The sequence below is a fragment of the Nesoenas mayeri genome (genome assembly GCF_963082525.1).
Source record: "Nesoenas mayeri genome assembly, chromosome: 16".
Lineage (NCBI taxonomy): Eukaryota > Metazoa > Chordata > Aves > Columbiformes > Columbidae > Nesoenas > Nesoenas mayeri.
In genome coordinates, this window is record NC_137562.1 from 6,126,005 (window position 1) to 6,197,879 (window position 71,875).

Here is a 71,875-nt window from a genome sequence, read left to right on the forward strand (position 1 = left end):
AAAGTTGCTCTTCTGCCACAGGTTACTCATCGGATCGGAATTCTCAGCAGCAGGGTGCAAGTGCATCCAGGCACTGTGCAGATCTGCAGAAATTGTTTATATAAATAGTTTATTTGGACATTTACAGTAAAATCTGGCCTGGAGAGTAGAAATAGAGATCCAGTTTCATGCTACTTTTACAATATTACTGTAAATCTAGTCATATTTAGTATTTTTCCCTCCAAGTGCAGGAATTATGCACCCAGCTGACCTTGCACTGGCGCAGGAGGAAAGGAAGCTTTCCAGACCTCCTGTTTGCAAAGCAATAAAACATAACAGGGCTCAGAGATCAGAGAGAAAATAAACAGATCCTCTTGCTCGCCCTCCCCCACTCCCCATTTTTTCCCTCCCCAGCTTATATTTAGCTCTGGCTCCTCCATGCCCATGGGAGGGCTGCCCTGGGAGTGGGGAGGCAGAGCACCCACGCCGGGCTCTTGGGGAACCTCAAGCTTTCCTCCTTAGAACAGAAATTTGACAGACCTGCTCAGCAGAACAGAGGGAAACAGCAGATCTCGCAAGGGGAAAAAATAGAGATGAGAAAAAGAAAGCAGGGGGGCCTGTCAGGGTTGTGCATCATTTGTTTTTTAACCTGATTCTCCTTGCAGAGCCTTGGTTTGAGATTTGAGAGGAATAAAAATAAGTAAATAATCCCCCACAACTCTCTGTGTGCGCTATGATGGACAAGTACATTAATAAGTTGTTTGGAGTGAACATGTGCTTATAGGTTGTCATCAGCCCCGGGAAAGCCGTCGGTGTGCACTCACACCAAGGTAGAACCCAACCCAGCTCCCTCCTCACACTCACACCAGCTCTGCTGACAAGCCCAGACCTACACAGCCTCTCCTCAAAACACCACAAAGCATCCCGAAGGGGTTGGTGTTGCATGACTGCATGCTTGCGTGACTATTTCAGAGCTCCTGAAACGTTTCGGATGCCTAATTCTTACTCATCTTAATGGGCCCAAGTACTAAAATGCCGTAAACATCTCTTGCAAAAAAGCAGCTGACTGCAGTTGGTACTGAAGATATTAACACTACAACATCAGAGCAGAGGCTGTCGCCACAGCCCATCCTCTGTTGGTGACACAGAAGGGACATGGCGGAGCAAACTAAGGACACCCACCTGTGACACTACAGCATCTACATGGGACATGCAGCCAGTGCCATGTCCTGCTGCTGTGACCCCGCAGAGCTGCTGTGGTCCCCAGAGCAGCCCAGCCATGCCCTCCCGGGGACAGGTATATCCATCTTAAAGGTCTTTTAAAGTATCCCAGTAACTTCTGCTGTATTGGGAAACAAGATATGACGTCTGAGCCAAGCTTTCAGTGCAGCAAAAGCCACCTTTTTCTCTCCATTTTGACAACAGCAAGGCCACAGCAGAAAAGTGAAGGTGGGAGCCTGGTACAAAGCCACCTGCCTCGCTGCAGCGCGTCGCTTGGTGAGCGATGCTGCAGAGGTGATCTATACTTAAGTGTCTGGTCTCTCTTTTTTTTAAATAGGCTTCTAAGCAATGCACATCAACACCAAAGCAATAGCTTTGTACTTCAGAGTTACTCTCTTAATCAAATGCAACTTCACAGAGCCACACTGATCTAATTGTTCAATGTCCAGGTTCCCTGACTTTGCAAGAGATAAATACTCCAAGGAGCTGCATTTTGACTGGCATCCAAAACGCACCACCGGCTGCTGTGATTGTGATTTATTGCTGCTGCTAACAATCAATCTTAAGGCAACTGTGTGCATTTGAACTGAGAGTCAGGACTGCACAGGGGGAACGAACACCCATCAAGAGCTGACAACTAATGAATCCTGACCAGGAGTCAACACTCTCCCGCTTTTCTGCATTGCAAAACCCATTCCAAGTACACTGCGTAGAGTGCTTCATGTCACCTCTCCTCTGCCTAGTCCAGAGCCATCAGTTTGGTCAGCCAGAGCTCTAAATTCCATTTATGCATTCTTTAATCTTACCTGACAACAGGCTCTCCATGCACAGGGCAGAGAGGGAGCAGCCCAGGGATGCTCTCCAGCAGCAGCCAGCCCTGCTCACATGGGGAGCAGCAGGTTGTGTTCCCCAAGCGGGGAGGCAGCCAGGGAAGAGGCCCCCAAGCTGCAGTGATTTATGCACTTCCAGCCACAGAGGCAGAAAAAGCACATCTACAGCTCCTGCAGCATGTGGCTCTAGGACACCCTGAAGCCCAGTTTTGGCTACCCTGAAAAAGTGCCACAAACCTCAGCCTCCCCTCAAAAAGTGTAAGCACCAAAGCGGCTGCTGTTTCAGAGGATTTGTCTTTCATTCGCATCGCCCAGGCAGCTTCAGAAACCTGGCGCATCGCTGAACCAAAACCCAGCCCCACCACATGCAGCTGCAAAGGGTGGTCAGGAAACACCTCCTTCAAAACCTCCTCAGCAGAAGAGCAGAGAAACCCTCCCAGCCAACCACCACTCTCCTCAGAGCTGCCTAAATTTGCCTCCTGGACCACGGCAGGATTGTGCCCACCTGGGTCAAAGCTGCCAGCTGCTCTGCCTGCTCATCGAGCAAAATGCACAAGCCTTCTGCACTGGGTTCAAAGGAGAGGGTTGAGCTGTCTGCAGGGTAAAGAGGCAGGAGGAACCCGTTTTGACCCCATCAGACTTTAAATGAAGTGAATCTCGAGTAGTGCTTTTCCAGCCTGATCATGTCTAGAACCCCAAGGCAAGAATTATTTCCTCTTTTCTCCCATCCAGGTTTTTGCTTCTGCTGTTAACACCGTTACATAGTCCTGTTTCATGTCAAAGCAGTGGGAATTTCTAGATTCTTTTTTTTAAGGAAAAAAAAAGGGTAGCAGCAAGTGTTTGGAGTAAATTCCCATTACAGTCAGGATAGTCAACAGCAAGGATTCCTGTGAGACCACGTTGCTTTCTTAGTAAATCTCAATATAACCCATCACTGCAACACTCGCTAGGAGGGAGAATTTGTATTTCCAGGCATCTTACTCAGGGGTTTCTGTCTCTGGTCAAGGCTTCCCCTCCTTCCACAGTGAGGCAGGTCTCAGCCTGCAGCATAGGGAAAAACCCTCAGTCCAAGGGAAAAGCAGCCTGACCAGGTTAAAAGACAAGAGCTGAGTCCAGCTTTCACACCTTCCCCGCCTCACAGCACCCCAAGCCATCTCATTCACATTCACTTGGAGGGACCATCCCTGAGCCCTGGGGCTGGAGCTGAATAAGCCCTGGGGAGGTTTTGCTTCGTGCCCTCCAGGCACAAACCAGATGAAACGCGGGCGCAGGCAGCACCGAGACTGGACGAGAAATGAATCATCTGCTGGGATGAGCAGGAACGGGGACCAACTGGTGGAGGGGGCACCGGCAGACACAGGGGAAGAGTTTGCGTTAGGACAAGCAGATGAAATATGGAGATAAAAAGTGGAAAAGAAAAAAAAAAGCTCTTGTGAAATTCAGATACTTTGAAGTTGGAATTTCTACCTTCCAGCGAGTGCAGCCAGGGAAGGCCAGAACCGCTGCAAAAAAGGGTTTTGATGCTGGAAGCACAGGGGAAAGCTGAAGCTGATTTCTGAAGTCCTATTCCATTTGCAGCACAGAAATCTGTTTAAAATCAAAGGCTTTGCCACTCGTGGTTTCCGAAAGTCACAAAATTGTTTCTTCCACTGGAGTTGCGAGAAAAAAAAATTAAAAATGATTAAAAATAGTCTTTTGCCAATCAGCCGCACTGCAGTGTCCCCAGATCACCCCATTAGCCATGGAAAGATAGCTTAGCAACAACATTTCTCTGCCCATTCCCACGCACTGTGGTGGTTGAACTTGGCCTTTTTTTTATTATTATTTTTTTTGTTTAATTTTTAAAAAATTCCATTTTGGAAAATGTGGTTTCAGCTGAGTTCTCATTTTTCTGTGGGAAGATGTAGGTTTCAGCCATGAATCTAAACATGAAAAATGTCATTTTGAAACAGTGACTCAAACTAAACGTTGCCCTTTCCCCCACCTCGCCGCACCTGGACTAAAGTGGATGTTTCCCATTTGGATGTGTGACCCCAGGCTTGGGCAGGGACATTGCCGCCTCTCACAAATGTGGTGGTTTGGTGTTCCTTTGCATGCAGGACAGAAAAGTGCGTTTGGAGCTGCTCGAGCCAACACCAGCGCCACCAGGATCCCACCATGGCCACCGAGCAGCTCGTGCAGCCCACGGCATCATGTTCATTCATCAAAGCTCTGTGCTGGTAACGCAAATCAACTCCTCCCCACCCTGGGTTTTCGCCTCGTTTCTTCCTGCCGGCCCTGATCCCACAAGCCTCCCGTGCGCACTGTTACACACTGAGTAAGCCATTTGAATTTTTATCTGTGTTATTCACAGCGCATAAAACGAGACATCTGTGTCTGTTCAGGATGGGCCTGGGTTTCCATGAGCCACGTCGGCTCCTGCCGAGCTCCCACCATATCGAGGGTGAGGAGGAGCAGGGCTGATGAAGACTGAAACCAAGACAAAACTCACGTCTTTACCTGCTCAAACACATGCAACAGGCAGTTGCTTGTTTTGGTCGATGTGCTCATGCTGAAATGCAGATTTTTGCTCCCTAAAAGCTATCCCATAGCACAGCCCCCCAGCCGCCGCCACCGGCCTCCTTGTGAGCCTGGTTGGGCTGCAAAGGTACCGTCGTCCCAAAAGGAAAGGAGGAATCCAGCCCTGGAGAGCCCGGCTTGGGACAAAGCATCACCCTTTGATTGCAAACAGGTTAAAAATTATAGCTCCAAACATTCATGTGAAAGTTGGTCAGGGTTCTGCTCATTTAACACATGATTTAGAGAAAAAAAAAGGCTTCCTGGCTAACAGCCGGTGGTTTGTAAATGGACTGGAAGGCACGGAATGCCGGCAGCACAGAGCGGCACTGTGTACAGCATGCTCTCCAGTACCGACACACCACCTCCAGTGCTCCGTGATGCCTTCAGAAGCCCACCTGCACCTCCAAATCATCACCCACCGATTCATCCCAGAGCCCAGACTGCTGAGCCCAGCGTCCCACAGCCTAAATGGCAGCAAGAGCAATTTAACCCACGGTGCCGCTCACAAACCTGCACGGCACCGCGCTCTTCTTCTGAGCAGCACCTCAGCTCTTTGGAACCTCTGGATCCCTCTGGGCATGGAGACAGCGCCAGGCTTGAAGCCCCACTGCTTTGTCAGTCCTGAGAGCAGGTGGGGACAGTCCTGTGCCACCCCCCAGCCATGTTACAGCTCTTGATACCAGGGTATTTTGAGTGATTTGGCTGTAAAGGTAGAAGGGCTCCAAACTGGGCTCATTTGGGTATTTGGCCCATGGGAGCCTGTGGTCAGTTACTGGTGAGCGTTCCCCGGAGCCAGGAGAGCCCTGCTGATGGTCAGGCAACGGCATGCTGTGAAAAGCAGCCGATTGCTTGCCACGAGGTAAAATAAAAGTGCTCTCCCACCCCCCCCAAGGCAGCTGCTTTCCAGTCTCGTATCACTACATTGTCTTTCCAGCAGCAATCCGTAAAAATAAACCGTAAGCAGGAGGCAAGTGGCACAGTCCTGGGATCAGAGCCAGAGGGTTGGATGTGGGATTCTCATTCCTGGGCTAAATTAAGCTGCTTTCAGGCATTACTAGTGACATTTTCCAAAGTGGCCGTCAGCTCGGGGCTGTGCGGAGCGTCCAGGCATCTGGCTCAAGTCCACAGGAGCAACTCACGCTCATGGCTCCCTCGAATTAAAACCAAATTTCCACCACTTGCCCATCCAAATCAGCCAGAGGGGACGCTTGGAAAACTCAGGGACCACTTTCAAAAACGCTCCCACCTTGAACGAAGATTTGTGATGAGCGAGAGAGCAGAGCTGATGAGACCAAGGGCTTAGGCAGGGCTGACAGCCTCTAGGCAAAGCACAAGGATTAACTACTACACACTCCTTAGTCCCGAGAGGGAACCCAAGGTCTGGCCAGGACAGGTGAACCTACAGGACATCCTTCAGAAACAGAAAAAGAAAAACCCCTTCAAACGGTAAAGTTTTCAATCATTTTAATGTGATCACTGCAATTTGACCACAGTCTCAGAAAGGAGAAAGTTACATAAATTATCTGTGCTTAGGATTTGAGTCAATCTACACAGTTCTTGTTGATTGACGGTTATTCAAGTTAAGACCTTCTGACCATCAGTGATGTTCTTGGCTGAAAGGCAGGATCGCAAGTGTTAGACATACTGGTGCAAACCAGGAATGCTTCTTCTGGGATTAAAGCTGCGACACCTGATCTACTCAAAAAGAAAACAGAATTGTGCACGCACACACAGACTGAGCATGCAAATACATGGGAACCAGCTACAGCTTCATGGGAAAAACACATCATGGCAATACAGAGGTCGGCCCGTTATTCAGAAGGCGACTTAACAAGGAAGGGGGGAAAAACCACACAAATGTCAAGAACTGAGAATATTCATTTTCCAATATTTGAAAATAGGAAGAGCTTTAGAAATTACATGGTGTTGGCAAACCCTGATTTTTGGGTAACAAAGCAAAAGGTGAAGGCAAATTTTCCAAAGTATTGTAAAATTTATTGTATAAGTATTGCAGCTTTTAGAATGACATATAATTGCCACTATCGGTTACTGTTACACAATAAGCGTTTACAACAGATTTTTGTAAATTGGCATCAGAGTACATATTCATACTAAAACAGCAAAATATAGATAAGTACTGCATTGCATGTGCTGTCAATAGTTTACATAAGTTTAAACTTGAACAGAACTTAGGATACAGGACTGCCTATAACAAACTCCAAAGGCAAAGCAATGCAACTGGAAGTTTAAGAAAATATTAATACAATGAAATGTGTCTATAAGGCAGGCAAATTAGGACTTCAATTTTGTCCTTCATGAGCTTCTATAGTACAGCAAAAATTTGATGCAGAGTTTCTGGAAAACTTCTGTTTGATTTTTGTAGCTATGTGTTGTACATAGAAAATCTCTGAGCGATAGAGAGACAGAAGAGATTAAAAATTCATTCTGTTCTCACCTAGCACTGTTAATGCTACACATCTGGATTCAGTCTTTTCCCGATCCTTAGGAAAAACGTTGGGCTTTTTTTTTCTTTATTTTTTAATATAGCAGTTAGTGCAATTTCGTAGTTCAATACACATAAAAAAGGGTGATTCTCCAGAAAGCAATTGGATTTCCTTATACCCCCACTTAAGATAGAATGAATTTCCTAACACCAATGGAAACAATGCACTGGATTAGTAAAGCTGAATCTTCAAACCAGTGAAACCAAGGGCTGTGAACACAAGTTTTACCAGTGTCAAACTCAAACAAAACCCATCCTTCCTCACCATCCTGATCGACACAACCACGTTCCCATTCCAGGCCAGTAAGATTTGGGGGCACTTTCAGGATGCTGGTTGCCGTACTGTAAGCTAAGAAACTCTCCAAGATTAACAACCTCTTTTAAAGCTAACGTGATTCTTAAAACTCCGAGCAAAAAGGCAGGCTAGGACAAGAGGTTGCTAAGCATTAGCAATGCTGTGTTTTTTCTGTATTTGTTTAAAAATAAATCATTCTTAAGGGGCCTGAACCTCTCTGCTGACAGCTGCAAGATGCTAGAAACTCCTACAGAGCAGGACCAGGGTCCAGCTTCTGGTCCAAGTCTCTCCTGAGCTGCACAAAGGTCAGAAGGAAACGAGTAGAGACATCAGCAAGGGTGTGCAAAGCAAATGCTCTGCCTTGGTGGCAGTACGGGATGTGGGAACTGGGAAGAAATGGACCCCGAGGCAAAGAGTAACATTAAATAGTAATGATAACAACAACAACAATAATAATAATAACAAAAAGAACAGACCATCATTTCTAAACACCCATTCAGAACTTGGAGTTGATCTGAGCCCCTGACCTGGTATCTGCACTTGCAATACACAGTTCTTGGGGCTGCAAAGCAGAGGGACAGAAGGACAGACAGAAGGACAGAAGAAAGGACAGAAGGTGACAACGTGGCTCTGTCGAGACGGACTCGAGCTGCACCCGCTGCCTGGGACTCGGGGCTCCCCCCATCTGCAGCCGCTCCCCAGGGACCCACAGGAGCAGTGGGGATGGGGGCAGCTCGGGCCTTGTTTGTGCAGGGCATGAACTGAAAAGGCATCATTTGCAATAGATATTTGGTGATGCTGAGCCATCCCATTTCACACTCATTGAATTCCACAAATGAGAGACAGAGGTAAATAAAACCGGACCCAGGAACTCAACAAATTGACCACGCGGCTGCAGATGCTTGGGGTGATGCTTGTGAAATCAAAGCTCACACTGGGAATGGATTGGGGAGAGAAAAACAGGACAAAACAAACAAAAATGAGGGGGGAAAAAAGGAGGATCAGTTGAAATTTTGAGGACTTCAAAGCATGAGAGCTGGGTTAATTGCACTGGGTTTTAGACCCTCTCCCACTCCCCCTCCATCCACAGCTCTCCAGACCCTGCCCACCTCCCTGGGGTTTGGTGGCAGGTGACAGGACAATCCCGTCACCCACCCAGCCCTGCTCCCCACCACACCGCCCTGTGCGCTGTCAGGCTCAGATGTGTGATGCATATTCCACCCAAAACCTGCTGAGGTAACCAGGGTTTTTTGTAGCAAACAAACTAGTTTAGATCACAGAACAACAACACCCCCCAAAAAAACAAACAAACAACAAACCAAAAAACAAATAAACAAAAAAAAAAACCCCAACAACACTATTCACGCATTTTGGCTCAAGAGGGCAGTAGATATTATATTTCGGGTTCTCTTTTGGTTGGTATCTCATTTACAATATCCACCGGAGTTTCCTATCTCCCCGCTTAAGAAAATGTGCATAAATGCGTTCAAGTTCCCTTACAGCCCACGGGAAAGAAGGGACTGGAAAACTCAACTGCAAGGTCCAAAGGAGCAAGAGACCAGACGCTGGTTACTTGTGACGCTAATAATGATTTTGCTTTCCCCTCTCTAAAAAGGGAGGGTTACTGTTTCTTTAATAAGGCACTAAATAGACATGTTACATAAAGGAAAGATACATTTTAAAAACTTGTATAAATTCATCATTTTTGTACCTTTCATGACAAACTAGATTTATTCCTTTGTGTGGTTGATTTTTTTGTGGCTTTTTTTTTTTAGGTCATCAAAATTTAGGTTACACGACTGTAAAGCTATGAAGATTTCAAGAGCTGTGGAAAAGCAGCCTGAAATATTGAAAAGGTACAGGACTATTTCTAGGCAAAAATTAAAAAAAAAAAGGCAAAAAGTAATGACCAAACTTCAAGTTCAGCTATTCATCATCTTCTTTAAAATATATATAAATATTGTTCAAATGGTCGGAACTTCAAAACCGTTCTCATGGTTATTTTTTGTTCTTCAAGTAATAGAAAAGTTGCTTAAATACAATAGTTATTGCCTTTATATCTTTCATTTATGTCACTCTACTAGATAGCATCCTGCAGAAAATTAAATCACGCCTCCTTGTCAAATCTTCGCTCTCTGTGGTTCTCCTACCAACCCTTCCTCACTGGGAGAGATGCTCACCCGGCCAGGGAGACGGGACCAAAAATGGGGTTTATTTCCCTTTTTCTTTCTCTCTCGCGCTCTCAGGTTTCCCACTCGCTCACTCCACCACATACAAATTCACCACGAGGGTAAAACACCTACCAGACACCTACGCAATATAAAAAAATGTAAACAATAGCATAGTAAGACAAAAACGCTTCCAAAACCAAGACAAATAAAAGACGCACAAGGCCGGGCGGGAGGGACCGTGCTGCTGTGGATGGGGACGTCTTCAGAAGAGGTAAAGGGGGTTTTGCTTCTAAAGCGTTAAGCGTATTTCTTTAGCCTTTAATTAATACATCACAGGAGCAGGTTCATATCCATCTACTGTATCCGACGCCTCTTTAGCCAGGATAATAAAGTAAAATATAGCGATGAGCAGAGGCAGCCTGGGGACGGCAGAGCTGCGGGACGGCTGCGCCCCATAGTTCCCAATAGAGGCTTGGGAGTCTAATACAAAATGAAAATTACTTTCACCACCACCACACTTTTCAGCTCTTACTTTCAATGCGAGATTTAAACCCCAGCTGAGAGGCAGCCCGTGGGAACGTTACCATTTACTCCCATTAACTTCCATATTAACGCTTTGGCTCCCAACAGAGTCCCTTCAGTTGAACATGGAAAGAAATAAACCAAAAAACACTTTTGTTCCTTCAGACACAGAAGTTTATTCTCACCCCCACCACCCCCCTCCAAGAAGCCAGAGCTTGTCCAAAATAAAAAAAATCAAGTAATTTTTGTCTGCTTCTGTCGTTACTATCAGAAGCAGGGAGGCTTTGCATTTTACCTTTTTACTCCAAAAAAACTCTTACCGGATGACACCCAGACACACACCAACTCCTCTTGCTTTGTAGGGAATGTATGAAGCCGTGACCGCCGGCGGGGACTCTGGGGACGAAGGGTTTGCATAAGACGCGGCCTCGCTCAGCGCTCAGCGCTCCGCCGGGGCTGGCGGCTCCGCTGCAGCGCCTGCCACCCCCTTCCAGCTACTTTGTTCTTCACTTCGACATGTATCCCTTGACAGGTTCATGGTAGACATGATAGAGGCTTTGACCAACACAAGCACTGACATATTTATATTAAAAAATAGTGCAAAATTTCAACATTTATATAAATAACTCTAAACCCCTGCTTTTGATTTTTTTTCATTTTTTTCTTTTTTTTTCTTTTTTTTTTTTACAATGTAATACACGCTTTTTGAGTTGGCACTCAAAAAAATTGCCATTTTTCTTCTAGTTCAGAAAACAACTTTTGTGTTTGTTTTTTTTTTGAATAGGCCTCTTCTAATACAAAAATACTCCTGCTCCTTACACATACACTTTCTCTTATTTTTAATATATATTTATATATTTATATTGCAGATCTTTAAACAAAATGTTTTTTGTGCAAATATTTTGTCTTTAAAGATAAGTGAAATAAACAAACAAAAAAAAAAGCATTCACACACAGCTCAACTAGAAACAAAAATAATGGACTACGGTTGATTTTTTTTCCTTTTTTAAACGTCTAGACACAGCTCAATAAAGAAATGTTTCTGCAAGCTTGGTAGGCTTGTGCATTCAGACCAGACATAACAAGTAAATATTTATACATGGAGAGATGGGGAAGGGCTTTTTCTTTTTCTTTGCTCATCTTCCTCAACTCACTCTCTCCTTTTTCTTTTAATGAGAAGTGCAGAGTGTTTCATTTACTTTGTTATTTTCTTCTATTTTTTTTCCTTTTTTAGATTTTTTTCCTTTTTTTTTTTCTTTTTTTTTAAAAGGGGTGCCCTTTTTGTTTCTCTTTCTCTTTGTTCCACGCGGTTGTGCTCTCAAGGCCATTGAGTTGTGAATGATGGAGTCTGCTGCCCTCCAAGATCGAGGGCATCCCATTGTTGTTCTGCTGGTGCTGGTAAAACGTGGACCCGGGGTAGTGCCCGATCACCTCGCTGTAGGTCGGCGGTGGTCCCTCCATCCTCCCGTTGCTCCCATAACAGGTCGCACTGATGCCAGAGTTACTGCTGGGGGGACACGGCCCCCCGTACACAGAGTTATCTATCAAGTCACTGTCGAAGATGGTTCTGTTGGGGGGGGCCCGCACCGACTCTCTGTTGAGCTCCATTTGCTGCTCGGGGTCCCGCAGCTGCAGGGTGCAGGGTCCCTGGTACGGGGGGGGCTCCTCGCCGTCCGACAGCGAGATGGTGGGCGGCAGGTCAATCTCGTGCTGCATGTAGGGGTAGGTTGGCTGGAACCTGTTGAAGCGGTCCCTCTGCAGAAAGGATGGCACGGCCAGGCGGTCGCTGGGTCTCGGGGTGTAGATTTGCTGCTGCAGGGAAGAGAAAAAGGAAAGAGGGCGAGAGGCGTGAGATGCTGCAGGACGGGACGGCGGGAAAGGCAGCGGCACCCGCGTCGCCCTCACCTCTGTGATGCCATTCCCCGACACGGTGCTTTCCGAAGGCCACAGGCTTCCCTCCTGCATTGGAAAGGAGAAGAGAGAGCGGTGAGTCCGACCACCCGCGGTGGTTACAGTCCCTCTGCACATGGCCCGTGCCAGGTTCCATCCCAGGTACGACGCTGCTGCAGCTGCAGCCATGCGCAGCACCGAGCCCTTTGGTGGCACAGGGTCCAGACCGTGCTTTTGCCAAGAAAGGCTGCACCAGGCAATCCTTGTGGTCCCTTCCAATCTGGTATTTTACAGTTCTTCAAAACAGGCAACCAGCTCTGGTAGGAGTATTAGCTATTATCATATATACTGGGTATCATATGGATATATGCTAAACTATTAGAGTATTACCACCAAAACCACTTCTCATTAAAATTTATGTTCATTTTCACCTCCATAGACCACTTGCAGAATGAATGATGAGAATGACACCAGCAAACAACACGTTCTCCCATTTGCAGACTTCCCCCCTCCTGCCCACACCCACCCAGCATGTTTCTCTCCCTGGTTCAAACATGCCCGAGGATTATTTTTCAATTTGTGATCCATGAGCCGTGGGTGATTCACAAGACATCAGAAAATGCTCCATGAAATAATGACAAGATATTTTTTTTTAAAGAAAAACCTCACACCCACATCCTGATGCACACAATCAAGGAAATCATGGGAAAATAAAGATAATAAGTGAATAACCAAATGTTAAGCCTAATTTTGATTTGGCTAAAAACACAGAAATCTGTAGCAACAGGATGGTTCTAGAGTATTTTTCCCCCAAAAGGATAAGTGGGCCTTGGTTTAAACAGACTGAGGAACTGTGATCTAGAGGCTTCTGTACACTGCAAGCATCACCCTGATCCTGCAATCCAAACCCAGGCGCCAACAACCCCAGGCATGATAAAGCCACAAGCCAATTTCTCCCAAACCATGAGATTAGTTTACAATTCATGATCAAAACACACAAACAAAGGCTCTTCCCATTTGCTGGTGATACTCTGAGCATACACAGTTCACCCCAGACACTTTTGCCTTAAGAACTAAAATATTTAAATATTGCTAATATTCACACATAGCAACATCCCTCCGGCAGGCAGGGCTGGAGGAACACAAGCCAGAAGGCTCATAATTATAACCTGCCAGAGCTGGCACCTCTCAGTTCCTTGCAGGTGAATCCCCAGTTCTGGCACAGGCAGGAGTATTTCCCACCAGTGGAAAGAAAATGCCAAATATGTTTCTTTTTCCCCTTTTCCCCTTTAAGGTGTCCCACCCAAAGGCCATACCCAGCCTATGCAGCAGGGTGAGCAAACTACAAGCTTCCCTGCTGTGAAAAATACTGTTTTCACAATAACCATGGCGGCGGTCAGGGCAGCCCGGTGAAAGCCTGGAAAGATCTGCAGCGTGCTGCAGCACCACAGACACCTTTGCTGATAAAGTCAGAAGGGATCCTGCATGTCTGATGCTCCCTGGAACTCACCCAGCTGTGAAGCACATCTGGCCTAACCCCAGGCTGCAGCATGCAAGGCAAAACATTGCTGCATACCTTTGCAGACACCCCAGCATGCAGCTGAGCAGCATCTCCGCTCCCCCCAGAAGCGCCTCGGACAGGGGACAGAGCAGGGGTGTCCCCATGGGCAGAGACAGGCCCAAGCCCCATGGCAGGAGCCTTAGCACCCGGCCATCCCACAACACACATCCCACTGCCCAAAACACAGCACCAGCACCGCGTTAAAATCTCCAAAGATGCCACCAGTTACACCCCCACCCCTTTGGCTCTCTCCCCTTGCCTTTTTCTTCTTTATTTTCTCCCAACTTCGGAATGTATTTTCTCTTGCTGCATTGCATGTGCTATCAGGTTCCTGTTTTTGAAGCTCTGCACATAAATTTCTAGGCAGTAGTTGCCAGTGCAATGAAAAGTGATTTATATGGAGATGAGACGGCCCAGATTCTTCCCATTTCTTGGTGTTTTCAGGGAGCATCTCCTTAGAGCAGAGGTCAAGTGCTGCAGCACCGGCATCCTCCTCAGCGGTAGCTGATGGTTGAGCTGTGTCCACACAGCCCTTCCCGAGCAAGACAACACCGTGTTTTATACAGACCTCCAGACTTCAATATGCAACAGTTTACATAGGCATGAACTGTTTAGTCTGGTCCATTTTACATGTATTTCTTGCCTGCAGGGATAGTCTACAGTCAAATTCCCCAGCAGCCAAAAGACCCAAGAGGAATTGCATCTGCCACAGATCAAATCCTCGCCTCTAACGCCCCTGCTCAGCCACAGCGCTGACACCAAAGGGCATGCAGAGGGTTTCCAGCACTGCCAGCCTTTCCCCTCACACCAAAGGATGCCCAAGCAGCGGGCAGGAGAGGAAAGGACTTAAAAAATTGTGTTTACTTTGCCATGTCCCCGTGGCAGACTTCCTGAGCAGCGAGTACCCCGCTGCCTTCTGCTAGATGTTTTATATTTAACTTGGCGGTGGGCAGCGCCATGGCAATATCCCATCTGCTTCCCCCGCTCCCGGGAGTGATGTCAGCCGGCTCCCCGAGGGCGGCTGCAGCGCGGCGCTTCCCGGCCTGCCGAGCATCCAGCACCGCCACGCTCGCCCGGGGCTTCCCGCTGCAGGGAGGGCACGTATACACCCTGTGCGAGCTGCTGCACCCCAAAACAGCCCCTACCCCTAAGTACCCACTTAACCAATGCCTGCACCCAGTATCCCACCCAGAGGCTCAGAAGAAAAGCTCACAGATTAACTCATCTGTTTGTACAGATGCCCCAGGCACTACAGAGGGTTGCAAGAATAGCAAATGGGTAGAAACACCATTAAAACTGGATCCACAGAGGGATAAGGAGCAGACAGGAGACACATTTTCTGTAGGAGCCGGATCTCTGCAGCTGTCATTAACCACTTCTCCTGGGACTCCAGCGCTCAGCCTGCACTGAGCTGACCGACACAGACCCTTCATCTCACAGACCACTGTGAGCCCACGTGGGTCACGGCTCACCTCCCCGAAAAACTCAGCAGGGGCATTAAAATTGCTGGAAAGCAAACAGTAGTGAGATAGTGCCAGAGACAGAAAACATACACATCTGTAGCCTTTGTGTTTTGGCCATGGGACAGGTACACAGCCCCACCGAGCTGAGCAAAACTGTGCTGCCCTGGGGAAGCATCACCCCTGTAAATCCTTGTCCTCGGGGCTCTCCTCACTCATCTCTCATTTTTGGAATATTTAGGACTTGAATTCATCTCAACAATAGCTGAGCCTAAAAAGCTACGGTTTTCTGAAACAAAAGCTTGAGATTCCAATGTCCATTGAGCAATGTGGCTGTAAAAGCCTTTGCAAGTATCCCAGGACTCTCTGCAGAACCTAAAATCATTTTTTAATTTATTTTTAGAGACTGATCTTCAACTTTCATAAAGCCCCTTTTTTTTTTAGTAATGTCAGAGAATTTTCTCTGTAAAGCTGCATGGTGCAGATTAAGTCTCCAAGCCTTCAAGAGGACTTATATTTTCCATTTTGAGGGACAAAGGTAATTGGGAAATTGCCTTTAAACTCATTTTTCTTGGTGGAGAGGGACATCACTGTTTCAAAGGTGCAGGGACAATGGCATTCTTAGTGCAAAAAACTCTTCAGTAGCATTTCTTAAACATTTTTAGTTCTGGAAAAATACAAGTTCTTTGTTATATGGAGACAGAGTTTAAGTACAGCAAGAACAGTGATGGAGAAACACACATGTAATGTAAGAACTCCTTGCTAGCAAGAAACACATTAAAAAAAACCACCAACAACAACAACCACCAACAAAACAAAATGAACAACCTTTAGGGAAATTGATTTCTCCTTCACTTGTAATTTTTGAGCTACAATGAAGGAGGACAACTCCAGCAGACCCAGAAGCATCCTGTCATGGGATGAGCTACTTTAATATTGCAGAAGGTGAAAAGCACGGACACGGCTCCAGTGCTTGTCTGTGGTCACGACAGCAAGATCTGGTTTGAGATCTAAAAAAGCCCAACACCAGTTCAGTGCAAGTTTAATGAATTAAGTAAAGTGGTATCCAGTCCAGCACAGCCTGTCTGCTCGTTTGAATGCTCGTTTAGACCGGAGCTGTGCAGGGAAGGGGAAGAATCATACAGGGGCAGGGGGAGAACCCAAACAGGTCCATTAGCATTGCTTTCCTTAGCTCTGAGAAAGGTTTTGAAGACTCTGCACCCTGACTCAGGTCTAGCACAGGTGTGCAGGTAAACCTTCGCTAAAAAGCCATTTAATCACTGATGTGACTGAAGGCTACTAAATAGCAGAGCTGGTTTGGTGTAGGGACTGCATCAACCCCAAATTTTTCTTCCATCTCCATGTGATTTTCTCTTTCCAAGTCAGCCTTCTTCCCTCTTCTTAAAGAAAATAAACAATGAGGCCGTTTAACAAACCAGAAACTAGTATATTAAAAGACTGGATCTGATATTTGCTTTGAAAATGTAAAATGAAACATTTTGGTATTGTTCAAGTAAAACATTCTGAATAAAACAGAATAGAGAAAAAAAGATGGAAAATGGGAAAACAACCTTTCTGCTGTGTTTAAAAACTCACAGGCTCAGGTGCCCACACTTTGCCACTGTTGAAAGCAGGTACATGGGACAATAGAGATGTGAGATTTCTGTAACCCCAGGAGTTTAGGGCTGGCCCCAGAGCTGGTGGCTGCTTGAGCAACAGCGCTGTACTGGAGACTTGTTAAATAAAAGATGTTAGATATCTCTCCCTTTAGAACAAAACCCAGCAATCCCAGTATTGGATTTTTATCCTGCAGCCCCACACAGAGCAGCACAAGGCAGCAGCGATGTGCTCAGCCCTGGGAAGCTGCAAAGGAGAGCGCGCAAAGCAGTGACCTTGAGGAAGCCCTATCATTTAAATAGCTTTAAGATTTTAAGGGTGAACACGAAAAATAAAAGTATCAGTACAGGATACACTGCACTGAAGACAGAGCCATGCAGGCAGCAGTGAATAGTATACGATACATGCTCGTTCTCCGAGAAAATGTGCTGTCTTTGTATGTCCTCTTAAGTCTCTCTGAGCTGCTGTATTTGAGGAAACCCTCCAGCTGTGCATAAACCAACATCTGCCTGAGGCTGGAGAGGCTCCTCCTCAAGTCTTGGTCAGAGGTACTATTGAAAACTGGACAAAACCTTTCAGTATTTCCTACTCTCTTCAAGGCAAGCAGTCATTTTTATACAGTCATTTGAGACTCTCCACCTGGAGCCTGCAAAGGACATAGTTTGGGGCTGTCAAAGGCAAGGCATGTGCAACCCAACTGACTGAGGGTACGTGGTGGCTTCAGGAACAGGACACACCAAGAACAGCCTCGTGCAGTTACTTGGCTGATGTGAAGTCCAAACTGCAAAGCTCAGGGCAAAGACACGAGGCTACAGCTGCCCATGTATCCCAACATACAGCACCCTAAAGAGCAGAGGCATCCCTAAAAGGTCCCCGCATAACCAAGAGACAGAAGATGATGCCAAGACCCAACCTGGAGGGTGTTTCTTCACTCAGTGCCAGATGGCACATGGGCAAACACGACCCAGACGAATGCTTTTGGCTCTAACATTTCCCAAATATCACATCATTTGGCAAACAGCGCAGGACCCGGGTTGGAAGAGCAGGACGTGACTTACTGATGAGAGGTTCTCGTCTCTCCGCCGCCCCTGGCTGTGCCGGCTGATGAAGGATCGCGCAGAGAGTTTGTAGTGGTTCAGCAGACACGTGATCACCACCACCATCACCATCATCACCACCACGATTATGATTATCTGTACAAACTCCAACTCCGCTGCAAGAGAGACAGACAGACAGACTTTAAGCCACTGTGAAAAAGCAGCAGGCAACTGAGTGCAAGAAGAATCAACATCGCCAAGATGCCAGCGACACCGCTGCATCCCTCCCCCATAAAGCTGTTATACACGTGTTCGTGGGCTCTGCATGCTTTAACTTCAGCTACTTAATAAAAAAAACTTATTAATTCACTATTTCAGTGTCACAAAAGAATCTCAAAGAGGCTACTTCAAGGAATGCAGCCCTCTGCGGCCCATCCAACGCAGGGCACAGGCTGGGGGACCTCCTGCTTTTGGGTGAGACGGCAGCCGGGCGCGATGCCGGAGCTCCAGACAGCCCTGGGCTCAGGGCTCTGCCAGCTGACAGCGGCAGCTTGAGTGGCTTGAACTGCCATAAAGGAAACCTGCCAAAAATCCTCCAAACAAACAAGAACAAGCAAACAACAGACTATCTGGTTAACTCCGGAGACATTTGGCAGGAGGCAGTAAGAAGCCGCTCCTAAAATTTCCTAAGGAAATAATTCCTCACACCTCTCTGAGGCTAAGGAAAATTGAGCACCAGAGGGAAACAGCACTGGGGTCATTATTTCCATGGGTTTGAAACTCAGAGAGCAGACGCCACCCCAAACTGCTCAGTTGCTCCCCTTCATCCCCCCAATGCCTGCCCTGGGCTCCCCGTGCCCAGGACCGGGCAGCAGCAACTCCCGTCCCGTCTCAAAGGAGGGGCCAGAGCAGCAAAATTCAATAGTTCTGGGGATTTAAACTTTGTTTGCTTCTCAGTAGGGACAGCTATATAATCCAGTTTCGGAAAGCTGTGCCCTAAGCTATCACGGATGCTGCCATCTGCATTTATCTATACAGACACACGTATATATCTATGCATACACAGGAAGATCCGCTGTGCCTCAAAGGCCAGCACCACACCGCTCATGCCAGCTGGGGTGGCTTCTGCTGAGTCAGGCAAATTTCATTTTCTTTTTTTGTGGAAAGTTTTCTCCTGGCATGTGGCATTTAAGTGCCAGTAAAAGGAAATAAATGTCAAGAAAAGACTCCAGGTGGTAAGTGCTGCCAGTTACCTCGGCGCTCGTTCTGCTAAACAGCAGCTATTTCTGCTGTTGCCCAAAATGCTGAACTAGCTCTGCCAAACACCTCCGAAAAGCAGAATTATGCCTTGAAAGCAGGAACCTTATCGGCCCCACAGACCCCCCCGGGGTGTTCTCCAGGTCTCCCACAAAGAGCCAGACCCCACAGGGCCCCCCAGCCCTCTGCCCCACGGACGCACGGGCAGAGCGGAGCAGCCCCGAGCAGCCCAGCTGCGGTGCCGCGCTTGCTCCCGGCAGAACGCATCACGGAAAAGACAACAAACGAAACGCAACCAACGGTTTCAGGAAGAATTCACCCTCAAAACACAGCCTGTGCTTTGGCTACAGTAAGAAAACGCAAGGAAAAAAGAATAAATGAGGCCACCGATGGAAAACTTCCTTTTTTTTTTTAGAAGAGGTTATATTTCTGAAGAAAAACAAGATCAAGGTAGTTGTAAAGGAAAGTTACTTTCCTAGGATGAGAGGTCCCTTATATGAACCAAACCTTGCTAAACTGGCCACGGTACATTGGTGACCAGGTGAAGTTTTGGCCATTGGGAAGCACTGTCCGTATTCTCTCCGAGGAAGGACACACAGGATGAGCCATTTCCAAACGACCTACGCCAAGTGTCCTGCACACATAAGAAGCGGAGCCTGAAGCAGAAGATCCCGTCAGGTTCCGGGACAACACACCAGCATCTCATCCACAGCATCCCAGCCCGTGAGGACCAGCACAGCCTCAGAGCAAACACATCAGGTACACTGATGTGAGCTTTAATCCCAAGAACGCTCATGTTGCCCAATGTGGCCTTTGGAGAAGAAAAAAATAAAATAAAGAAGCCCTACACACTTAATTTGTGCTTTTCAAGTTTCAAGAGACTCATATCCACTCGAGGCACCAAGGTTTCTGCCAGCTCTCCCTGTTTTAACTTGTCTTCGTGGCCTTCGTTTGCAGAAAGGGAAGAAAAACCCAACCAACCAAACACTGGAAAGCTGGATATACTCGGTAAGATTTTATCCAAGCAGCTCAGTCCAACTAATGAAGAAAGATCATTAAAAAACCAAACTTTGAGTTAACACGTTATTATACAAGTGCAATTCAGCTGCTATGCTAATAAAAAGACTTTGGGGAATGAAAAACAAGCCAAACTGCAAAGCACATAATTTTAAATTCTACTGGTATTCTTAAAAACACACACACAACAAAACAAGAAAAAAAACCACTCAACACATTTTGTATTTGGCTTCCTAATCATTGTCACTTTTCAATTAGAAGAGACCTCATTCCATTTTTCTCCGTAATTTTCCCCAGGGGAAGTGTTATAAATGCACTAGGCTGTACGAAATGGGCATATTCAGCCTCCAAATGCAAAGTAAGGTCACACTAATTTAATTTTGCATAATTTCTACTCCAGAATACGTTTCAAACTAACAGGTTCAGACATCACATTTAAGCGACACAACCTGCTTTTCTGTATATTCTGTCTAGACGCTGCAGCTTTGGGAGTCAGTAACCATGCGTGCAACCGTTTTGCAACTAAGCATTTTTCCCCCAAATTCTCACCATCCTGAAACTGGATATTCGTGATCAAGTAAAAATCGCTTGTCATGTCTCATTCTTCAAGCTTGTTAATCGTTTGCCACTTTAAATCCCATGTGGCCTTAAATAAGGGTTTCACAGTAGGTTATAGTGTTGTATTAATAAATGATGGGAGCATCCACCGCTTCCCAAAGGCGGGAGACCCCACAACACGCAGGCTGCAGTCGCTCTGCTCGGAAGGCATTTGGGAGGGTGGCAACATCTTGCTGCCTGGACACGGAGGTGAGAAGGCTCTAAAGCATCCGAAATTTAAGAAAATGGAAGGTGGTGCTGACATGGGGGCACCTCAACGGCACAGCCCCACTCCTCCCTCCAAAGACACATTTACAGCTCAATAAAAGCAGCTGCAGAAAAGTGCATGTCGGAGCTTCCTCGAGTGCCTAAGAACAAAATGCTCAGCACCCACAGGTTTTGAATGTATTAATATTCTTGCAAGGAGGGAGCGCTATTTGAGTCAAGGGTGACGCTAGGAGTGCCGAGTCCCTGCACAGGCACAACGCGGGGTTCACAGCAGCCGCAGGGGACACGAGGATACCATATACTTTAAAAGCGCTTCCTTACTTTTTACAGCTATTCTACAGTTCATAAAATGCTTACTATAAACTTTATTAATGCTCGTCCTTCCACAGGGTATGACTGCTGAAGATAAACGCTCTGAAATACAAAGAGGGAAGAAAAATTACACCTGCATTTTGCTGCAATAATTGCGGGTGCTCCAGCTATCATTTACATGTGAACAGAACAGCTTTTCAGACAGGGTCTCAGCCAAGATGACCTTTGCTTTCAGTCAGGTATAATACACATCTGCAGGTCAAAACAGTTATCTGTAAGCTTCAACTAGGATTCCTATATATATTGGAATTGAGTATGGTGTGAGAAGTGATGAGAAGGAGAAGTGAAATTACTCAAGAGATAATGGGCAAGCTGAAGAAATGTAGCTGCACCAGGCACAATTCCTAAGGAAAAAAAGAGTGTTTCAAAAAAAAGATGCCAGTCATCATAAATGCTGTGGTGCACAGAAAACTCAAGTCTGTTTTGCTGAGACAAAACTAAAGCAAGCAGAGAATCCCCTGCAGAATACTCTGCTTCTCCTATGTTCACTTTCACTTCCTCTGGGTATTTTTATCATTAAAAACCCCTTCTTTCTGACTTGAAACAGATTGCTGGGACAGTTCAAGCACAATGAGTCCCAGCACAAGCTCACACGGACTATTGAAAATATGCACTTAAGGGCGTGGAGAAAACACTCCTGCTGCTGATTTCATCTTCTGGTGGACACTGTCCGCTGTGAGGGAACCCAATGCCCTCCTCAAGCCAGACACGAGATGCCTCCCGAGCAAGCCCCGCTAATAAAAGTTAATGAACCATCAGTTAATTTTTACCCAGGGTGGATGGGATATACACCTCAGCTGCTGGGTGCTCTCATGATGGGGCTCTGATGCTGAGGGACCATCATCACTAATTTTGTCAGCATTATTTGAGAAAGCACATCTAAAACTGTGTTTTGAGGTTGCTCCACGTGCCTGACAGAGAGGAGAGCTGGAAAGCGAGGCAGGCAAAGCCTTCACAGCCTTGGGCACAGCCCCACCGCTATGGGGAAACTTCCAGCGTTGCCCTGACATCTGCAATAGCGCAGGTCACAGAAAAGGGGGGAAAAAAGAAGTGGATTTAAAATGAAAGCATAACTGCAGCGGCTTCCCCTAATCGAGAAACTGATGTGAATCTGAGTAGCAGAAAAACCCAAAAGGAAGTGAGTAAGAGCTGGGGCGACTAAAAAGCAGTTGAGAACAACGCAGACTTGGCTGTTTCAAGTTTCGGAGAACGGTGGAAATGGCATTTCCCTCTGAATCACCACTGTGCCATCACTGCTGCTCGCTGGGCAGGACGGGGTTGGACCCAGCCTTGGGTTTGAGCCCAGGGCAATGCAAGGACTGACTTGAAGACCCTCTGCAAACACCTGCAATCTGAGATAAAGAGTCCCCATTTATGCTGGGAGGTGACTCTATCATCCAGCTGTATGGAAATCTCTAGACTGGCCATTTTCCACCATACATAGGGACTATTTTTAATTACATGTCACTTACTTTCCCAGAGAAACCTCCTGTGAGCACCTAAAGCAAGAACCAAGGAAGCCCGCTGTGTACTGCGCCTTCACTGCTGGTCTTCACTTGCTCTGACACACAGGAACTTTTACACTGAGACTGAATGGGTGCTTTTGTACCCATGTTCATCCAGCTCCCACCCTGACCCTGGGCACCCACATCTGCTGCCAAGTGGGAAGCCAAGGCTCCCAGCCCACCCACTGCAGGGGGACAACATCTTCCCTGGGTCATGCCAGCAAGGATGGAGATTCAGCTCAGACTCAGCCTCACTGAAGACCCTGGTCCCTCCAGGAACTGCAGAAGGAACACGGAGCCGAAGAGTAATGTGACGCTTACAGAGAGGTGGTGGCAGAGTCAAGAAGAGCATCTCACCGTCTGCCCCTGTAGCCCTTGCTCTAACTAGAAAGCAGGACTTCCCGTTCCCTGTTGTGGATGGTGACTTTGTGGATCACCTACTGTTATTTACAGAGGTTCACGCAGGTGACAGCACTGTGACTCAAGAGATCCCAGCCAAGAGCCCACAGTGACATAGAGCTGGGCACCTCGGTGGGGACTGTCCCACTGCAGCCCTCAGGCACAGCCCCTGGGGATCACAGACAGCCGAGTCACGTCTGGTCCTGAAGGTTATGAAATCCGTAAATGAATTGCTGCCTACTGTCGGCTAAATAGAGTGGCACTGTAATGTCACACTGCATGTCCCGGCTTCTTCCATAATCCTTGGGGATTTAGGGTAAGATCAACGGACTGCAATGCCCCGTCCCTATGCAACCCCCCTATATCTCAGAAAGGAAGGTCTTTACACTTACACACACACACACACACACACAGAGCCTTTCCAGACGTGGCAAAATTAACCGGTTGAATTAATGAAAAGTGTTGACAAATCTGCAGCAAGCACTTTCATCCCTTGTTTTCCATTAACACCTCCGATATCCGCAGAGCTGCCCTGGCTGCGTGACTCGGAGCAAGACGCAGCAGAGATGTGCACAGTCCTGACAGCAGTTCCCTCTCCTCCCAATTTTCTCATCTTTCCATCCACCCCCACCCTTGGGCATCTTCTGTTTGAACAGGTTCCTTATAGCCCTTGATGGCAGCGCTCTAGTTACATTAAAAAAAAAAAAGGCATGTAAAAGACATAAATAAAGGTACAGTTACTTCTCAACTGAGCACGTGCAGATGAGGCTATTCAAGAGCAATCAGGAAGGTGGTGAGGAGAAATGAAAGCCCAAATCGGACTGGTACTAGCAATAATTTGAAGCTTGGAGCTGAAGAGCATCCATTCATCCTTCCTTTCTATCCGTGACTCCCCAAATTCTGCACTTACAAGCTTTGTGGGAGGCCAAGCAAGGATGCCAAGAGCAGTTTAAGGCCAGGAACCTTAAAGACTTCTTTACAAGCTTGTGCAGCTCCTCAAAGAGTAAATGGAAAAAAGTCTAGGACTAGGAGCAAAGTTCTCCCTTTTCCAGCATCAGTCAGTGCCTGTCAGCACCCAAAGCCTGGGCTGCTCCATCACCATCCCACAGCAAGCAACCTTTTCGGCTGCTGGTCCAGAGGTCCTTGCCTGCTCCTCTACCCACTCATGCATAGGCTTTGACAGGCAGAAGAAGGACATGACCCAGCATTTTCTCCAACAGACCTGGGCTGCCGTCTTCGCACGAAACTTATTGCCAATGGGTAGGCAGAGGCGCTGCCCTAAACTGGAAGTGATGGGTCTGACTTTCAGCTGCTCTCAGCACCCACTTCTCCAGCTGAAGGCAGCGGCTAGGGCAGGGGCTTGGGCACCAGCAGGCTGCAGAGGAGGAGAGACACCCGTATCCATTCTGTCAGCTATCTGACAGCCCGACCCACTCCCTCCCCGGCCTCCGCTGACATTTCAGAGCACCACACGCAGCTCCAGCGGTGCCCAGAGGCACCGGCGAGAACAAGGAGACGTGCAAGGACAGTCCTTGCCACGAACAGCTGAGAGCCTACCACCACCATGCATGCCCTAGTAATCAGGGCATAAAGCAAGTCCTAATCACTTTCGGAAAATGAAAGCTGAGGACACCCCGTACAGTCTTGCCTCACACGTACCAACATGCCGTCTTTCGCAAGCAGAGAACCAGAAGGGCCAGCAGCTGACAATACTGGTCTGCAGCAAACCTGGATCAAAGAGGGGTCCACAGAGCTGGCCTGAGGTCTTCCCAGTCCCTGTGCACACCTACCTGAGCTCGGTTTAGAGCAGGTTTTATGTCTGCCACAAGACCTTGCATCTGTACCTGCTGGCTGCAACTTCACTTTTGGAGAGCAGGGGACAGATGTTATACCACAATTTGGGCACACGTTGCACCAGCACATGGTTCCCTGTAAGGACCGGAGGGTTAAACTCAGCAGAAGTGCAGTTGTTATGCCAGATGCTCATCAAAGCCTCTGTAAAAGGATGTGGGTTAAGCAATGTAGCCAAAGAGTAGACCTCATTTTTTCTACTCAAGGGAAAAGAATGTGAATTTGAGAAGAGCCATCCGAATCTAGTCACCCACCAGAGCTACGATTTCAGCAGGGAATAAACTCCTCAACAAGCAGCTGTGGGGATTGGACTTCATAGCATCCCCTAGGAGAGGCAGCAGGGCCAGTGCTGGGACCATGTCTGACCATGGCCCCTCACCCTCCTCTGTTCATCATATGGCATGGAGCAAAATACCCTGGCACGCCAGCAACACTGCCCAGTGCAAGCAGCTCTGCCCTGGCCCATCCGTCCCAGCCCTGCCTGGAAAGGAGACATGCCCATTATGCTAAACATCACATTTGAACTGCTCTAATTTAAGCAAGAACCAAAACAGCTCCAGGCAAAAGCTGGAATCCAAAGGCTGTCAGAGAGGGTGCAGCACTAAACGCTGCTCCTGGTTTACAGAGGCCATTTCACCCACCAGACGCTGAGCTCCACTCCTTAAAGAGACCAATGTCCTCCCTCTCAGAGACCAGGGATGCAGAAGAGATGAAAGAACAAAGAACTTCAGATGGCAGATTACTCACTCTTCACTGCTCATCTGTTAGGTCATCTTAGAAACAATCAGACCAGGCAAAGTCATTACTGCAATATTTGTGTATTAGCATTTATCTGCTACATTTACCTTCTAAATAATACCTCCATAAAACTACATACAAAGGGCCCATCAGATTGTCAACAATCGCATTTGTTTACAAGGCAGCACAGGAAGCACTAGAGATAAATACAGAGTGTGATTTTGATATCGCCGCTGCTGGCGTGGATCAGCAGAGTCATGAAGCCAGAGCAGGAACACTGAGGCATCAAAGAGAGGAGGATCAGGCCCGTGACAACAGGCAGGACAGCTGGAAAGAGCCAGTGGCATTTATTTGGTCCTGCTTCATGCATCATCAGTACAGTTAACAGCTAAACTGCACTTCTAGATTCAACATGGCCAGTGCTGATGTACAAAGCAGAAATAACACTGTGTGAGCTAGTGATGGCCGTCTGAGAACAATGCAGGAGGGCAGAGAGCAAGTGGGACTGAGAAAAACCATTACTGGAAAACAGGTGATAGGGCCCCAAGAAGGCATGTTCACAGTGTCAATCCTTTGGCCACAACTGTGTGGTTAATATAGCTCATTTTCTTCATTTGTCACCCGGGGTAATCAAGAATCACATCCTCTGAGTCACTGACAAAGGACGGCCTCATCCTGCACCCCCCCACCCCCTTTTTTTGTTTGTTTTAAAGGGAATGGCTCCATTGCATGATTATAGCCATGGAAGCATCAGACTGCTCAGAAAACTTTTTAGTCCTTGTAAAGCACCAACTGTACCGATCACACCACTGTGCCCGTTTATAAAAGGTGACCATCCCAAGCCAGCACGGGCACGGCAGCAGCTGTGGGGAGCAGGACGGGTATTCACGGGCCGGGAAGGCAGGACGGGCATGGACATTGCAAACCAGAGCATCGGGGCCAGCACCTTTAGCTGGGACCCCTCCTGGCTCTGAGCAGAGACCTGTCAACTGGAGACTTGTTTAGAGAAACTGCAAAACACACTAACCAGCTCCCTCGTAGCGATGAGAACTAACCGGGTTCTTTGGGACACTCAGACTCTCTGAAATCTTGCATAGGCAAAGCCCTTCCCTTCTTTTTTTTGTGCCCATTTCTCTCGCCCTCCCCTCTTCCAAGGTTTCGAGACATTTTATGCACAGTCAGCCTGATCCCAGCCTACCGAGGTGACTGGAAGGTGTACATTGCTTTTGAAGTTGCTCCCAAGGGTAAGAATAGCTAAACTGGATTAAAAGAATAAAGTAATTTTGATTTTGCGCTTAAAAGATAGGTAAATTTGCTTGCTCACTAGAAAATGTTGAGCAAGGCTCATGGCCCCCACCAAGCTGAGAAGAATCAGAGCATCTCCTGCTCCCCAAGAGGTGGCACAATGGCATCAGGCCCAGACGATGTCTGGGACAGGGCAGCGCGTCACCTCACCCCCTTGAACACGAGCATCCGGAGAGGGACACAGGAACAAGAGTTTACAGTCTTCAATCATAAACAGCATGAACCATAAAAACAATAAAATCTACCTAAGAACGAGTGAAAAAACCATGGTACACAATATCAGGATCAAACCCTGCCAGCTGACCCTGAAAGACCAGAGAGGTTTGTTTGTCAGGGGTATCTCTACAGCTAGTAAAAATAAACACATTAATAAATAAGTATTTTGGTATACCCTGGAAACACTCATGATCAATATGTGGCTCGTTACCATAGCCTTTTTTTTCCCTTCCACCCAGCAGAAACTCATGACAAAGGAAAGCACATCTCATTTATGAACTTAGCTATAAATACTTTTGCTAACTGCCATTTAGGAATTTCATTTCCTGCTTGAGCAAGTCCTGTTGAAAGAGGCAATTACCAAATTTGTTTCTAGTTATAGAAATAGATGTTTGTTGCTGCCCACATCTGTTTCGACAGACAAAATGCCAGTCACGGATGTTCCAAGGAGAGCAAGCTCTCCATCCAGGGAGGGCTTTGCCACCTTCTCCAGAAAGCTAGCAGCAATTAAAGCAATCGAGTTCACAATTCCGCCATCACTTCAGCCCCATGTCTCGCTGCAGCTGAGCTGCCTCACACCAGCGGGACACCTGGAGCTTCACAGTCACCTGGCGCAGGTCACCGAGCGCTGCCGCCATGCCGCAGCACCGTCCCTGCTCCTGCTGCTGGAGACACCAAGAAACATGCATTTCATTAAGCACTGAGCCCATCAAAACAAGGCAACTTCCATCCTGCAGGTCACGAGGATCCCGTATGCTGCATCTGTTGATTGCACAGCAAGGAAGGCAGCAGCGAAGCGTTCTCCTGGCCTGCAAAGCAGCAAGGTGGCACGGGCTCTCCTGCCCCGTGTGGGACACCCCACTGCAAAACAGGGTGCGGAGATGGAGGTTTATGGCTGTCACTGGCACGGACCACAGCCTCTCCCAGCTGAATGCTGTATACACCAGCTTTTACTAGGTATCTCTCCCCCTTTCCACTCCTCTCCACCCTGGCTGTCCTCTAGAAAGTTCCCAATTCCATTTATTCCTGGGAAAACCATTCATCAGCTGACTCCCCACAGGCTCAGCTGCCAGCACAGTGCCCAGCAAGTCCTGTGGGACCAGCGCTCGAGCAGAGACATCCCAAAAGGGACACGGGGACAAGCAGTAATGCCAGTGCCTCCCTGCTGCACAGCACCCATCAACTCGCACCCCGTGCCTGGCCCGGGGATGCGGCAGAGGCACAGAGAAGCCAGGAGACACCCAAAGCCACGGCTGGGGAACCTTGGCTCCTCCAGCATTTCCCCTGTGTGAACCAGCACTGCTGCCCCCACGCCAACAGCGCGGCCCATCGGCATTTGTGAGCGGTGCCAGGAACCCGCCGTGCCCCATCCCGAGGCTGCCCAAATGCACAGCTGGCAGACAAGTGTCGAAATACGGATTGGGCAAGCTGGCCAAAGTCACAATAGGGCTGTAACGGCAACCGGATTTCCTCAGCCCTGTCCAGGGCCATTCAGCCGGACACCTCTCCCTTCTTGTCTGTTCTTACATGCTGTTATCGTCTATATCATTTTGCAGCTTTTGCTTCCAAAAGGAGTGACCTTCACAAGGTAAGTTATTCCCATGGAACAAGGACAATCTGAAGTTACAGGCATAATTATGCAGTGCAGAAAAAAAATATGCAAAATGCATGCAAATGCCCAGACATGCACACTGCGTTTGGTCACTGCAATATTCAAGTTCAGTTCCTGAACGGGTCTGAACACCACCAGATGGGAGAGAATGCATGTGCACACTCTCACACAGAGATGTGAAAAAAATATATATTTATATATAGAAACACATACCCCAGAGCGAATGGGGGAGGTGAGTAAAAACACCCCAAATTTGACAAAATTAAAGGTAATAAATTTACTTCCACCTCAGCTGTAGCAACAGCCTGCAAAAGGCTTTAACTCCTACAGCAGATATGCTGGAAAGTCTAAGCTTTGCTGTAATGTTCTGCACTTGTGAGTTTTTAAGCACGCACAAAACGAGAAGCTGTTCCCCCATGCAAAACCCAGCAGCGCTTGCTCAGCAGAGATGGTTTTCAGTGTGGAGAACCGGGCTGGGTTCCCCTGCCCTCCCCATCCCCATCCCCAGCACATCTGTGTCCTCCTGCCCGCCCCATTGTCCCCAGCACCCCCAGACTGACGACAGGGAGTGGTGGTGGTGAGACGACCTGCCGGGTCAGTCCTGACAATGGGTTTTGGGGGCGGTTGGAGGCCAGGAGCCCCCCAGCTCGCCCGCCCCCTCGGCAGAGGCGATTTCAAGCCACTTGCCACCTGCCTGCAGGGACAGGGACAGGGACAGTCGGTGGCGGGTGGCAGCCCGGGCGGGGAGCGCGGCAGCTGCCCCTGCACTGGGACACTGAGTGACTTGGGGAAGGGGGGAAGAGCAGGGAGAGGAGGATTATCCATGGACACAGCTTGTCCCCTTTTCACTGCATTTAACAATAAAGCAGTAGCTATAGCAACGGGGTTAATTAATGCATCCCATTTGCATAACTAAAACTCTGAACCCATTCAAACCTCGCTGATATTTTCATTCTTAAACCCGGCCTGCAAGGCTGCGCTCTTATGGCGAGGGGAACCCAAACAAACACAGCCACACGGATGCGTCGCTGCACACGCAGAGAGCCGCAGGTACAGGCGGGACACCGCGCAGAACTGGGGCACGAAGCCATCGCTCCCGCAGCCCCACCTGCCCCAAGCTCCAGGACAGATCTGCTCCACATACCTTCATTCCCCCAAAAGCATTAGCATTTGCGAATAAGCCTGCAGAAAAGAACCAAAAAACAGGGGCTGAAGCATCCTTCAAAAGAAAATAAAGGGAAAAAGTTATTTTTTTCAGAGATGGAGGGAGTAAAGCACATTCCAAGACAGAGGGGGTAAGGAGATAGGCAATGTAAAGGTTTCAGACTATCGTATAACCAGAGGGGGAAATGTCTTCTCACCACAAACATGCATCTGCATGATGTCTAGACAGTCATAAAAAGGGCAATTAAAGTACTGCAGGCTGCAGTAAGCTAATGTCTCCTCTCCCAGTCTAAACAGTTGAAACATACTGTACTAACTTCGAGAAAAAAAATATAGGATAGAGAAAGACAAGTTTGTAAGGAAAAAAATGTTTTGAAATTCAGCTTTAAATAAGCCAGTAAATTAATTCAACCTTGTCAAATCTTTGCCTTATAACATATCAAATATTCCGCCTGCGTCCTGTCTAGACTGCGATAACAAAGGGCATTTAAAGCCCTGCAAGATGCGCTGACAGAGTAGCCATTTAAAGATGCAGTATTGCTTTCTCCATCTAAAACGATTTGTCAGATGGAGTTAAAATGGAAATGATAAGTAATCACCCTGGTTCACAACCATTTCAAAAGAAAAAAACCACAAAAACCCCACAGCTCATAGATGTAAATCCCACTAAAATCATTCCAATGTATCATTCCAGTGGGATTTGTTTGGCTTTTTTTTAATAGATTTTGCCTGTTTGGTTTTTTTAATTTTGTTAATCTGAGATGTCACTAGCTTTCTGCAGCACATGCATTTCTAAATAGGAGTGTATTACGTTTGAAAAGCCAGCTCTGAGTATTAATTGATTTATTGCTATAAAATGAAGACTTGCCGGGTTAACATTTGAAAACGATTTTTAAAAATTTACTTAAAAGCAAAAAAATAAACTATCTCACATGAAAGAAACTGGCCCGTCTCCACCACTGATGGAGCTCAGCCTGGGCAGCCTCTGTCCTCAGGAGAGCAAGAGAGAAAGGAAAGTTAAAGCAAACTATGTGGGTGTGTGCAACGTGGGGTTTTTTTACTGAGAAAGGGCTGTTTTCTGGAAAAAGGGGAAAACAGATAAAATCTTGCCTAAGACAAGAAACATTCTCCTCCCATCCTGAGCTTTATCAGCTGTTGGAGAAACAAAATCTCAAAAAAAAACCCAAAAAAAATGCAATATAGCTGATGTGGCTCAGCAGGACGGCTGACGCTGCCCGTGGTGCAGCAAGCACCTATGGGCACCCTGCAGGCTCCGCTTTTAACAAAATGCAGGACTGACTTTTAAAGAGTTTATGTGGCGCGGGAGGGGCCGGGACGTGCCCACACGCGGGTCCAGGCACACCATATGGTCACCTCTGGGGGCGGACACGGTGGGCAGTCAGACACCCCTGGAAGTTCAACACCAGGTTAACTGCAGTTCCTCTCCGCTCCTCACCCGACAGCATCCCACCACCATCACCTCATCTGCACCTCCCGCTGCCTCCCCACCCTTCTTTCTTAATTATTATTTTAATAAGACTGTTTCCAACTTCACTGCTCATTCTGCAATAGCCCAAGGGCTACAACTGTTCATTAGACAGAATTTCTGCCTTAATTGCACTGACACAGATGTGTAGGTTATCTGGAAGAAATTACTAAAATGAGCAGTAAAGAATGGGGCTGGATGCTTTTCTTCCCTTACGGAGAGTTTAATTTAGCATTATTTCCCCCACGCCCCATACAGGCAGCATCACTGTGGGTTCACAGAGGAATTAACCCCAAATTGCCCCTGCTGCTGCAGTGCACACAGGTGCACTTTGCTCCCCAGGCCGCACTAGGATTTCTGCAGGGGTAGAAAGTGCATATTTACCCTGGGGGGCTGCAGACGTGCTGGGGAAGCACCAAACCCCGGCAGGGCAGGAGGGATGCCACCGCTGCCCCAAGGATGGTGCCCATCCCAGGCCCCCTTGGTCCCCCCTGACCCTCTGCAAAGAGATAAATCACCAGACACAGAAAAACACCATCGCTTCTGCTCAACAGCGTCCAGGCTTCAAACCCACCACAGTTGTGCAGCTGTCAAATCAGCCATGGAGTTTACATGAACTTCCTCTGCAATTCATGTTGGCGAGAGCCAGACATATAACAGCCTTGGATTCACAGAGAAATAGCTGCCAGTGTTATTTCTATTTAAACCCTCTATTTGAGCTCCATACACTCATACTTCACACATAATACACATGCACATATACACAAAACGCAGAAGTGAGCCAGATCCAGAAGGATTTCACTTCACCAAGAGCGCTGCCTAATAGGGATTTCAGGTTTTGGCGCACTGTTATTACTTAATAGATTTTAATTCAATAATAAAAAGTATATACCTGCCAATTTTTTGTTAGGTCTTCTTGCCAGGGAAGGAAAAAAGAAAAAAACCAAAAGAAACCACGCAAGAAACTTGCTATGAACTTATTTATCAAACTGCTCCTTACCCGCCCCCAGGCAAGGGGCTGCTCTCCCCACAGCACCCAGGGACTCCAGCCAGCCAGGGTGGGCTGGGGAACAAACAAACGCACATCAAAGGTTCAAGTCCTATCTCTGAATATGGCTAAAAGCCATTAAAAACGTCTCCTTCAGCAAAACTCATCTTTGATTTAAATCGGGGGAGAGTAAATTTCACAAATGCTTCATGTCAAAAAAATTCTGCATTAAGGGAAAAAAAAAACCCACCTTCCTTTGTTGCTAGGGGACTTACTTGCTTTGTATCTGCTAAGAACCTTTAAAATTCCACCACTATATTTTAACAAAACCCCGAGACTGAAGCATCTCGTGTTCTAAAAATCAAGAAACAGAACACATCAGTTCTATCCTTCATTTGTAAGTACTTTGCTCAGGCCCGACTTCGTTTTGTATCTTGGTCCTCGAAGCTTTTTGGCAGTTCGCTCCAGACTTACTGGCAAAGGCTAAAAGGTTTCTGTTTAGCTGGTGTCAGCTGAGCATCTGTGCCTGCAAGAACTGGAGTGGGGGTGATCCCAACTGCATTTCAAAAGCGCATTTCTTTTTTGGGAGCTGTCACAATAATTTTAAGCCTGGGCGTGTTTGGGTAGCGGGGTGACTCCCTCCGAGGGGTCCCCACTTCAGGCCACAGCGGAGCGCCTGATTCTGGGAAGCATTCCTGACCGGCGGAGGGAAAAGGAGCTGGGAACACTCCCTAACCTGTGACCCCGCTAACAAAAGGCAGGGAGAGCGTCTAGACCTCCAGTCTGCCGGGACTGAAGGGCAGCATTGTGCTGCCGCAGACAGGGCACCGCGCGGGCTGCGGGACGGGAGCGATGCAAACCCCAGCTGCAGACACCCACGGGCATCGCCCCAAAACGCAGCCGGGTGTGGAGGGAGGGAGCCCAGGCACAGCCCACTCTTCCTCGCTGGAGCTCCCGGTTCCCAGCACAGCTCGACCGAGTGGAGATGGAGAAGCTCATTGCATTTCCAGACTGGGCTTCCCTTCCCCTCTGTGTATTTCAGACACACCCTCTTCACACTCCCAAACTCAACCATCCCGAATTTCGGCTCCATGCAGATCACCAGCAGGAGAGAACGAAAAAAGTGTTTTCTTTCACAGACCCTTTATGTTTTGCTTTCCCCGTCCATCTCAGTTAGAAGGGGACAAACTAAGATCTTCCTCTCCGCCAGACCTGGAGATCAGCTCTACATTAAAAACGCAGAATTGGAGGCCTAGCTCTGTCACGTATTGCTTGTGTGACCCAGGACAAGCCCTCTGGCTTCTTTGTGTTGTAGGTCCCCACATACAAAAATACAAATACCCTAAATAAACCCTGGAGCTAATGGCAGGTTACTGCCAGGGAACTGCACACGGAGAAAACAAAAGACCTATTAAAAGCCCTCCTTCATCTCTGCCAGAATAAAACACTCTTACTCAGTACTTCAAGAGATGCATTAAAGGTGAGAGAGCATCCAGGGTTTTAGGGACACCCCTGGCAGAGCAAGGGAAGCAGATCCCAAGCAGCCACCCCTTCTGTGTCCCAGGACAGGGCTGTCCCCATGCCCTGGCCATGCTGCTGCAGGGGGCGGGAGCAGGACTGGTCCCACGCCAAAACACACCATCATAAGCCAGCAGAGCAGAACTTCCAGCAAAACTGATGTGAAGCAAAAATCACTAGTCTCACTCTTCCCAAAGGAAAGATTACCTCTTAGAAACTGGGTTTTCTGCCAGAAGATGTGTTCCACACCAGCTGCACGGATGCTGGAACCAGAGGAACGCACGTGCACAGAGCAGAGGGCAGCACTCTGGGCATCGCCAGTGCCACTGGCCTGGGCACACTGGGACCTGCACCCCAGGGTACAGCCAGCTGCAGGGTCCCCTCTCCTTACAGCCTGAAGCCAAGCAAAACCAGCCCCAGCAGCTGAGATGGTTTATTTAGTCATTAAAAGCCTACCCCCTTCTGACGGGAGGTGAAATATTAACAGCTGAAGTTTAATTATCCTGGCAGTCACCTGGTGCCAACCCTTCGTTAGCACACCATACTGCATGCATCCCTTTTGATCTAGAGAAAAGGTGAGGCTAGGGAGTTTCTTCTCAGCCTGCCTCCATCACTGCTTTCCCCATCTCCAAAACATCATCCCTCCTGCAGCAATTCCTTCCCTGGGTGCTCTGGGTCCCCAGGACCACCGGGGCACCGACACTGCCTGCAGAGCTGGGAGCTGCTGCAGGACCCTGCGTGGTGGCACTGGGAGAGATGCCACGTACCTGCCATCTCAGCGAGGTCCAGCACAAACCTCCTCGCAGGTGGCACCTGCCATGGCAGCAGCTCCTCTGCTGACAACTGCGTGTGATTTATTTTTGGTACACATGCACAGGGAGACTGAGAGATCCTGCACTGGGGTTTTTATCAGCAGCGTGCAGCTATGGAAACAAACCCACTTAGACTAATATAACAAAATGTCCAAATCCACAACAATAAAATAAAGAACGATGCACATCGGCATTTTCACAGGAGAGCGTTGCAGCCAGTACAGAGCGTGACCAACCTTCTGCAAAACAGGGGAGGTCTGTGTGTCCACTTGGACGGAATTCGCCCAGACCTCTAAGAAATCAGTAGACACTGTATTTTCATCTACTTAAGTATTTTTCTTTGTGACTTTTTTGTGCAAACGCTCTGCCCTGCCCTTTGATTTTAAGGAGTGCAAGGACTGTGTCTCCTCCTAAATCAGATGAGTCTCCTCTTCCCATACCCTCCATACCCATTCCTAGTCACCCTCTGTGAGAGGCAGGACCGCAGACACAAGACCCAACAGAAACTGCTGCACCCCTTTTTGCTCCCCATGGGGAGAATGGCAGAGCCCACCCCATCTTAGTATGCAACAGAGATCCACAACCCGTTTACAGAAACTCCAATAAGCTGCCATCCACACCAGAGGCACACAGGAGCTATCAGGAGACGGTGGAAGAGTTTAAAAACCCAAGGAAAAAACAAACAAACAAAAAACAAACAAGAATGAAAGCTGAACCTCCCTTGGGTCAGTCTCGGGTGATGCTCCCTGCCCAGGGTTTGTGTTTGACCCCAGTTTCCAGAGCTTTACCCTGGGGACGGGCACGGGCATCTCTCCCCAAGGGCCCCAGCGTGAGCGGCTGTGGGAGGTGGGGATGTCTGGCGATACCCATCCGGCTGTAGCTGCAGACAAGGACCCAGACAACAAAGACAGGCGAGAAGCCATCCCAGAGAGGCAGCCGCGTCTGGCAGACCCGGCGTTCAGAAGCCTGGGAAGACGTTCCCGTCTCTCTGGGCACACGCTGATGTCCGCAAACGCAGCTCCTCGCTGGGCACACAAACCAGCAGCAACATCACTAAAGTGTCCAAGTGTCCATCTATTGAGATCAAAAACCCCCAAAGAGTACAAGTGTGTAACAAGGGAGCAAGCAACCGGAGACTGCAGGGAACAACTCTACAACAACAAAAATATATTTAATTTTCTGTTAATTATATTCTAAGAAAACCGCATGTTTTCACTTGCATCTTTGCCTCCCTGAAGTACAAATGTACACACAAAATGGGAGGGAAGACCAGGGAAAGCAAGAAGAGCAGCACAGCTAGAACACATCCCTGCTCACATGCCTTCCTAAATCACAGGACAAGAAAACCGGTGCAACTTTTACAACAGTCGAGCAACCACAAACGCTTTTTGCTTGAGTAAAAACACCCCGAGCTACGCTGCTCGGCACAGCGCGACACCGGGGCTCCCTCCACCCTCCTTGCTTATCTGCTGAAATCTGTTGTTTTAAGGCATTAATATGAAATCAATATAAATAAATGACAGACAGCTGAAGTACAGTTTCCCTATGCGAGTGTCGCGGCCCCGGGGCTGTGTCTGCCCTGGCCTCGGGCTCCGGCTGCGCCCCTGCCCGGTGTTCACCCCACAAACGCTGCTGGTGGGACTGGTGGTGTCTTTTTTGCTTAAGAAAATATTATTTTGCTGTGCAACTGAATCGTGCCATCAGGCTTGAAATAAAGCAACTGAAATAATTATTTTTTTGTCTTTAGATTATGACTTTTACTAATAGATGCTTGATAAAAGCCTAAGGATTTGTAGGTATTATAAGCACATTTAAGATTTAAGCATGGTTGTAAGCCAAAGTCATAAGTTCTATTGACTTCTCAGGCTCTATAACAATTGATTAGACATTTATTAAAATCATTTATTCACCACTTGTTAATACTTTATTTAGCCAGTTCTTCCCCAGCAGGCTTGGGACGCCACATGTGAGCAAAGAGGCCTCACTTTCCAGATACTCTCATAAATTCAATTCTAAATTGAGAGAGAGAGACCCATAAATGTTACGACAACGACTTTTTAAACCAGAAAAGGCTCTTTTGCAAACAGGTTCAGCTCAAATCCTGGTTCAACAGGGCTCCTGACGCCTGGTTTTGTGTCCTGAGCATGAGCAGCTCCTGCCACACTCAACAGAAATCTGACACGTCATGACTTAAAAAAAATTCAGGTGGTGAAACTACTTCCATAAAATACACTGAAAGTTGCTTTCTTCGATGTAACACTGCTCATCAGTTCGCTAGAGCAACAGCGAATGGAAGAGCACTTGCGATTAAAAAGACATTCAGCTTTTGAAGATGTTCCTACATTGAACAGCAATAGAAAACATCCCACCCAAGATTACCAAAGTGCAGCCAGCTATCAGTAGACAAACGCTGGGCTTGCACAATCGGGCTCTGAAGATGCCGCAGCATCCTCCCCCAAACAGCGGGTACCGCTGATCTCAGGGCAAGGCACCGCACCACCCGCTCCATCACGCCAGGAACCCCGGTGTTTATAGTACAGCAGCTGCAATCATGCAATCAGCCTTCGTAATTAGATCTTGGCAACTCTTGAAATACTCCACTTACCCAGTTTACCTGGAAAGGTGCGACCTAAACATTCAGTGCCTGGAGACATTTGAAAGAAAAACAGAAAGCATCCGTCAGTGATAGGAGCCACCTCCAACTGGCTCTGTCCCCTCCTGGGGACTCATTCCTGAAGGGTCCCCCCCCAAGCCAACAGTGAGGAAGCCCCACAGCAACGCCTTGTGCAAACCCCCAGCTGCAATGCCCAGCAGAGGCGTTTTTAAGGAAGAAACAAAGCAGCAAGAAGTTGGGAACACAAGACAACTTGTGCCTTCTCTCTCACCCATCAGTGAGCAGTGCATTATCGTCTGGAAAACTGATGGGGTGACGGGACATGGGTCCCCCCCAGCCCCCCAGCACAACCTCAGTGCCTGGCGAGCCGCAAGCCAGGCTGGGCGAGTGCTCTGCGGCCCTGCGGGGGAGTTCACCAGGGAAAACCTGTTCTTTTATGAAGCCCAAAAGAACTGTCTGTCACTGATAATGGTTAATTGGTAGCAATTAGTGCGTGCCACAGTTTGATGCCAAAAGAGTCCTACCGGCCTATAAAAGTGGCCTTTAAAACAGGAGCAAAGGAGGCTCCAGCCACACCAAGCCCAGGCTGCTGCTCCCACAACAGGTTCAGGTGCAGAACAGGCTGGGAAGCTGGAGACGTTCTGTTAACACATCGTTCCTCCCAAATAAGCTTTAAAAAGTTACTTTCCAAGCACCCGAGAAGACAGAGATAACCAGCTTCTTCAGCCCAGGAAAAGATGAAGGGTCAGGGAGTTGCTGTAAATCACTGCGGCAGCCAAGCGACGTGGGACACACAGGCTCAGAGTCAGCTCCCTGATTTTAAGTCACGTTGATTTAGAGGCACGAGTTCAGATGCACCACAAATCAATGCTTCGCCCGCAGGAGGAATTAAGAAGTGACGACGCAAACACGCAACGTCGCCTGCATTCGCACGGGCGGCCGACACAGCACGGCCACCCCGCGGGAACGGGCACTGACATCAGTCCCAACGGGTAGGAAAAGAGAGGAATTCTGCCGAGCCAAACACCAGCATGTGGCAACAAGCTGTGGCCTCCTCCTCCTCCTCCTCCTCGCTCCTCCATAGCCAGCTTGCTGCATAGAGCCCTAAAAGGGGTGGGAGGCCAAGGGAAAAGTAGAAGGTGAGAATAAACAGATGCCCAAAAGGCTTAGAAGACCCAAAAGGCGTAGGAGTCCAATGGAAGTTAAGAGGTTGAGGAAAATGGCATCCATGCCTGCAGCTGGCTGGCTGAGGATCAGCTGTTGCCTAGTTAAACTTCCAAAAGGGTAGGAAGCAACAGCAATGCCCCTGCCGGTGTTCGGCACTGTGCACACCCCAGGCATGACACCTGGGCACACACGGACACATCGCCCTGTCACACAATGTCTCACCCACGACATATTTGCAATGGCCTGGGATGTGTGGGAGAAGCGAGACTGAAGCCTCTGAAGTCAGGCGGGATTTCAGGACGGGGTGTCTCGTCTCCCTCTGAGCTCACCTGGCGCTCACATGCTCACATTTGGCCTCGTGGTTTAGCCATGCATTTTGCCAGCTTTTAAATGCAAATGAGAATTTGCACTTAAAGTCACTGCTTTAAACTCGACCAGAGCCACCCTCAGCTCTCCTCCCTTCCTTCATATATGCATAACTTTGGGGTTTTTTAATGCAATCAGCAGCAGGGAAGAGATACAGGAGTGTCTGAGCAGTCAGCACATATTCCCTGTGGATCAGTGCCCGGAGCCCTTCTGCAGCCACAGTCCTGCCAGACGACTCCATGTGAAGGCTGGCTCACGCTGCCTGCCCAGGAACGCTGTCAGCAGCGCGAGGAACCAGTAATTATACTGGCTGGACCAACACCTGCTCGTGGTTTTGTCTTACACTGTTTGTGCAACCAAACAGGCTGCCAACAAAACAAAGATGTACTTAGTCTAAACAGGTGAAAACATGAAACAGCGAATGGAGCTGCTATGTTTGTCCCGCAACACCTGTGTGCAACACATGGTGGAAAATGATTTTTGGTTTAGTCTGCAAGAAGGCTCCAAAAGCAGGTAAAAGCACTGCACACACTGCAAAGATGAGGCTTTGCTGCGGGAGGAGGGAAGAGGACTGCGCATCCCCAGACCCAGCTCTGGATCTGGCCTCCCAGGGTGGTACAGGACACATGGCTATCTTTACTGGGCTGTAACAGCACCAAAAAGCCTGGCTTGCCAGCTGCACAGTCCTGCTGAACTGAGCATCCCAAGCAGGACAGCACACAGGACCAGGCAGAAGAAAGCTGCTGCCAAAAAAGCATCGAGGCAGGTTAGAGCCAAGTGCCCATTCCCATGCATGGAGCCAGACCTTCCCTGCAGCGTTTCTCACCCATGGAGCTCGGCAGCAAGGTGGGAAGGGCAAATACCCCACAGGACCAAGGGCAAAGACCCCAAAGGAACACCTAAGAAAGCCTCAGCCTTTGCTGCCTTTCTGCAAAGCCAGGATCAGCTCCTAACTGCACCAAGTCACGTCCAAGATATGCTCGCCCATCGGCAGATGGGATTTATTGCAGATGATTCGTGCTGGAATAAAAACATCGGCCCCACCTCTCACAGCATATTTACTGAAAACCACTAAACATTAAACAGAGGCAAAAAGTGTATCCCAGCAACATCTGGAATTTATCCCTTCCTTCTTCTGAAAAAAAAAAAATCACACCCTATTCTTTTTGAGAAAGAAAAGTGATTATATAGAATTATAATGCTGGAAGAAGATAGAGAAAAGCAGAGATTTTCTTTGAAATGCTGTTTGGACAATTAAAAAGGGATAGTTTCAAAGCAGCAGCAAATCCTATCTCAGCTTTTTCCACCCTGTCTCACAGTGCCAAGCTTTCCTCCCATGTGTTGGCTAAGACACTCTTAGGAAAGCAAGTTTTCATCCTTGCAAGACCTTTGGTAAGCTAGAAGGAAAACCTACGCTAAGTCCCAACTGGTTGAAGATACACCAGATTAAAAAACTATTCTCCCAACAAGATTTGGAGGAGGCTTCATTTTCTGTGGAGGAAAGCTACTTAGGGACCAGCTTTCCAGAAGAGGATGGGTCAATCTTCACCCAAGAGAGACGATGCTGACTCTCCAGACAGAACGGAAAGGCTTTAAATATAGAAACAGGAAAGACTATCTGGATTCATACGAGGATGTAAGGTCAAAGCACGATATCCTGCACTTCCTGAGGCTCCCGATCCAGAAGGGCCGGGTGACAGCCCCGCAGCATCGCCTGGCCCGGCTTGGACTGGGGAAGCCGGGGTTTGGAGGGAAACGCTCCCCAGCCGTCCCCGCCGGGGAACCACAGCAGTCACTCTCATGCCAAGCCCACAGAACCAGCTCCAGCTACTAAATTACCCAATGACTTTAACTGCACAGCTAGGAGGGTAGAGCTGCAGAGTTTTGCATTTTTCACCTGTGAGTAGTTACAACCACAGTAAGAGAGGCCCCTTTCCCTGTCCAGCTCCAGCACTGGGCGGCCGAGTGCCGCAGGCAGAGACCGGAGTGCAAACACGGGTGAGAGCAAACCCCTGCTCCAGACACCTTCCCTACGAACAGAGCCCTGGCACACGACAGGTACGGCTGACTTCGCAAAGCAGGGCGAGGCTGTTTCTAGAACCGGTCCCATTATTGGGCTCCTCCGCCCCCACCTCCTGGGCTGCACGTGGACTGGATGCAGGATTCCATCAGGACATTAAACTCAGAAGCTGTAAAATCACTGTGCAAAAACCAAATTACACCTATTTTCGTAACAGCCAATTTAAGCTTGTATTTAGGTCCCCTCACATACCCCTACGTTACATAAAGCATTTCTTCCACTTGAAGTGTAGATTTCTAAAGGCCATTTAGCTTAATTTAATAGATGCTTAACGTGGATCTGCAAACCTCTAGAAGCGTAACCAAGGAAGACACATGGCTGCAAGATACAGCGCGATCCAGTCCCGAGCAAACAGAAAGGAGGGGATGAAAAGCATCTCCAGAGCCACGAACCTGCTGCGACTGGAGTGCACTTGTGGTCTGAAGAGCAGCAAAACCCCACGGTCAAGTCAAAAGAGAAATTCCCGAACATCTGCTGGCGGCTGTTAACCCGCTTGAGCCCGGGCAGCGCTCCGCGGGCGGCACGGCAGGACGGATCCTTCCCTCGCCGCGTAACCAAATTAGCTGAACCAAGCCCACTCTGGCGTGCTTCCCTCAGATCTGAAAGAGCTGCCTTCTGAACTTAAATTAAATAAACGCAGTCATCTTAAAAAAAAAAAAAAAAGCTGCACTAATAAAAAGCTCATAGTGAATCTATTAAATTGAGGCTGTCCATTATGTTTATTGTTCCTTACAATTCAGGCCTGGATGGCAAGTCAATGGATGTTGAGAAGTATTTATCAAGAAAGCCCAGGAGAATGATGAGGATTAAAAGCTATGAGTAAAACAGAATACGTTTGTATGGTTTGCTCTGTGCCTCGCTCAGAGCACGCGGGACCCCTGTCACAGACCTCTGCCCCCATTCCTTGTTTTTCAGCCCAACTGTGGCACATCAGTCGACAGGACACTCATCACCTGCATTCACAGCCAAGGCGGGAGCAGGTGCAACTTGTACATACTGCTGGGAGTAAGTCACACTAGAGACACGTAAAACATTCACTGCATTACACACCAGTGGTAAGTTACACACCTCGTGTGTGTGTCTGAGCACGCCGGGGAGGGAGACACTGAACTCAAAAACGCATCTTCCAATTCAAGCAAAGTCCCATTACAGTAATGTAAGTGTAACAATAAAAGTGAGATTCCTGTTTATTATATAGGAAATTGCTGCAATTTAAGATAATTCTACTCAGAATTGTGTGAAGCAAGTGTCCATAAATCGTTTCGTTCCTTAAGTGTCCTAAAGGCAGCATCTAACAGGCCAAAGTACTTTTAGAGCTCAGCGCTAAAGAGCCTCATCTCTATATGCTGGGCTAAGTTACTGAAACCAAGAGACCACCCCTGGTAAGGTGGAATAATGGTGGAAAGAATGAAAAACAACACGGGAAAAGCAGGATCTGCTCCTCCAGGAAAGCGGCAGAGACATCTCCCTTCAGCAAAGCTGAGTCCATGCAGCCCAGGCGAGCACTGGGGACACGGATGCTCTCCAGCTCCAGAGGAACTGGGTCTCATGGCACCAATGCTTGTGAAGAGCACAAGTAAATGCAGCCAGGTTTCAACTCTGGAGTGTGCATGAAGAGTAAACCCAGCCCAGGGCTATTTAAGCTGCTGAGTGGTGGTTTCATCCCCACGGCTCTAACAGCCAGGACCCCCAGCACCATGGGAAACGCAGGACGGGAGGCTCGGCACAGCTTCGCTTTGGGGGGGATTTTTTGGTTTTATAAAAAATAACAATATTAATCATAATGTGAATCAGAAACCACTAAGGGGGAGAATTTCCAAGCTCGCTCAGCACAGAGCCCAGCCCACAGCAGACCCACTGGCGAGGGGCTGCTGCAGCAGCTTCCCCGGGACTCGTCCTCGGCAGCTGAAGCCACGGGTGCATCACACACGGATGGACATACACAGCGAGCAGATTCAGGAGGACGACTGTAGGGACTCGGGCTTGGAAATGTTAGTCTCAACACTCAGCGGTTAGACGTCTTTTGGGAATTCATCCAAATGGCACTGCTTCCTTCCCACTTGCCCTGCAGGTAAATCTCGCATGTGGCTTACACAATCTGTTGACTTAAATAAAGCAAGGGCAGAAGAAGAAAGCTGTTCAGACATCAGGAGAGGCTCATCAGTCCTTTGGGCAAAAGTCTGGGTCACTTCCCGCTCCGCAGCGTGCTCTGTGCGTCAGCCAGGGCCCCATCTCCCTCCGGGAGAGCGCATCCCGTGAGAGTGCAGCATAGTGGTCACAGCATTCAAACTGCCAGTAGAAAACAGCAATGATACGCTGCCAAACTCTTCCGTATTTTTGGGCAATGCTGATGCTTAAATTCAATTTACAGAAATCTGAGTCCACGACCTCTGTGCTCCAGTCGAGTCCTTTAGAAATCAAACGTAACTGAGCAGTGACCACACGGGTCTCCCAGGGCTCGGGGAGATGGAGCCACAGCCGCTTCCAAACCTCAGGGTGCTGGTCCACCTGTGCCTCCAGTTCACCTCCGCAGCAACACTCATCCATCCTGCAGACCCGGGACGTTTCTAAATCACCGTGAGATCACCAGGTGCTCTGCAAGTGTAAGATGTTGTTGGATGGTCTTCTCTCAGGTGCAAACAAACGTCAGCTGCAGCGGGCTGGGACGAGCCTGCAGCTGCCCGCATCCATCTGCGCCAGGAGCGCTTCCTGGCCCTGCGATTTTCCACCGCTAGTCCCAAACTCCCCCCTTCCAACGTTCAACTCGGGCACCCAAGTGCCAGCCCTGGGGCCCGGCAGGGGCCAACGGCCTGCCCCCCCAAAGCAAAAGGCTGACATCTGAACGGAGAAATTCGGACACAGCTGCAGCCAGGGCTGCTTTTGTTAGCATAGTTACAAAGAGGAAAAATAATTCTCTCAATTAGTGAAACGGGACAGAGGTAAAGGAAGGCTACCTCATAAGATGCAGGTCGTCATCTCCCTGAGATGTTAAAGCACTGAAGATGCATTAAGGAAAACTGACTCACTGTCTCTACTGAGATGTTACACAGCAATTCTGCCCCATGTGCAAGCGAGAAACGCTATCACTGATCATAAACAGCAAGTTAACTAAGTATTAGGTCAAATTCCGCATGTAAAGCATATAATGACTGAGGTCTGCAACAGCGAAGAGACAGACTTTGCTACTACAAATACTTATAGTGCAAGTTAAGATCTAAATCTCAAGGAAGGTAGAAGAGACTACCATAGCAGTTACAATGGCGAGCTCCTTCTGAGGAAAGCTAGACACTCAATCCATCTCTCATATCAGACCCATGCTAACATTTACATAGGACCTACTGTCGTGATCTTTAGCAATGAGCAGATGTGGTTTTGAGTAATGGTTAGTGTTACTTAACCGGTTATATTCACTAATGTAATTGACACCTATTCCATCATCCTTAATACACCCACTTCTTTCTCCGATACCATAAATAGATTAGAAAAGTTTCACAGATGGCCATGACCCCATTTGTTTGTGCACTTAGCCATGTATGAATCACTCTTGGCTTGTAGCAGCACTCTGGAATTACTGAAAGATAACTAGTCGGCACAGACACCAATAAATGAATCATGCTTTCCACAAGATCAAACCTTTGAGCTTTTACAGACTCCAATTACAAAGTAAGAAGAAAAGAACAAAGAAATTACTCAGTGTATTTGCACAAAGTCATGCAGAGTTGATTCATAGTTTTACAGAATTATTACTAACAATCATTTGTAGGGGGTTAGAGTAACAAACCAGCTACTTAACATATTGGACAGAATGAAGAGATGGAAAAAAATCCCCAAACTATGTCCTGCATATATTCTTGAAAAGCAGTACTGACTTTTGTGCAAGTAGCTCTCTTCATTCTTGGTATGCTCCACGCCTGGAGGTTAATCAGCTTTCCTTCTCCAAGGCTAACTTGTGCTTTGCTGGGTTGCTTAGCCCAAGTCTGCAAATGCGGGAGATCCTGTAGCACCTGCTGAAGCGCACACACCTGGGGCCAGCAGAGCATCGCGGGCACGACTCCTCCGCACTGCGGGCACAGGTCTCACATGGATCAGAGCGCAGCCACATGCAAAAGCACCTGCCTTTCTCAATGTGCATTTTGGAACGTATACTGCAAGTGAAAAATTAGCCAGCCTGAGGCATTTTATTAAAGATATGTGCGAGACCAAATACGCCAAGCATAAATGTGTGAACCATTCGAAAGCGCTGTGGACATCCACCAACAGTGACAATGTGTGAGGCCAGTTTCAAAAGATGCGCATGGCATCTTTATGTAACAACACAGCCTGTGACAACACAAATGAGATAAACCCTCTTCTAGATGGAGCATAAACCTCATCATGTATCAATGAGAAACTGGAAGTCTGACTACCTGGAGAAAGAAGAGGACACTGTGTGGATTACAACCTTAGCAATGCTGCCTTGCTGAATGCGGTGAAAAAGTAGTGTTAAGTTAAAAAAAATAAAGGTGATGGTGGACGTGGTGCCAACCTGAGCCTGCAAGATGCACCAGGGCACTGGTTGTAGCATCTCTGAGCATGATGGCTGGATTTACAAGTCCTAGTGCCAGCATCCCACACCAGGGAGATATACGGAATAATAAGGATAACATCCAACCGCATGAAGGCACTGACAGTTTAAGTTAAATGCATACACAATGCTCTTTGTCTAAGGCCTTCCAGTGATGCTACCCTTTACATGTAACGGAAGACCCAACTTCATGGGCTAATTTAGCTTGCAAATGACATGTGTGCACCAGCTGAACTTGGTCCACAAGCGGAGAGCTGCCAGTCTGGTACAGAAGAGGCCAAAAACAGCACCAGAAGAGCTGCCACGCAGCTCTAAATCAACTTGGTAAAACTTTATTTGTCCTCACCCTTAAGGCTGCTGATTTTCCAGGAGACGTATAAACCCTACCTCAAACTGGCTACAAGAAGGAAAGATGCTATGCAAGATTTAAATGAAAACCTCGATAAGCATTCCCAGTTCCTACCCTCTCTCCTACTCTAACCATACTACTCTTGTGTAAGAATACACAGGTGACAACAACGTCCTTCCTCCAACAAGAGTTTATCCGAGGATGTGCTGCAGACAGAAGGAGAATGAAAAGGTTCCCAAGAGCAACACTACAGCAGCACCAGGTTTCTAAACAGAATACTGTTTAGAAAGCTTGAGTCACTGGAATCAAGGTCTTCAGGTGCAGCATAAGACTAAAAGGATGCATGTGCTAAACATGTTCTTTAGAAGGAAAAAAACAAAGCTAAATCAGGAACCTGCAATATTAGGTACATGCTTAGATAAATGCTGTACAACATACCACAGCAAAAATGCTAATGCAAGTTTAGGTTTCACACTGGAGGTATTTCAAAAGATCTGCAAAGCTTTCATAGTATTTAACATCTCTACTAATTTCCTTTTTGGTGTAATCATAAATTTATTGTAGTAGCCAAAAAATCTGGGATGAACTACAAGTTCTAGCTGGCTCTGAAGCCAACAAGAATACTGTGTGCTGTTACTATTTTCTCTCAAAACATACCTCTGCAAGACTGACTTAAAATGAGAAAAGAAATTGTGAAACTGCCATTACAAAGAAGCATTTAAAATGCAGATCAAAGTGCTGCCTTAGAAGCTGTATTCCTTGCCAAATCATCAAAGCTCTCTTTACTCTCCGTAGCTCCCCAAATCCTCTGATTTGGATGATAAACTCCTGTAGCCAAAATTTGTCTGCTTTAAAAATAAAAAAAAAGGTAAAAAACCCCAAACCTCACAACTCCTTTCTCTGGTTACCAACTACTTCATCAACCAGTTAAATTCTAACTACTTTCTTATATTACTAACTCCATTAATGTCCGCAGTGTGTATGTGCCTGTATGCACACTCAGCCAGCACCCCGACACTTTGAGGGTGCCCAGGTGCGTGTCCTCACCCCCCAGCGCCGCGGCAGCTGGGGCAGCCCGTCCCTGCAGCGCTCCATCACACCCTGCGCTCGCATGGCTCCCCACGGAGCCCCCAGACCCGCCGCAGCGAGGGAGCAGCAACGCAGCCGCCCACGCCATCAGCTCTGGAGGACAGAGGCGATGGGTCAGACCTGCTCCCGCGGGGTCTCGTGCTGAAAATCCTCCCTCTTCCTCTCCGGGGCCGCGCTACTCACAGCCAGAGCAGGTCTCTGATGTGTTTTCTCACCGAGTGACCTACCCAAAATAATTATAAAATAATCACCCAGCAATTTAGCCACACAGACAGGAAAAGTGCTGCACAAAACATCCCCGCCGACATTAATGATTCCTTTGCTTTATGGACATCTGGGAGTGTGCTCATGGTGTGAACCAAGTTTCCACTTAATTGCAGTAAAGTGGTCCTTGTACCTCCCTCCTCACAAGCTTTTCAGACAGGTTTTATGACTGCAATGGAACATGCCAACAACAGACACACCATGTATGGGAGAACTTGAGGGATCTGATAAGATAAACCGCACATCACGCATGGGATCTCCTTGCAGGAAGGAAGCTGGTAGTCAGTCTTTACATGCAACACCATTGCAAATAAATGACCGTTTTTAGCTAATTAGGGTTACCAAAGTCTGACAGTTGCTATTACCCAAAAGAGGACCAACAGAAATGACTGTACATTGAGTTACTCAGGGAAGGAGTTGGATTGTAATTACTGTCTATTAGTGACACCATGTATTTTGGTACTTCCCTTGGAAAGGCTTCCTCACGTCTATCCATTTATAATGCAGGTTTACAAATCCATTCTAAAACTGGATTTAACTAGCCACCAACTTTCAGCCTGGGAAATCTAAAATCATTAGTATATTTGGTGAACGACAGCAAATGAAAATAAGTGAGAACATACATTTGTAGGTACTCTTTATCTGCAAAGCAAGCAGCAGCAGTTCAGCTGATTCAATACCCTGAAAATGTAGAGGTGATCCCAGATCCTGCCTTGGGAATTCCCGGCTTTACGGAAAGTCCTCTTACAACCAGGATCTGAAAACATACTACTAAATAAAACGAAGGCATCCAAAGGCTTGTTCAGAGGGTAGGGATGGCACGAGGTCACAGGACTTACTGTGTCACACGTCCTGCTCTGAATACACCCTGACTGAAAAGTAAGAATTAGCCATGCGAAGTCTTCACTCTGCATTACATGGGATCACCTCCAATTACACGGGATGACTTCTGGTGCCGTGTGTCCCACTGCGCAGCACAACGCAGTCCAGGTGCTCAGCCAGAGGAAAAAAGAGTTTGGCTATTTTCCTCCTCTGCATCTTTTCATTCTCCCATTCAACACTGATTATAAAATACTAAGATTAAAAATCACTGCCTGAGGGCAGAAAATAAGCTGTAATTTTAAGACCCCTGTGCTCTCCAGGCTCAGGGAATTAGGACTTTCCCTGCTGCCCTCGGTACGAGAGGTGAGACCTGCAGAGCTGGGACCGCAGACCATCAGCATCCCTGGGGATGGCCAAGGGCACCCACACACAGTCCTTGCGCCACTGTAAGCAAAAGCCATCCACGCTCCACTCCTCCTGGGTCATACCTTGGGACGCCAGTCTTGGCAAAAAGCCGCGCTTGTCACGGAGACACGGGCACAGCCAGACACGGTGACCTATTCAGCTTGGCTAAAGTCAAACTGAGGTGCCACAAACCGAGCATACTCTGTGCAAACTCTCTAGCTCGTTACAACACTGGTAGCAGCCCTGGCGTCCCTCTGTGTCCCTGTCTCCTGGAGGAAAATTTGGAGAGGGAATAAAGAAGTACATGGTTATTATCATCTTTGCCCTGGAAGAAGCCATAACTGCTGTTGACAGAGTGTCAGGAAATAAACGTACTTGCCAAAAGAGCAGTCTGAAGTGATCCCTGGTTGAGCCATCTGCATTTGGTTTGTTATTAAACCAAAGAATGTGAAAACCTAGAAGTCCTCGCTTGGACAGAAACCCGCTCTCACGGTTCGCTCACCCCAGCCGGGCACGCAGTCTGAAACCAGCATCCGAGCGCCGCTGCCAGCCGAGGAGAGCGGCCCCGTCTCCTTAGGGAGAAGCAACGACACCCCTTAAACTCCCCAACACTTCGCCTAAGGTCACTGCACCAGCAAAGCCTCTGCCAACAGCCGCCCAGCCCAGGGAGACACCTGCCCCCATACCCCGCAGCTGAAGTCATCCTCTCACAGGGATGCCCGCAGAGGCAAGATCCCCATCCCTGGCACCCAAACCCTTTGGGAGAAGCCCCCGTGGGGTGCGACCCAGCCCTGGTGCAGGCGTGAGAGCCCCCACCACAGGGCCACGGCGCGGGCAGCAGCGGGCAGGAGTTGGCCAGAGCGGGCGGTTGGCGCTGGCCCAGCCGGCGGTGGGAGCCGAGCTGCACCGGGCAAGCGAGCAGGGAGGCAAGCACACCACCCCGCTCCGCTCCCTGCGCCAAATAATTAGTTATTTACAGACTCTTCCGCCACGACAACCACCCCTGACCTCTTTCACCCAGCCGAAGCGATTAGAGACCGCTGCCACAGACGTCTGGCTGCTTAACGCCGCCCGGCACGCTGGCACTGCGGCCCCGGCGGCGGGCGAGACTCCGCGCCCCCGCCCCCAAAAAGCCCTTTTCTAATCCTAATCTGGGAGCGCCACACACAGAAACCAGCTGCTTCCTCCACCGCAGCGCCGCAGCCTGCCATAAGGAATAAAGCCTGCAAAGAAATATTTTTGGGGATCGGTTGTACAGTTAACCTAATTAGAGGGTGAAATTAAAGGAGTTTACAGCTATGCCACTTTCCCGAAGCATTCCTGCATGGTAACTTTTGGCTAGAAAATTAAATAGCATCTGGTGGTAGCTGCTCTGAGGTTCACTCAAAGTCGTATTAGAAAGATAAATGAAATCAAGTGATTGGAGAGAGGAAAAAGCTGTATAATGAATTTATCTCGGGGAGACTCAACTCTGTCCTTTCCACTGAACCCAGGTGGAGGAAACGATCAGGTAACAACCCTGCAGTGCAACCAAAGCCCTCCCATAGCACAGAGGTGAGCTAACGCCGCCGGCATCGGCAGGAAATAAATAAATAACATTGGCAATAAAGAAAACTATCTGAAAATGAAATGAGGAAGGGCAGCATTAAGAGAACTCGATCCAAGGCTCCTAGGAGCTAATGCGAACTGAGTTCCTGAGCGTCAGGACCCTGGAGCTGAGCAGCTGACACAGGGACAAGGGCAGGGGACAAGCTGGGGAAGGTCCCCGGGAGCCATGTGGCATCAGGCACAGGGCTCCCACAACACCCGGTTGAATTCGGGCAAGGTGTCCTCCATGTACTTCACTGTCCCCAGCCTCTCACCCTCCCCCATCCATAACTGGCACCTGCCTCCTACCAAGCCATTCACACACCGAAAAAATCGGGGGAAAAATATAAAATATGCTATTTCTAAGAAGTCAAGGAATTAAATTAAATGCCTGAGTTGCTCCAACGAAACCTCATGTCAAGAGTTAGACTGGAAGAGAAGCTTTTTCTTCAAAAGACATTACACATTTTAATTCACAACTTTTATCATAACCATGAGCCTTGATCAGACACAAAGTAAAGTCTCTCATCCTTGTAATTCTGTAGGACTCAGTTTATGTTCTCTAACAGGCTGACACAGAAAAGAACTGTATCTTCATTATTTATACACTGCTATTGGTATGCACATCTAGCCCGGCCTGTTAAAGTCAGGAAAGAATAATGGTCTATTCAGTACCGGTAGTGTTAATAAAATCAGGCAAATCCAGCTTAGTTTTGTCTGAACACGAATGAGATTAAATCAAGATTAAATGTGCATGCAGTACAAAGGGTATGGTTTATGGCAAAATTCAGAATGAACACATTTTAGTACCCAGTATACAAATGCCTACAGACCTTCTCCAGGACTCAGACACCTGAATTAAACAACGATGAAACTGGAGAAGGCAAAGGCAGATGACACTGGACAAAAGCCATCCAAAATACCAAGGGACAGATGCTGGCTCTAAAATACTGCTCTGCAACCCCGCTGGAGGTAACGGGGCAAACCCTGTGCTAGCAGAAACAGGCACAGCTCTGCTGACTTTCCCCTACACGCAGCGAGCGGGAGTCTGCCCCATCGCAGTGCCAGGAATATATGCAAAATTGAGACTCTTTCCCAAGTTTTCCTTCTGAGCCATTTTGCATTACTTTGTGTAGGTTTAGATTTCACAGCAGAGAACAAGGTGTCAAGCAGGGTGCAATCCTGACAAGCTGCCCAGCCTGGGATGCCTTGAAAAGCCTTCACAGGAAAGACCATTCGCTTTAAACTGCCAGAGAAAACAACTCGTTTTTCTTTCCTCAGCAAAAATATCCTTTCTTTCTCACCTCCATGTACTTCATTTCCAAGACAGACCGAGAAAACAGAAAAGTAGTGGGTATTTAGGTCAGGCACTGTACTCACTGCTACTCTGCAAGAGTTGAAAAATATTAATAAAAAAAAGGCAAATAGCCCTTCACGACAAAAATGCCCCAGGGGCTGGAGGCAGGGGGGACAGGTTCCCAAATATAAGCCTTACTTGGCTCTCTGAACCGCAGTGTTCCCGCCACCCCCAGTACCGAGAGGAAGGTGATTTACACCGGGGTTGGTGAAAACCCCCGAGTGGAGGCTCAGGAGCCGGGGCCCCCCAGCATCAGGGGAGGGAAACGCGTGGGGCAGACACCGGGGCTGGACCAGCTGGAGCACCGGCGAGGGAAGGGGCGAGCTGCGGGAAGGGATGGAGCCGAGATGGGGAAGAGCCGGGATTTCCCAGCCCGATGCTGGGAGGGCGAGCGGGGTGAGGAGAACGCGGGAGCGGCCGCGCTCCGCGGGCAGCCCCGGGGAGGCTGCGCCCGGGCCGCCCCGCCAGCCTGTCCCGCCGGGACCCGCCCGCCCCCGGTGCCGCTCACTGTCACGCCGTGTCACACTCGCCCCGGACACCTCAACAGCAACAGATGAGAGATCAGAGAGCAAACGGAGGGGCAAAACAAACAAAATAAATAAAATCAGTGAGAAAGCGCAGCGCAGGGTCCCGGAGATGCCGGGAGCCCCCGCGGAAACTTCCGTGCCCGCGGCGGAGGTGCCGGAGCCGCCGCGCACACCCGCACCCTCGCACCCACCCGCACTCACAGCCGGGGAAGCCCGGGCCGCCCCCACGGCAGCAGCAGGACAAGTACTTACTGATCTCCATGCTCTGGAACAAAGACCTTTTGCAGTTGCATGTGCAGGACACATTGGGCTGAAGAGCTACGGCCGTGCTGTTCAGACCCATGAAGTTATACATTTAAAAAAAAAAAAAAAAAGAAAATTTAAAAAAAAAAAAAGAAAGCGACGGCGACACAAAGAACTTCACGGCCGCCGAGCGCTCTCCGGGCAGCACCACATAAAGCCGGGGCTCCTCCTCGGCGCGGGGGGGCAGGCGGGGGGAGGGAAATGCAGCTGCGATCAAAAATTGGAAATAAAAAACCCAGCCCGGCGCAGCGCCCCCCGCAGCGGCTCCGCTCGGCTCGGCGGCTGCTCCGCGCCCCCTCCGGCCCGGGGGAAGCGGCTGTGCTGGGCCCGGCCGCGGCAGCCCCGCACTTTTGTGGGGCGCGGCGGAGCGCGGTGCGGTGCGCTGGGAGCGCGGCGCGGTGGGAGCGCGGTGCGGTGCGGTGCGGTGGGAGCGCGGCCCGCCCGCTCCCGCTCCGCTCCCGCCCCCCGCGCTCATTCACGGCCACGGGGACGCGGCCGCGCGCCGCCGCCAGCCGCGGGCGGGCCCGTGACGTCAGCGCCAGACGGGGACTGCCCTTTCCTCGCGCCGCCGCCGCCGCCGCCGCGGGGGGGGGTGGCGGGGGGGGGGGGCTGGAGGGCGCTCGGCGGGCGCGCGACCCGGGCCGGTGTCCCCGGGGAGTGTCGGGACGATCGCGGCCCCTTTGTCCGGGGCGCGGGGGGGAGCGCAGCCGGCGCTCGGCGGGCCCCGGTCACCCCGGCGGCAGCTCCCCGGGGAGCGCGGGGGGGTCTCGCCCGCCCCAGTCGCGCTCACGTTGAGTTTTTCATTGATGGTTGTGCTGCCGTGTGCGTGGGCTCGCAGCGCCCGCCGCCCCCGTCCTGCTGGGACCTCCCGGTCGCTTTGCGAATCGGCCCCAAAAGCGTCTGGATTTGGCCATTCCCCCCCAAAAAAACACAGGCCGAGGTCAGGCCCACGCTGCCCACCCAAGCACAGCCCTGAGACCCCCTTTGGTCCCAATCACAGCACAGCCCCAGGTAGCGGCACAGGAGACACAAAGCCTTTGGCTTTCTGTGCACAGACAGTTCCCCAATGCAGCATTTCAAAACAAAAAACGGGGAAGATCGGAAGAGAAATGTGGGGGGAAACCTGTAAGATATTTGTCCATGGCTGACCTCTGCAAATTGTTTGCTCCAGTGCTACTGCAAACGACGATGCTGCTTCTGCAAAGCTGAAAAATTATTTCAGACAAATTCCCACCTGTGTTTCAAACCGCCCGCTTTAAAATGGAGCGACCTCATTCACTTTTTAGACAGGTAAAAGAAAAAACCATCATCCCTGAGTGCTCAGTGCGCCAGGTTGGGCAGATTGTTCTTTTTTTTTTCCTGGGAAATAAACCTGTGAAAACAGAGGTTTTATAATGAAAATGCTGAAACAAGCTTAACTATAGTGGTGCGAAGCAGCTGTTATAATACTTGGTGAATCCTGTTACCGGGAGATAAAGACAGCTTCAGTTATCTTATAAGAAACCATATTTTCTCATAATAGGTCGGATCTAGGATTTGGAAGTATCTGAAGAGTCCCCAGCTGGACCTGTGCTGCCTGGAAGGTGGCACTGAGAAGGGGACAGGGACAAACGCCACGCGAGACCCCAGATCTTACACAGAGCTGTAGAAATGGCACCAGACAGATGGTGTCAAGGGTCGGGTCAGACACGGTGGCACACACTGGCAAGGTTTAACCTTTACCCCCCCCAAAAAGAATTTATTTCTACATTATTATTTACAAACTAACATTAAATATGTGCCCCTATCCACTCCTGTGAATATACCTGAAGAGAAGGAATAAGGAATTGCCAGGTTGTTTAATCTTTTACTCTTTGCCACTCAACAGATGGTAACTCCCAACAATTACTAATCCAAAGGAAACACGGAAGAGGATCTTGTGGCTCGGACAGAAACAAACTTGGAGAAGTTTGTGCTTCCCAGAGCTGAGCAGACACAGATTACCGTACCAGTGCTGTTTCCCCAACACACACCAGAGATGTGGGTTAGAGTGCAGGGCCGGGAGAGGAGGGACAATTACCTGAAGACAAGCTCTGCTAGAACTGGAAATAAAGCATTTCCAACCCTGTTTTTATGTTTTGTTCCCACTCTTGGTTTTCTCATAAGTAACACAGGTAATTCTTACCTGCCTGTTGGTTGAATCCTTCAGGTTGGTCCTGGGGTTTCAGTTTCTTTTGTGACAGGCAAGTTTCTAGAAATGAAATGAGAAGCATTCATAAAAACGTGAAGCAACATCACCCCTGTGATGGGAACGTGGGCCTTGAGCTTTCAAGCCCCAGAAAGGCCAGAAAGTTACAGCGAGGCACACGTACGGTCAAAAATGAACACAAATGCCAGCTGAGATAGCTTTAGCAATCAACCCACTTTTATTATTTAGCTGGAAATATATATATATTTTTTTATTTTAAAACACTTGGCAGCTGAATATTAGAGACCCTTTTCCAATGGGCCTCACTTCACTGGGCAGAAAAGGTGCCTGTAAGCTAAACTCAGCCCACAAGCTTGCAACTAACAGTTCTTTACACTTAAAATATGTCGCAGCTCCATAAATCGGTCAAGGTGAACAGTGCACATGTCCGTGTATTGCGGGGGATACCTGCCAACACCAGCCCTCCCAGTTCATCAGCTGTGGGGATGCAGCAATAGGTCATGTTTTATTCAGAAGTCTTATATTTTAAGACACAGACATTCTACATCCTTCTTAAGCAACTAAATGCAACTTTAAGTAATATATTGTTCTCCTGTGGCAGGTCAGTTCCTTCACTGGTGGGTCCCAGAGTCCTTCTCTGCTGCAACAAGCACGTATTTCACAGGCAGGACGTGCTGGGGCTGGGAGCTGTGGCAGAAGGAGCCTTGCTGGAGGTATCTCATGGACCCTGACCAGAACAGTCCAATGTGCTGGTGGCGGAGCAACCACCGGCTGCAAGGACCTGGTGCCCAAGTTGCAACGGAGCTGTGGAAGAGCCAGCTCTGGCGGGGAGGATCCGCCAGCTTGTTCTAGGGGCTTGTTCTAGGGGCAGCTCTTGCAAGTTCGCAAAGCTTTGGTGGATAACGGCTCCAGTTTCAGATGCAGGCTGCTGCAAGCTCACACCTCTTCCTCACCATCCTTAAAAGAAAAAAAGAACTGTTTGCAAGTCGATGCTGGTTTAAAAACGCACTGTTTACCTCCATCTCGATTTCATCTGAACAACTTATGTGGCTTTAAGAACAATCAGCGTTTTTCCACCATGATTTAAGAACAAATAATTAAAGTCATCCCAGATGGGCTTGTAAAAGTTAGAAGTCCATCAGCTAACCTTAAACGCTTCACCCTGTTCTTTGTAATAACGCTATCCACCCTCCAGCCCGCTGCCGTTTGTCAGCGCTGCTTCTGTCGGCTGGTGGGACGCTTTCAGAATACACTTGTGTTGGTTTTGGCGTCTGTATTCCGTCACTGATCAGCTTTTTTCATTTTATTTGTGTATTTTGCCTGGAGACCCCTCTGACGGCCCCAGGAGGAGTCTGGCACTATCTCCCTTTGGTTCCTGGTTTTGCCACAAAATTTCAGGGTGATCTGGGGCTGCTCACTGGGCCTCAGGCTCTTCATCCATGGAAAAGGACACACAGGAGCTTTGACAATACCTGAGGTGCCTGGACAAACTGAACTACATGAACCATCAGTCTGGTTTTGGACTATAACATAACTTCACTCATAGCCAGACCAGAAGTCAGGCATTTGCCTGTGCGGTCACGTTTAACTCTTTGTTTTTATTCCTCACTGCAACGCCACAGCATTGGATAAAGCATTAGTTAAAGATTTGAGTGACTCCACGTAATCAGTATCATGCAACACTAAAGGTAAATTCATAAAATGTAATTGGAAAGAGAGGTCTGTGTGAAAAATAAGTAATGCTAAGAGTCAAATGATTTCCTTCCAAGAGCAGTTGAGGCTACCTAAGGAAGAACAAAACAAAAAACTCCACAACTCCCTAAAGGTTTGTTAACTAAACAGTTGTCCATTAAAGAGACCAAATATTTCACAGCATTAGTCTTTGGATTAATGTTAAATCGATATGCACTAACGCAATAGGGAAATAGTTACCATGGTGAATAATTCTATATTTATTTTCAAGCAAGCCTTATTTCTAACAATTCCAGACATGGTTTCCACTTTCTGGTGACTAACCTCTTAGGCTGTTTTTTTTTTAACTGTTTGGTACCAGAAACTCAAGTTTTCTCCCTGACCATTTGAACAAGGTCTCTGCCACGACAGAGGAGAACATTGCCAGCAGGGATGCAGATGCTCTCCGTTTGCCTTTGAAAGTTAGTACAGCTCCCTCTCAGGTATGATTTAATATCTATGAGATGCTGTGAATTAAGTTTTCCATAGATAAACTCCAAGTCTCATTTAGAACTGCAGAAGCACTTTCCTTCTGAGATTTCATCCCCTTTGCCAAGTGTTAATAATAACCTACCTCAAACAATATTCACCTAAAAGGCTCTGAAATCCCCTCCTCAGCCCACCCGCTCCCTGGGGACCGGGACCTGGGGCAGGAGCTGCTGCCTCCCAAGTGGTTTTATTTCCATCTCTGCACAGCGCTGGGTTGGGTCTCATTTAGGAGGTTTTGTTCCCAACCAGGAAGGCTAAAAAGTCAGTGAGTATTTGTTTGTAATGAAAATTTTTAATGAAGCCACCAGAATGTTATTCCAACCCATTCTGCCTCTTCTGGGGCCTGATATAACTCCAGCTGACATCACTGCAATGACTCCACCCTGCCTTCACATTTTATGGGAGGCACTGGTAGGAAATATATCACTTCGCTAACAAAAAATAATCACCCTCTGAATTCACAGGTCCCCAGCTGAAAACATTTTCTTGTGCTAGGAAACTCAGGGTGGCGAATGTAAAATAAAGCAGCGCTAAGGGAAGAGATTTAAATGCATAAACATGAAATAATCCCTGACTTTGTGATTGAACAAGAGAGACTTTGGAGAGAGGAATGGGGCTTTGGAAAGCAAACAAAGGTGGCCCCGAACTCCTGAGCAGAGACCTGACATACTGAAGACTTCAAGCTCATCCAAGGAAGACGAGTGACTTGGACACCAGCTCTGAGCTCCTCGCGGTGCCGGGATCCTTCTGTAGGGCCTTTTGGAAGTGGAGCAGCTGCAAACACGTCATAGATTGACTTCTCTCTATACGATGCCAATATAGACCCACATACGTGGTTAGACACAAACATACACATGAATGTACTCGTATTTGCCAAAACAATTGCTCTACGTTCAGTCGCTTTTGGTTCTTGCACAAAAGGTGCGATCAGAGAGGGCTCTGGTTTGCATTTTTCTGCCTTGGCACAGGCGAACAGAGCTCTGGGGAGGCCGGGCAGCCCTGCCCCAAGGGGGACACACGGGGACGGCTCCGATCAGACCCAACTGCTGCAACTGCTCCGCAGCCACCGCGGCCTGACACCCCAGGATGGCCCCATGGAGCCCCCCGTGCCCGTGAGGGATCTTGAAATGGAGGCTCCCCCCGAAAACCCGCGGAATGGGGCGACCTAGAACACGCTCCTGGCAGCCCGCTCCCGCGGAACCGAAACCACCTCCCACGGGCACCCCACGTTCCGCGGGGCTCTGGCCCTTTAAATCCCCCCAGACGTCGCGGGGGCGGCTCCAGACGGCGCCCGGTGTCACGGACAGGCGTTGCCCCGCCCACTGCATGTAAATGACGCGCGGGGTCAGCCAATCAGAAGTGGAGGACCCGGCCACCGGGGCCAAGACAGCCAATCAGCGGAGGGAGGCGGGGCGCGCCCGGCCATGTGGGCTCCAACTCCACGTGGGGCGGGGCCGTGACCGCGCGGTGACCCGGTGCCATGACAAAGGCGCAGCTCGCGCCTTCCCGCGGCGCCGCCTTAAAGGGCCAGTGCCGCTGGTGGCGCGCCCCGCACCCACAGGCAGAACCCGGGGCGCTCGGGTCCGCGGGCGGGTGACGGGGCTGTCACGGCCGCCAGGAGCTGCAGAGCTGGGGTGTTTGTCGCACCCACACTGGGGGCAAGTCGAACGTTGTGTGTGCAGGGGGGCGTCACTGCACCCACCTGCACAGGGTGATAAATCCAGCTCGCAGGTCCATAGCACACAGCGGGCACCAGCATCTCCTGGGAACTCTGGAGCTGTGACTGTGCCCAGCAGCAGCAGGACGGACAGGGCTCTGCCTGCACCCACCTTGGCCGTGAACTCACACGTTCCCTTTTCAGGGGATTCTGTCGCGGCCCTCTCTGCGCACAGCCATCAGCTACCCTGCCCTTAAACTATTTTCGTTCAGGCTTTAGCTATTTTACACCCTCAAAGCATCTCTCTGTGACACCCCGGAAAACACCGATGAGGAACGTCACCTGGGACAGACAGCGACATCGGTGCCGCTGGGGTGAACCGCCCTGAGGCAGAAAACAAAAAGTCGTGGGGATTGGTGTGTGTGGTACAGGCTGAGCTTGTGCTGGAGCGGTCACGGCTTTGGGTGGCGTTGAGCCAAGCGCAGCTGAACGGCCCCGCTGCCGCAGAGAGGCCCATTGTTCCCGGCCGGGTGGTTGAACTTGCACTCCATTTGCTCAGCCCGCGCGGCTGCGGCGCAGTCAGTGCAGGGGCCATGTGGATTGCCTGAGCTGCACATTTGACATCGTCATTGCTACCTAATAAACCTGTTAACTGAGAAGCTTCAACACCAAAGAGACAGAAAAACAAACAGGAGGACTAGGAAAGAGGGAGGATCCTGGAATACAAATGCTCCCATAAATGCCTTTTCCATAAGTCTATTTACTCAGCTGCTGAAATGATTTCAACTGAGTGATTAGTCTTACATGCTAAAACCAAGCTATCCATTCTTTTCTCTGATAGTCCACAATCCTACATCTGGTACTTTATCTGCAGTCTTTTTTCCCCCCTTTTGTTTAAAAGAGAGAGTTTCTGCAGTATTTGATCCCCAGATGCACGATATCATCATCACAGTTTGGGCTCAGAGGTGAATCACAGATATTAAAATCAGTTGTTTCAATCCCACTCGACTGCAGAGAGTTGAATCCTCCCTCACAGGGCTTTATTTTCTAACACGAAAGAGACAAAATTGACAATTTGAGAGCCCAATTTTCAAAGAGAAGTAAAAGAAAATGCTTAAACTTCAGATGAGAACAACCTTAAAATGTACATTTGACCGCCTGTGGCGCCTTGGGGTGCTGTGGCCCCAAACCCAGTGTGCTGTCTCTGGGGCCGAGGCTCTTCGGGGATACCCTGTTTGCAAAGACACGTGCCAGGAAAAACAGAGGCAGCGTTGACTTTGTGTGAGGCCAGATCATGAGCAGCAGCTACAGCAATTCTCTGAACTTGAAGCTGGCTAGAGAGCGTAGTACTTTGTATATCCAGGTGCCAGAGTCATGTACAATGAAATAGCTGAACATGGGATGTGTATACAACATCGGCTACTGCTCCATTACGAATAATCTCTAGTTTTATTGGAACATTTTAAAAGCCAAATTTTTATACTTCTTTCTCAAATCACCTGAAGTCTTGCCTGAGCTTGGTACCGCTTGGCACAAGGAGAATTTACAGGCATATCTAATTAAATAGTATGAATTAGGGGTATCAGATTGTTGAAGGGTTTTTTTGGTTGTTGTTATTGCAGTTGTAGATTCTTAATGACTCTGATAATCTGTGAAATTATTAATTCTAAGGCTAAAGAGAAAACACAAAAAAGACACCTTTTTGGGACACCAGGGGCCATGGGTGAATGATTTTCCTAATGAAATGAGTTATAATATCAGTTAAAACCTAAAGGCTTCACTTTCACAAATCTTTTATGCTAGATTTTATACAGCTAATACATCGCCAATGTTTCCAAGGAAACCAATATGCCCTGTTCTTACTGTACAAAATCTCACTATTAAAACAATTAAAAACTTAATCTGGGTTCCCTTCCTTCCTCCCTTTCTCTCCTTTTGGTATTATCATATGCATTTTAATTAAAAACACGATTGTTATAATTTTTTTACACATATGTAGTCTTCACTGTAAATTACCTAAAGGAAGTTCACTCCAGAGCATAATAACTGGGAATCAAATATATTGCAAAACTGAGCAAAAACAAATTAACAGGAGTCTTGATGAATCAATTATAGCCGCTGCTCATCTCTGAAGGCTCCTGGCCGTAGCTGATGGAGAGGAGCTTAAAACTCCATCAGGCTGTGAAAAATGCAGGTTTAGGATTAGATGTGGTTCAGACAAATAGCTGAATCCCAGCAGACAGAGCACGGTGAGGCGGTCCCGGCTGGCGGCAGATCCCGCTGGCCCAAGAGGAAGAGCCCGCTCTTAGGAGCGCCGGCACTCGGCTGTTCGGAAGGAATTCTCCTCATTTTTTCCGCTGGGCGACCGAGCGCCGGGTTTTAAGGTCACAGTGGCTACCGAAGGCATCCGCTTCACCACCTCGCTTCCCCAAAGCCGTCACACAGCGTGCACGGCCCCGCGGTACAGACGCTTAACCGAGCCTGCCCCAAGGTCGGATGCCGCGGGATAGAGTTGCCTGAGAGCTGAATGCAGGCTCGGAGGGGTCTCTGCCTCGGGCTCCCTTTCTCAGTGCCTTTTTAAATGTCTCATGAACCTCTTGCTCATATATCTGCACCCAAAGGCCCAGCTATAGAAATTAATCAAAGAAGAGGTCCCAACACCACCACCTCCACCCACACTCTGCAACACGAGAGTGCCTGGAGAAAGAGGGGGCTTGAAAATCCACCGCTACGAGCGGGCTTTGAAAATCTGATGGGGTTTTAGAGCAGCTGTCAAAACGCCTCCCTCCAAAGCTAGGTGTCTTGCTGGCACAAACAAGACATGCAATGCCATTTTTCTGAGGCAGCTCCTTGTTCTGCCAGGTCTCTGCATGTGATATCTTGGGGGTGCCGGCCTGAGCCAACAGCGCAAATCAGCACCGGAGGCACCTTCGGGGCCAGAGCCGGCAGCACTTGGGAAGCTCTGCCATGCTGCTCCAAGCCTCTCTTGGTTTGTTTGCATTGTTCTCAGGAATCAGAAAACAAATAGGAACCCCGGATGCCAGCGCCAAGGAGCTTAAAGCCTGGATGCAAACACACAGTTCAGGCTCTGTATCCAAAGTGTTTACTGGTTTGATCTGAAGAGGCACAAGAATCCAGCTGCGGGCTTTGGGGTCTGTCTGCTGAGGAGAGGGATCTGCAGGTCAAGAGGCTCATGAAAAGAGGAAAGCGGCTCCAAGCACGAGAAGCGAATGCCACCAGGAAGGCAGTAAATACAGCCGCGCTCTTTGTTTCACCCACATTGTGTTCCCAGCTCTGCGTGCCACATATTGACTCGGCTTTTCTGTTCCCCTTGTGTGCGTGTGCGCGCGACTTCCACTCCCGTGACAAGAGGCTGAGCACGAAGGAAGGGAGCAGTCGGCACAGAGACGTTTCATGTGGATCCAAGAACTAAATCTGGCCCTGACTTATGCACTCCCCCGATTCCCCAGGGAGCAGGAGAGAAACGCAGCCAGAGCCGCTTCCTCCACCGTTGTGTGAGCACTGGGACATCCTCTGCCCGCTCTGCTGCAGGGGATGGGGCGCCCGAGGAGCTTCCAGTTTGCCTGGTGCTTCTGCAGGGCTGGGCAGAGGAACCAGAGCGCTGCCCAGGCTCTGTCCCCCCTCCCCGGGGTTCCCTGAGGCACTGGCTTGCCCAGAAGACTTAGGGAAATGAATCTTGCTCACTCCTCCACACACATCTTCCAGGGAACTGCATGTTGCCGTGTGTTCTTTGCAAAAGCCGTTTCCTGTGAAAAAATCCCAGCCTTGCTAACATCCCCCATGTAACGTGATACATTCCCATTCATACATACTTCCCACCACCCTGACACACCGCACTGTACAACCAGAGAGACAGAAAGCGTACAGCACGTCTGCACTCACAAATACCAAATTCTTCTGATGTGCAGGGGTGACTTGGGGTTATTTGGGTGGTTTCTTCTCCCCTTTTCCAGAAGAGTTTGGAAAATTACTTTCCACCATCTGCCCTGCCAGAGCTAGGAAATATTTGGAATACATTCCATTCTCCTAATGAACACGCAGCAGCAGGGGTGCCGCAAATAAGAGAGAGAAAATATTTCTAATGAACAACAAATGAACTAGAAATCACATCTACATCGCTTCAGCTTTTGTTGCCTATAGCTTTAGGGTGATTCATGGAGACAATAATCAATGAATGTGCTGTAGACTCAGGTCTAGCATGACATGCAGAAGTCTTGCTGTGACCCAAGCCATATTTGTTTTGGACACAAATACAGATTCTTGCTAGCTTCCTTTTCTTTTAATTGAAAAAATGTAGGGGAATAATTTAAGTATGGTTCCTACAACTCTTGTTAATGATCTTCAAAACACGTTGAATTTATAGGATACTGTCAAACCCATATTAGTATTCATGACACAAATCGCATTGCTTCCAACTGGTATATAGAGCTGTACCATGCTCTTTTGTTAAAAAAAAAATAATGTGCTCAAACTAAAGAAGTTGGTGGTTCTTTCTCAGAGGAAAAAGGGCCAAAAAGCTCCTCTTGATCCACCCTGTTCAGAGACTGGGGATAGATGTTGCTGAGTGTGGCCAGAGATGAATTTCCAGATCCACCACAGTAGAAGTTAATGGCTTCTTTCAAGTACCGTACATGCCATTATGAATATGCAATTAGCTGCTCTTCTTTTAAGAGCTTTGCCTGCTGCAAACCATCCAGACATAAAAAGTTTCCACCCAAGGCTCTTGGTGTCAGAAACTTGGACATACCACGTGGAAACCTCAATTCAAGGCTCAGATGCTGCGTGAAGCCTGGTGTGACCCACCACAGCTGGCCTTAGCACGAGAGGAGTGCGAGGAATAACGCATCGCAGAGCTGCAACCCATCCACCCAGTCCTCGTGGGCAAAGCCTCCGCTCAGATACCGGGACTCTTCCTCATGCCTCCTTACTGATTGATTTATTTTCTTGCACCAGTCCACAGGCTGTACCCCGAAAAAGTCAAGGACTGATGGGTGCTCAATCATCACATCATCAGCTCACAGGAAAAGCCACAGGAGCACAGGACAAGTTTCCAGCCCGCACTGGGTGTCACAAGCAGCGTTGCCAAGCCAGGCAGATGGAGGTACTAGAACAGGAAAGGTCTTAGTCCTACAAACATCACCTCAGAAGATACTACTGACACTTTCTATGCTACATCCTAGATTGATGCCATGCGTTTTCTAGTCCCCCAAAGCACTGAGGTCCTCATAGGAAAAAAGTCACCAACAGGTGAGGTGAAAAACTATACAGCAAGAAATTAATCTCATTGAGCCCTCATGGGAGGTTTCTGGAAGTGTGGAGGCCTGGAGACATGCAATACCTAGGGAAAGACAGTGATGGGCAGGTAGGTGTTGCTCTTTAGGTACAACAATACCTGCTCTTCTCTCTGCATCCTTCATTGGGTGCAGGAAGATCGGGACAGAAGCACCTCAGCACTGCTGTTCCTCTCTGCACCTGGTATTTTCACCTGTTTGTGCTCCAAGGTGCTGATTTTTTGGTGCATGCCCTCGTTTTCTTAGAGCCTGACTCTGCAATTCCTTCAAGCATTTAACCTGCAAGAAAGTCAGCAGTTTCCCCAACAAGACCTTACATGACCAGGCCTCCTTATTTAACACCCTCTTCTGCACACACATTCACCTGCCTTGTCTTCCATTCCTTGCAGTTCCTCTGCATCCCAGGCTCATTAAATAGCCACTTGGTTCCCCCTTGTTCTTGGTCTCTCACACTGAAGCACACATTAAAAAGAGAAAAGAAAGAAAAAAAGATAGAGAAACAGAACGTTCCTACAAAAAAGCAATTTCTTGGCTGGCTATTTTTTAACTCCCCTCAATATGGCAGGAGATATTTATGTCTGAACAAATCCTTCTCCCTCCCAGTCAATCCAGCTTCCCTTGCTCCTGCAGTGCAGTCACACTGTTTATATCAATCTGTTGCTGGGAAAATTAATGTGACAACACAAAACGCAACATAATGACTAAAGGTGTGTGAAATAATCCTGGAGAAATGCGAAGTGACTTCAAATGCAAGGTATTTCCTCCTTCCTCCTTCTCCCATCCTACAAGCTGCTGCAGTTCTGAAAATGGGACAGTTTTCAAATAGGCTATATTTGCCGAGCAAAGATGGATGCTATTTTTATTGCAAATTAGCAGATTTTTTTAACAGATCCAACCTCATTTGCAAGTGAAAGTGACTCTACTTACCATGCAGATGTAGGTCTTATGTTGGAAACTCATGGAAATTCATGTTTTGAACATACTTACAGAAGAAAAAAAATAGAGCCTGCCTTTATTTCTGGCTCCACTGCAGGAACACCAACGGGGCAGCACGTATTTGCTGAACTACTACATTATGTGAGCAAGTGGGAGCAAACCTAAAGCGTTTTTTAGCTGTGCTCTGTGAACTCCTGGGGGCCTGGAGACTTCAGGGAGTCCACAGAGATAGGAGAAAAGGTTCCAGCCCTTAACAGCCTGAAACTGGATATCCATGGATCTACGTTTTCTCTGTAAAGTTTTGAATGGCCTGCATATTGATGAAAAATCACTTCCCTAATATATAGGGGTAGCTATGGTTGTTCGTGGTCTGCACTGATGTGAAAAAGTCAATGTAGTAAACAGTACCAGGGAAAAAAGTCAGTTAACAGTCCTGCAAAAGATGCCATTTCAGAATGCCAAAACTTTTCATTAAATTGGAAAAAAATCTGGTGAGTGGTTTAAGCCAGGAAAAACAGCTGAAAAATAAAACAGGGAAATAAAGCACTGCGTTTCAGTGCTACTGAATCAAAAGATTTTCAGGTTTGGTTTTGTTTCCAAATGAGATTTTTCAGTTAAAAGTCAGCCTACAACGTGAGAAAGGTGAGCAAATGGTTAAACAGCTCCCAAATAAACCAGAAGAACAAGTCATTACATCCCAAACTGTGCCAGTTGTGTCAAGCCCAAACCCACTTCATAAAAATTACTGAGAAAGTAAAATTCAGGGGAGAGAAAAAAACTGCACACCTTTAAAACCTTCATACAAGATTGGTGCTGGATTCCCAGAAGTGTGAGTTTTGGATTCGGTTACAGCTCCACCATGAAAATGAATTTAAATAAAAAAATATCTTCATTTTAATATGGGCAATTGCAAGAAGAAAGTGAAAAATAGAACAGCAGGCGGGGAAAGTAGAGAGCTCCGATTTCAAGAAGTGGAGCCTAATTTAGCGAGCGCGATTCCTACCTGCCAAATTTCCGCATGCACATCCCTTCCACCCGGAGCTCCACAGCAGATGTGAACCTGTTTGTACCTCTCCTGACAGGAGCACAACAGGGGGAAACCAGCGGTGCAAGTATTTGGCTATGCTAACAAATTCTTTTGGCAGATGCCAGTTTTGCACTTATCTGCTACACACGGGGAAGCAGAAGGTGAGCGCCAGCCCGGCTGTTCTGCCGCAGCGCCATGGGCTCGGCTCTTCTTTCTCCCCATCCCAGCCCTGTGGGTTTGGGGGTATAGAGCTCCCAGTTCAAAAACGTCCATTAAAACACAGAGATCACATTCCTGAACACTGTTACCATGGTGTTTAATGAGACTAATTTCACCACAAGCGAGTTCAAACCCAGAGGTAACATTTTAAAAACACCTAAATTAATCTTACCAAAAAAACCCCAGCAAATATTCAAAGGTAAAGTCGTAAAAAAAAAAAGTCTCAGACATAACATCCCAAATCTCCACTGTTCCGCAAGCACAGGCCCTCTGTTCCTACCCCCTCAGCAGCGGGTATTTATCACTCCATTTACCAGTCCCAGACACCAGTTCACTCCCTGGTGGGTGCTGACACCCTTGGGCTGGTGTCCTGGCAGTGACACTTTTACCAGCACAGGCCCAGTTGCTACAACAGAAGTTACATATTGGAACCAGAAAAAAAAACAAACACAATGCGCTTCAGGGTTTTTACGGGCCTTATTTTCCTTAATATAGGTACAGAGAATATATTTTCTTAATATTGACAAAAAGATCTTTTGTGAGCACGAGGCAGCCTATCATTTGTAGTAGGCATGAATTATTGCAGTGTCTCCATCCAAACAAGTGAACATCTGTATCCCATTTTCACTGGCACCACGAGATACCTGGCCCAGCCCCAAAAGGGAATGTTTAGCTACAAGGGTTTAAAATATGCAGTAATTTGCTGTTGTGTTATCTTCTGGTATTCTCTGCTTTGGGGAAAAACAAAAACAACAACAACAAAAAACCCATACCACCAAAAAACTTTATCAGTGAAGTCCTCCCACTGTGCATTTGCCTTGCTCTGGCCCAGAATGAAATGAATCAACTAAAACAATTTTGAAAGCCTCATTTATTTTCCCTCCTGAAGAGCAAAGCTTATGGAAGGCAGTTGAAGCAGAACTCCGTGGAGGATGAGACATTTTATGTCCCTCCTTCCACTTCTCCTGGTGAGGATGTTTAATGCAGGCACAGGGGGGCTCTAAGTTTATTCAGCCCTCCCAAGGACAATACTACACAGAGGTGATGTTCAGCAGTCCAAGAGTGGGAAGCTCACTGAACGAAAGTCTGGGAGCTCTTAGTCCAGTACTGGATCCTTGACTTTTAAAAATGTCTAAGACCATGTCTTTGTTCAAAGGAACACGTATTTTCACATCATGTTGCTATCTACAGCAATCAGCCACCTTGCATAAAACTCCAGGGCAGAAAAGCTCAGTTTCTAGGGCCTTCATCTCAGCTGCGTCCTTATATCGAGATACTGCTTGAGCATTTCAGAGTCATTCTTCATAGCATGCAAGATATGGCCTTCCCTGTCTGTTCATGCAGTTCAATTTCTCATTTTTCTCAATACTGAGACATCTTTAGCCCCTCCTTTGAGAAATATCCCTTTGCTCTCTCATGGCCAAGCAGACACCTACTGGAAGGTTCTGGTTACTTATTTGCTTAAGTTTAGCTGGTCACCCTTCCCCGCAACACCAGATGAGCGCCCTCCACCTCAGACAGGAGCACCTTTGGGGGATCCCCATTTCACTCAAACAGCTCATCAGAGCTCACAATTACCACACCATTTGCAAGAGGTGACAGTCACTTAAATTACATTAATTCAGTATTTTGCTACATTTTCAATAACACCTTCTTGTATGTGAGTCCACTTCCAGTTTAACTCCTCAGGACAGGTGAATTAGGCAGATGGAGACATTCTCCCCACTGGATTAAAAAATGTTCCAGGTCACTTTCCTAATGTGTGGCTACAAATAAAAGTCTCAGTCCTTCAGCTACACTGATGTGCTCACTGCATAGGACAAGCCTGGAGCAAACGCCTCCAAATGGGAACTGGGAAGAGTCATTTATTAACAACTTGGCCTTTCTCCATGGCTGGGAAACTGAGGCACCCAAGGCAGATGACTGCATCTAAACCACAGATGAGCAGAGGGTTTCAGGCAGAGCTGGGTACTGAGTTTGGATCCAAGCTATTTAGACCATACATCATGTCTGATGACTAAAATGATGGTGTTAATACTGTTTCAAACTCTGCTTGGCTCTGGAATAAGAGACAATTAAAATGGTAGGAAAATTCCTGTTATTAAATGCCCACGGGGAAGCTGAACTGACAAATACAAAACAAATTCACAAATATCAGCAAACAGTATGTTGAGCTATAGAAATAAAAATGAAAGAAGTAAATAAGGCCATTTCTCCACAGAGAAATACACTGTTGTACCAGTATAGCTGTCACTGCCCTCTCAGCAAGGAGGGCTTTGGGGCCACAGCTTCAGAAAAGTGATGTTAGCTAATCTGCAAATAGCCTTGCTTTCAAGTGCCTTCACTAAGGACGCTATAAAAATACCTGTATCAATTGCAATTCACTCCTCACATAATACTGAGTATTTTCACAGAGTTGGAGTCTCATCGCAGCCCCTGTGCATGTAACTTCTCACCAGCTTCGGAGGATTCTCCCTGTACCTGAGTGCAGGATCCGTCTCTAATGCCGCTCGCCCAAGTGTTTTCTGGTTTTTAACCGTGCTCCCTCGGTCTCCTATCCAGAGAGCATCAAAGGGGATGGAATGCCACTTGCCTAAATGTGATAGACTGTTGCTGCGGGCAGGAGTAACTTGTGCTGTCAGTGTTCAATTAGCACCAAGTTAAACTAAATGTCTTGTGAATATTTCATAACGATCTGCCAGCATCATATCTGAACTCTCTGGCTTTTACCAAGCCATTTCCCTTCCAAAGTGGCATGATGTGGAAATAAAGAGGAATGACGAGCCAATCTTGCTTGTTTATCTGCTCAGGAATCATGCTGTATAACAAAAAAAAGTAGTAATAATTTTAAAAAATGGCAGAAAATACCCCAGCAACAACTGTCACCTAAAATTATCCTGTGATAATAAGCTGCCTTTGAACAAAGTGAGATGTTATGTAAAGCACAGCTCTTTTTCTGATTGTAAATTATTGTAGCTTTCCCATTTGCTTTGCAAGTTACAGAAGCTGATGTAAGCTTTTATATTTCCCGTCTTTTCACAAAAAGCTCAGGAGTTAAATGGGTTGGAATAGACCTTAGCACCCGGGACTAACTTTAACATGAAATACCAAACCAGTGGCAAGCACCAGGTGAGGAAAAAAAAAGACACATTCACAAATGTGAATACCACAGTATCGCAAACAAGTCACTAAACAGACATGCAGATCTCAGACTGGAAAGCAGCTGTGGGCTCTGCATCACCTGCCTGGAGGTCCTGGGCAGTAAGTCACTGGGGAGCAGGCTCTGGGCCTCGCAGCAGCTCTGAGCGTCCGCCGAGACCCAGAGGAGCAGGGGAGAGCTCCAGAAAGCAGCAAAATCCCAAGGGTCTCCGTGCTGGTTGCTCAGTCCCAGCTGAAGGACAGCGGCTTCTTCCAAGGAGGAGAAGGTGCCGCAGGGCACGAGGAATCTTTCCCAGACTTTCTGCTGAGGCTGCCAATAAGGAGATCGGTTGGTTCCAACACTAATGGACCAAAGCCACCAGTTTATATCACCTCATCCATCATAAACCCAGATGATAAATGATCCTGGGTTTGCACCAGCCTGGGCTGATACTCTGCAAAACACAGCCAAATTGCCTAGCTGCGCTTGCTGAGGAGACGGTCCCTTCAGCCGATGAAGGACGGGCTCAACTAGAAAATTCTGCTGGCTTGGCTGCACGGGCTGGGATGAATGTGCCAGTGAAGTGCATTTGCACGAGCAGAACAAGTGCTGAGACAGGTCTGAAACTTAACTCAGCAGGTAAAAAGCAACAGCAAGTCTGAAATAACCACAACGACTAAACCATTTCACTTGTGCAACATTACATGGCCCGCGGCTGGCCTCACCTAGCAACACTAGCTCTTGAGTCTCATCACCACTAGATTTTACAGCAAAATAGTTACATATATTAGCTATCTGCCCATAAAGTAAAAATCACACCTGTTTTGGCAATAAAGACTGAGTAGGAAGAGCCACATGAGAGCTATTAATATTCTACAGCATTAAATACAGTTACATGTTGCTGCAACTGTATTAACGTAACAGATGAAACTTGCTCACATAGGCAGGATCTGGGCTTTGCCATTTTAAGAACAGTATTATATAGCATAATATATATAAATATATAGCAACTCTTCACCTCTGGTCTCCTTCCCCTCAGTGCCCAGTCCTCACCCACTGTAATCGCAGAACAGGCAGAGGGGAGAAGGTTACGGCAAAGAGGGTGGGAAGCTCGATAAACCCCTCGGCCGTGCAAAGAGCAGCAAGAGGACATTTCTCAGCAGAGCCAAATTAATAAAGAGCTTGTATCTCAGTCAATTTGTACTCACTTCCAAGCTGCTTTGAAAAATAAAGCACCTTACACCCCTCTTCTGCTTCAGCCCATTTGTTATCAGGAGTTGTAGCAAAGAGCCCTGCAACCACCAAAATAAAAGCCTTAAAAAGGTGTGGGGGCTGCAGGAAGGAGGGGCAGGATCTCCAGAGAGATTGGAGGCACCTGGGGAGAGAGGAGCTGGACCTGGAGGAGAAACCAAGACACAGCTCGGTCCTCAGGGCCGGGCACTGCTTTCAGACCTATGCTAATACATCCCTATGCTAATACATACTAATTAACCCCCTGCCTCTCCAGATAACGAGGGAGTTGGCTCTGCTGGAGAGGAGGATTGGCACAAAACCTTATTCACTTCTCTCTGCTCGCACCTGAGCGATCTATGTGCTGGCTGTGGGGGATAACGCCCAGCACATGTTGTTTAAAGGCTCCCATAATTTGTTTACCAGACCTGAAGACCTACCAGCATTTAACTGCTGCAGAGGTAGATGTAATACAAACAGCAAAACAAACCCAAGCGTGGCTGGGCTGGAATATTAATCCATCCCTCCCAGGGCAAGGAGAGTAGGGAAGCGCCTGCTGATCACATACACAGGGGGGATTTGGCTGTGGATGGGCAGCCTTGTTAACAGCAAATGCCCTGACCCTTCTGCATTACAAATACCGACATCTACTCTCCCCAAATGGCTGAACTAATACAGTGATAGTGGCGGTGGCATCCTTCCAGCAGATGGGACTGATATGTTTTGTACATAGACCTGTTGGGGCTTTTGACACAGTCACTTGTCTGAGTGCCAGCATCTGAAAAACAACTCAGGAGGCCTTTTATGGCTCCAAACTTGAGACATTTGGGACCTTTTCATTTTCTTTCTTTCTTTTTCTGTTAGTCACAAAGAAAGGGAATGCTGTTGCACTCTGGGCAGATCAGTCATGGAATAGACTCCCCTGATTCTGTGTTCAGCTGTATAGCAGTTGCCAGAGTAAATTCAATGATGTGCTTTAAAATGCAAAAATACATTAGTAGTGATCATCTATGAAAATGATTACGGGAAAGGGGTTTGTTTGTAAGCCTTAAAACACAATTCATCCCAAATTTCACTGGGAAAAAAAGTCCCCTATGAAGTGACCTTGCTCCTGAAGAGCAGGGGCTGGAATGCTCCCAATGTCACCAGAGCTGTTAGGACCCACCCAGTCCCACTGGCTTTTAGCAGGTTGCTAGAAATAACCAGGAGGCTGTAAAAATAATATTTCTGACTTGATTAACGTGAAGTTCCACTTAGCCACTGCGCGGCTGTTGTTTCCTTGTCCTTGATATCAACGAGTAGAGGCTGATAGGAGTGTGTAATTGCAAACCATCAGGCCGTCAGCCCTCCGCAGCGAAGCGGGGAAAACAGAAAGGGACCCAAGAGGAGGGTCACAGGATAAATAATTTTACAGTTTTACAAGAGGAAGTAGCACATGTGTAACTGCTCCTATAAACACGGGGACCTGGCAGGACAGGGAATGAAGGGCTTCTCTACTATTCCCATGCTTATTCTTCAGAGTTACTCATCTGCCATCAGGTACACAGGAACAAAAGGGTTCCAATGGCTCTCAGTGCACTGGCCAGACCTGTGCCCTGTGCTCGGACACCGGAGAGGATGGGATTCGGATTAGCTCCTGCTTCTCTGCTCATGGAGAGCCCATGTTACAAACCTCGTGCTCCTCACCAAACGCCGCTTTCCTGCCAAACCCAGCGCTGCGGCTCCATCCCAGCGCTGGTGCCT

The 71,875-nt window shown here is 48.1% G+C and overlaps 1 protein-coding gene across 2 annotated transcripts; it reads right to left on the reverse strand.

Annotated features, from left to right (window-relative positions):
* Window positions 1-10,356: 10,356 nt before the first annotated feature.
* PMEPA1 (prostate transmembrane protein, androgen induced 1) lies at window positions 10,357-52,775 on the reverse strand. Of its 2 annotated transcripts, XM_080354798.1 has the most exons (5): window positions 52,154-52,775; window positions 37,316-37,354; window positions 17,667-17,821; window positions 11,986-12,039; window positions 10,357-11,892 (listed from the first exon to the last, which is right to left on the reverse strand). In XM_080354798.1, the coding sequence occupies exons 1-5, from the start codon at window positions 52,254-52,256 to the stop codon at window positions 11,344-11,346; spliced, it is 900 nt and encodes a 299-aa protein (XP_080210924.1). In that variant the 5' UTR covers window positions 52,257-52,775; the 3' UTR covers window positions 10,357-11,343. The 2 variants fall into 2 exon arrangements, with proteins under 2 accessions (XP_080210924.1, XP_080210923.1); XM_080354797.1 differs by lacking the exon at window positions 37,316-37,354.
* Window positions 52,776-71,875: the final 19,100 nt, after the last annotated feature.

Coding starts and splice junctions, on each gene's coding strand:
- PMEPA1 (XM_080354798.1), bottom strand. CDS start 52,256: ATGTATAACTTCATGGGTCTGAACAGCACGGCCGTAGCTCTTCAGCCC. Junction 12,040..17,666: donor GAGACGAGAACCTCTCATCA/GTAAGTCACGTC, acceptor TTTCCAATGCAG/GAGGGAAGCCTGTGGCCTTC. Junction 11,893..11,985: donor CGGGGAATGGCATCACAGAG/GTGAGGGCGACG, acceptor TCTTCCCTGCAG/CAGCAAATCTACACCCCGAG.